The sequence below is a fragment of the Lactuca virosa genome, chromosome 5, assembly GCF_052849685.1.
Source record: "Lactuca virosa cultivar CGN04683 chromosome 5, Lactuca_virosa_CGN04683_v6, whole genome shotgun sequence".
NCBI classification, from domain to species: domain Eukaryota; kingdom Viridiplantae; phylum Streptophyta; class Magnoliopsida; order Asterales; family Asteraceae; genus Lactuca; species Lactuca virosa.
In genome coordinates, this window is record NC_136430.1 from 168,064,123 (window position 1) to 168,136,211 (window position 72,089).

The 72,089-nt window shown below is 37.1% G+C and overlaps 1 protein-coding gene across 1 annotated transcript; it reads left to right on the forward strand.

The window, feature by feature from the left end:
- The first annotated feature begins 31,344 nt into the window (after positions 1 to 31,344).
- Positions 31,345 to 32,906, forward strand: LOC145117693 (CASP-like protein 1). Its single transcript, XM_079054000.1, has 3 exons — positions 31,345 to 31,666; positions 31,783 to 31,912; positions 32,398 to 32,906. Exons 1-3 carry the CDS (start codon positions 31,416 to 31,418, stop codon positions 32,623 to 32,625), a joined length of 609 nt encoding a protein of 202 aa, XP_078910126.1. The 5' UTR covers positions 31,345 to 31,415; the 3' UTR covers positions 32,626 to 32,906.
- The last annotated feature ends 39,183 nt before the right edge of the window (positions 32,907 to 72,089 follow it).

Here is a 72,089-nt window from a genome sequence, read left to right on the forward strand (position 1 = left end):
TATAAGTATAAATAAAGGAAATAATAATAGATAAGGTAAGTAACCATACACGCAACCACATCAGGTGCTGCTCTCGCTTCCTCAGCCGTCAGGTGAAATTTCATGCTCTTCACTACATGTGTCTTCGCCTTGACCTGGAAATCATTAATGATCCTCATGGTGGTCGGTGTAGGCATCACTACTGCTCTTCCCTTCAGCCTCGGATAATCGTCCTTTTCTGGCTTGTCTGGTTGCAGTGAAAGCAAATCAGTGCATTGCAAGGGCAGTCACTACTCATATGCCCAATCTGACCACATCTGAAACAACCTGACCCTGTCGCTTTACATGCCCCACATTGTCGTTTGTTGCACTTTTCGTAATGGATGCGACCCTTCTAGCCTCTAGTGTGTGAATTAGAAGTCTTGGTCTTCTTTTCCTGGCCCACTATTGTCTGCACCTACTCTAACTTGTGCTTCGTCCAAAGCTCCAGCTCAATCTCCCATTCCTGGTCCCTCGCAATCATGGAATTCAGGTTCTTGCTTCCTGAAAATGTCACAAACTATCTGATACCGTCCCTCAACATATTATGGTATCTTGTCTTCTTTATCTCCTCATCCACAACATATTCCAGAACCAATAGGGCCCTCTCACAGAAATTAGCAGTGAACTCCGCCACAATCTCAGTAGTCTGGCAAACATACTGAAACTCCCTACTAGCTATTGCACCTCCCAAGTCATGGCCACCTCAGCCGCAAAGCCCAATTCACGACCGACCTCATCCCACCAATCACGGGCTCAGTCTCTCAGAAGGCAGGAGGCAAATTCCACCTTCGCCCCCTCAGGGTAGAAGCTCGTTCGTTGGGCATTCTCCATGTCAGCAATCCAGCGGCAGCTAGCAATGGGATCCTTATGATGTGATTTATGAACATTGGTTTGACATGCGGAATTAATGAACACACAATGAACATGGTGATTTCGGTGTTTAAGAGATGCATTCGATTATGTATGGTGTTACAAAAAGGGATCTAGATCTAGTTTACATAAATAACACACACTTACACACTCAAGTTTTACATCTCTCAAGCACACCTCCATAAGTGGTATGAACCCACCTTATATAGAGGTGTTTACATGTCTCTCTCTCACTCTCTATCTCTCATGTCACAAGGCTAAAGCACCACATGCAAGTGGGTCTACAAAAGTCAAACCATTTATAAATTCATACATGGATAACATTGTACCCCAACATTCTCCCCTCAAAGTTAGGAATGGATGACCCACTTTAAATCTTCCAAAATCGAGCAACAACGCGATCCGAGCCTCAAGCGTGACACATGCTGAGATGAACTTCAAATCTTCAATTCTTCCATGATTCTTCAATTTGGGTTCTATGATGTGAGACCATACGAACCGAGCATCAACGAATGATCAAGACCTACTCAAAAGTCAAAATAATCACCCTAAAGTTGAGCATAAAAACACACCCCAAAAATCTTCAATAATTCCAAACCCATCTCGAACCGAAATCACTTCCGAATCTCCGATCGCATCATCTCATAAACATCAAAAATTCAAGGTCACTTCGGTCTTCAAATTAGCGTAATATGAAAAATTCAACTTCGAATTTCCATATAAATTTCTCCCCATTTTTATAATTGAAATTTGATTATAAAACCAACAAGGAAAGAGAACGTGCTCTATTTAGAAATTTTCTTGTCAAAACTCCCCCTTAACATGTGGCATAAACTTTGTGCTTCAATCCAAAAAATCTTCAATTTTTAGCTTCGTTTACGGACTGCCTTTGACAAAATTTCTCAAAAATGGGTAGAAATTGTCAATTTCAAAATTCTACAGTGACCCGGTGCGCCTAAAACAACAAAAAATGCGAAACTCTCTCCTATTTGTGAAACTGGGTAGAAAGCGTCAATTCGCATAAAATACAGGGGCCTGAAATGCATATTCTTCAACTTCTCAGCAAAATCAGTCCAATTTCGAAATTGGGTATGAACAGCCAAATTTTCGAAACTTCAAGGACTGCTTTCGAAATTCTGCATTCTTCTTCAAAACTGTCGAAATTAGGTCCAAATTTAGAATGTGGACAAAAGATGTCAAACTTTCGAAACTTTAAGGTCCAATTTCGAAACTTTTCCATTATCTTCTCCATTCATTACTCAGTGAACTCAAAACTTCGTTAGTCAACATCGATGCTTAAATTTTCGACAGTAAGACAAAAATCTTCGCGATCAAAAATCTTCGTTAGGTCATATTCATTATCACAACCAAATTTTCGAGCATCACCAAAAAAAAGTTTCGTCACTCCAAAAAAATTTCATTAGTCCTGGAACACCAAAACCTTCGTTTCGCTATTTCAGTCGCAAAATCCCATCACCATTTTAACGAAACATTTACATCTTCTTCTATTCGTTACTTGCTCCAAAATCTTCGTTTCTCAACATCAAATTTTTGAAATCAAAAAGAATCTGACTCCGTATCTGTTCCTGTCGATCACGAACCAAAACCTTCCCATTTTAAATCACAATATCCAACCCAGTTTGTCCTTCCAACCAATCCATCGCTTTTCAGCCTAGTACGTTCGACATCGACCAAAATCGTGAATCATCGATCACCATACCCGATTTCCATTCGTTATCAGGTCACCGATATCAGTTTTGACCACCAAACAAAAAGACGACTATGACCCCAAATGCGAATTCACTTTTTCAACAATGAACTGGCCATGATTCGTTCAACATCAAGCTGAGCAATACAAATCAAAAACGATTTCGACATCAATTACTCAAAAATTTCCTGTTGACCACGAATTTCAGCCCATCGTTCTCAAGCCATGGATCGTTCGACATCAAAATTCAATTCCAAACACTTTTCAAAATTGAACCCCAAATCAATCATGATTTTGACATTCATATCCCATGTTCAACTTGTATCAAACAATTTCAACTTTCAATTCAACAAATCAAACCATAGAAATCGATTTTGACTTTTTCTGGGATTGACTTTTCGAAGTCAAACATCAATAAACACGAAATTGACGAATCTAATGTCCAATTTCAGATCAAAAAGTGTTCAAACAACAGTTCTTCATCTCCTTCAAGTGTTCTTGATCAACTTTATCAAAATCAAAGATACAATTTGACGTTTTTAAAATTTGACTTGATCATAATCGATTTGTAATGGAACAACTCAAATTCAGTCGATTCACAAGTCTAGATAACGAACAACTCTTAATCGGTTTACATAAACATGAAATCGAGAACAAAAATGTAAGAATATGTCAAACTAAACACGAGTCTAGATTTTCAGTAATGTACAACTCTTCTATGCATACGGAAAAGAACGAACACAGTTAATACTCTTCTCTCAGATTGAATGATTTGTTGGGCTCCTTGTGATAAAATATCGAATCATGGGCTTAGATATTGGACATAAACAGCAACTAACATGTAATTGGGCTCAAAACTGATTTGTGTGTAACAAAGAGCTCGAAAATGGATCAACAAATTATGAACAGTAACCAGAAAATTTGTTTAATTCATTTAGAATTAAATTCGGATTCCAATGACCAATTGCAAAAAAAATTTAAGAATCGAATCAAACAAAAATTAGGATTAGATCGGTCTTGATCAATGAAAAAATTATTGGATCAAAACAGATGGGTTTTTCAAGAAAAAATTGATCCAATGTGTCAAAATGATCAAAAATTCAAGAACGCAACGCACGAATCATCAAGATTAAGAGAGATCCTAGAGAGACTCACCATAAATGCTCCAATTGTGACGAATTTAGCCAAACCGAGAATCGTTTCTTCAAAAAATCATGTTGATCTTCGAAGACCCGCTCTGATACCAATTGATGTGAATTATGAACATTGGTTTCGCATGCGGAACTAATGAACACACAATGAACATGGTGATTTCGGTGTTTAAGAGATTCATTCGCTTATGTATGGTGTTACAAAAAGGGATCTAAATCTAGTCTACATAAATAACACACACTTACACACTCAATTTTTACATCTCTCAAGCACACCTCCATAAGTGGTATGAACCCACCTTATATAGAGGTGTTTACATGTCTCTCTCTCACTCTCTATCTCTCATGTCACAAGGCTAAAGCACCACATGCAAGTGGGTCTACAAAAGTCAAACCATTTACAAAGTCGTACATGGATAACTTTGTACCCCAACATCTTAGCCCCAATGAACTCTGGAGCTCCATAGGCCTTGAACTCCCGAAATTAGGGAGTCCGTGCTCTTAACTGTCTTGCGGCGATCTCTGCCTGAAAGGCCCCGAGTCACTCATCCAAGAGCTCCATAATCCCCTCTTTGATGGTACAGAAAATCACAGGGGTGGCATCCATGATGTTGGGTTTTGAGCACTATAACACTCCTATTGTGCACATGCAACCCTAAATGCTTTGGATCTATGTTTTCTCTAATTATACATGCATTTTCTTTTTCCAAAGCATTCTCCCTAGCTAGCATACAATTGAAGCTATATAATATGAAACTTAGTTTGGATGCTTACTTCTTGAGTAGGGTAGAATTCTTGACCTTTGAAAGCTTGAGCACCTCAAGTGTGATGCCTCTTTTGGTTCACAAACACCAAAATGCAAGAGGAGGTTTTAGGAAAATAAGATGCTTGACTCCAAAGAGTGTGTAGCCAATTTTGGCTTATGGGTGCACTATTTATAATGTGGCAAACACTAGGGTTACACTTTGTAAACCCTAATGATCCATGACTTTTCACATTCTTATGCTCCATGGGTTAACCTCCATGGACCATCTGTGCATTATCTTATTGGTTTAGCCCAACCATATACTCATGGATCATTAGTCCACATTACAAGAATGATTTATTTACATAATCAATCCCCATATATTTAATTAGTCTCTTTTGATCACAAAATTAATTCTTGATTAATACTAATTAAATAATATTAATATATTATACTAATAATATATTAATAAATCACAAATAACCTTATTCTAAAAAATCCTTCATATCAAATTGTACAGGTGAAGGCAACCCAAAAAGGGACCATGCTACAATCGGGTCAAATACATACCGGTTATTGTTATGGGCTTAGACACCAAATCCAACAGTCTCCCACTTGGATAAGTCTAATAACTATAACCGCTAATGGACTTCAGGATCCGACTTACCAATCGTAAGCTTTCAAAATCCATTGTCAACTCTGACCCAGTCAGTGACGTATCCTTTAGATAAGTGATCATATACTCCTCTGTTCTTAAGATATCAGCTAGACAAATACATGCAAGAATGTCATACTTATTGTCCAACATTTTGTTTCCCGATTTCCGATTCGTTTGACATAGAACATAACTGAACACATAAATTTAGTTCTCACCCGGCCCCGCACATAAGTCAAAACAGAATCATCGAGGGGCCCAAGATATCGCTTTTAATCCTCTTAGGATAAAAGGAAAAGATAAACTTCAAAATTATATGTTTGTACTAACTAGTTATTAAATAATGCAAAACGACACGTTTTATAACATCAAGTTACTGATGCGTTTTCGTGCCATCAATGCACAACCAACTCGTAGTCAACAACTCATATATCTTGATTTGAAGATTATATGATATTATCGTCTTACAATTACTCGTGATGAATTCCATGAAGTAATTCAGGTGAGCGTGGGTTGAATCCAATACTCAAATCTTATTTCAGAAGTACTCATGAATGGTGTAGCAAACTGTTGCTATGCCTAACTCCTTAGACAATCTACAAGCCAACTCATTACAGTCTTCTTTCATACTTACTTCCAAGGTATGATCGACTGTGGATAGTTTGAATAATAATAATAATCATAATTTTATTATTCTGGAAGTCAAAACATGCAAAGTGAAACAATAGTAAATAATTGGCACAAGACAGTAAATTTACTTATAAATAAAACTCCTTTTATTTAATCATCAAATGTAAATTAAAATTTAGCTATTACAAGTTTTTATTTATCTAACCACTAAAACTAATATCGTCCGGTAGCCCAATGCCCCTTGCATGCTGCAAGTGCTTAACCCAAGTCAGTCCCTTTGCAAGAGGATCTGTTGGGTTGTCCTCTGACGATATCCCCTTTACCACGAGGTGCCCTTCTTCTACTTGATGTCTTATGAAGTGGTACTTTCTGTCAATATGCATGGATCTACCACGATATCTCGGTTCCTTGGTTAAGGCAACCTCCCCTTCATTATCGCAGAAAATCTCCATAGGATCCTTTATGGATGGAATGACTCCAAGGTCTCCAATGAATTTTTTCAACCATATTACCTGGATCTACCACGAGGTGCCCTTCTGCTACTATGTAATCTGATTCACACGTTGAGTCAGCTACAGTCTCCTGCTTGGAACTTTTCCATGTCACTGCTCCTCCATTCAGGGTAAACACCCAGCCTGACTGAGAGCGGAAATTATCTCTGTCGGTTTGAAAGCAGGCGTCGCTATACCCTGTCACTCTCAAGTCATCACTCCCACCGAGGGTGAGGATCTAGTCCTTAGTCCTCCGTGGGTAATTAAGAGTGTTCCTAACTGCAGTCCAATGAGCTTTACCAGGATTCCCTTGATATCTGCTAACCATGCTCAAAGAAAAGTCCACATCACGGCTAGTACAAGTCATAGCATACATGATCGAGCCAACTGTAGAAGCATATGGTATTCGACTCATCTCTGCTATCTCAGCCTCTGTACTCAGACTCTAAGTCTTACTCAGTTTGGTATTGCTTAGGATAGGTAGATTACCTTTCTTAGAGTTCTCCATGCTGAAACGCTTCAACACCTTGTCCAAGTAGGTATTTTAAGTAAGTCATGTTAGCCTTTTACTCCTGTCTCTCAATATTCTTATCCCTAGGATATAGGCAGCTTCTTCGAGATCCTCATAGAGAAACACTTCCCAAGCCAGGTCTTGACCTCCTGCAAGGCTGGGATGTCGTTTCCTATGAGCAGTATGTCATCTACATACAATACGAGAATGCTCACTATACTCCCACTAGCTTTGACATATACACAAGACTTATCCTCGCTTCTCGAAAATCCAAACTCTTTGACTTTCTCATCAAAACAAAGATTCCATCTGCGAGATGCTTGTTTCAATCCATATATGGATTTCTCAAGCTTACACATTCTATTAGGGCACTTTGCATTAACAAAACCCTCTGGATGACTCATGTAAACATCTTCAGCCAATTTTCCATTAAGGAAAGCGGTTTTGACATCTATTTGCCATATTTCATAATCATGAAATGCAGCTATGGCTAACATAACCCTTATAGACTTAATTTTTGCTACTGTTGAGAAGGTCTCATCATAGTCAACTCCCGAAGTTTGGGTAAAGCCCTTCACAACCAGTCGTGCCTTATATGTGTGTACTTTCCCATCCATGTCGGTCTTCTTCTTGAAGATCCATTTGCACCTGACTGTCTTACGACTCTGTACATTGTCAACCAAGTTCCAAACTTGATTGTCATACATGGACTGGATCTCGCTGTCCATTGCCTCTTTCCATTTAGCAGACTCGGGGCCTACCACGGCTTCCTTGTAGTTGTTAGCTTCATCCAAATTTACCAGTGTGCTATCACTGATCATTGTATTACCTTCAGTAGTAATATGGAAACCATAAAACTCAGGTGTATTTCTAACTCTACTGGAACGCCTCAGAGGTAAGGACTCGTCAATTGGATCAACTGGAGTTTCCTCCTCAGGTTGATTGCTAGTGTTTGAGGTTCCTTCACCGCTTGACTCTTGAAGCTCTTCAAGGTCAATTTGCCTCCCACTGTTTCCTTGGCCTATGAGTTCTCTCTCACGAAAGACTCCTCTCCTCACAACGAATACAACATTGTCACTCGGTCTGTAGAAGAGATATCCAAAGGATTTTTGTGGGTAGCCGATGAAAATACATCGCTCACTCCGAGGTTCGAGCTTGTCGTGAGTTTCTTTTCTCACAAAAGCCTCGCAACCCCAAACTTTGATGTGGTTTAAAGTGGGAACTTTCCCTTTCCACATCTCATGAGGTGTTTTGGAAACCTTTTTGGTAGGGACTAGATTAATGATATGGGCGATAGTCTCTAAGGCATACCCACAGAATGAGATAGGTAATGAAGCTCGACTCATCATGGAACGAACCATGTCTAGCAAGGTTCTATTGCGCCTCTCAGCCACACCATTAAGCTGTGGTGTCCTAGGTGGCGTGAATTGTGAAATAATTCCACATTCCTTAAGATAGTCAAGGAACTCGATACTAAGATAATCTCCTCCTCGATCGGACCATAGCATCTTTATCTTCCTACCTAATTGATTCTCCACTTCTTTCTTAAACTCTTGAACTTTTCAAAAGTCTCCAACTTATGCTTGATTAAGTAAATATATCCATATCTACTATAATCATCAATAAAAGTCACATACAAGCGTTTTGCATCCCTTGTGGTGGTTCTGAATGGTCCACACACATCAGTGTGTATGAGATCCAACGGACCTTCCCAAGTACCAATGAAGGGTGACTTGGTCATCTTTACAAGTAAACAAGATTCACAAGTATCATCCGACTTTAAGTCGAATGATTCCAGAACTCCATCCTTTTAGAGTTGGGCTATGTGCTTCTTGTTGACATTCCAAGACGACAATGCCACAAGCATGCTTTATCCAAATCATTGGAGGAATCTGTATTCAACATATTATTTCCTAAGTTATCTACGACCATCACAGTTTCATATATACCATTTCAAGGTAATGCTTCAAAATAAAATACACCATTACAATAAGAATAAATACCACCATTTTCATTATTAAAAGAAAAGGTAAAACCTTGTTTATACAAACTGTGAAAGGAAATAACATTTCTCGCAATATCGGCTGAGTAACAACAATTATTCAAATCTAAATTAAAACCATTACAAATAAATAAAGAATAAACTCCAATCTTGGTCACAGGAGACACTTTCCTATTTCCCATGATTAAGTTTATCTTCCCGTGCTCCACATCCCTACTTCTTTTTAGTCCCTGCAAATAAGAACAAATGTGAATACCACAACCAGTATCAAGGACTCAAGAATTAGCATGTGATGAGTTATTAGATTGAATAGTGTAAATACCTGCAAAGGAGGGCTTGATCTTGCCATCTTTTATGTCCTGCAAGTACTTGGGGCAACTTCGTTTCTAGTACCCTTTATCATGACAATGGAAGCACTCTGCTTCCTTCAGATTGGAAGAGGGATTAACTGAACCAGCTTTGGTCCCACTATAAGAGGATCTATCAAGAGACTTTCCCTTGCGGATCTTGTAGGGAGCCTTCATCTTCTTTCCCTTCCCATGTCCCATTGCCAGAACAGGGGCAGAAGTAGTAGTAGGAGTACACACAACCGATTTGCCTTTCAGGTTGCTTTCTACAGTCCTAAGAAGGCCTTGAAGCTTACTAAGAGGGACCTCCTCCTTGTTCATATGATAACTCATACGAAACTGATCATAACAAGAAGGTAAAGAGTGTAGAATTATATCTATGGCTAACTCTTCATCAAAATTAACATTTAATTTAAGCAAGCGATCCACGGATCTCTGCATCTTCTGCAAGTGGGTCGTGATGGGTTCACCATCCTTCATTTTGGTTGTGATCATGGAGGCAATGATCTCATACCTCTCCTGCCGAGCACTTTTATGGTATCTTTCCATCAAATCATGATACATTTCATAAGGATAGTAGTCCTCATAGGACTTCTGCAGCTCAATAGTGATGGTTGCAATCATCAGACACGACACCTTTGTCGCATCCCTCTCATGAGTAGTGTGTTCAACGATTTGTTTAGGAGTAGCAGTGATGTCATCAATCTCTTTGAGTTCTCTATCTAGGACATATTCTTTGCCCTCATAACGAATAGCCATCTAGATGTTTTCAATCCAATCATTGAAATTCGATCCATGAAAATGACCCTCCCATATAGGTTCATGAGGGAGAAAGAGCCTAAAGGGATTGGGTTGGAAGCATTGTTTAGTATAGACATTTGTAAAAGAAGAAGAACAAAGTTTAGATTAGATGATAATCCTTAATATTACACCCACTATGAAATATTAAGGCTAGGATCCAACACAATATTCTACAATTGCGAAAAGGGATGCTGTAATCCAATTGTAAAATATTTAAAGGTAGGTAAATGAAAATTTACAAATTTCCACCATGAAAAACGAAATAAATTATTAAGTTTTAATTGGTTTGAAATTCCTAGATCTTTGAGATTCATTGAACTTTCCAATGGCATGTTTAAATCTCGATTGTGCCCTTCAAGTTTGTGACTGAGATGCCGAGGATCACAAACAAGGTGTGAATAACCATGCAAATTAACTTGGTACACCCAATGCTACAAATCACCTAATCAATGTGCCAGTAAACAACACGCGCTCCATTGATCTATGATTAACACCAAGTTACCATTTGCCACACATTGTCAGTCCTAGATTAGTGTGTCGGTTAACCACACACGCTCCACTAACAACTTAACAAGGTGCAAAGTGTAATTTTATGGATTAGCACCATTTCACATCTTTCCTAAAGTAAATAAGATTGGGAATTTAATAAAACTTTAGTTACTTTATATTTATCATTATACTTTTTAATAAAGGAGAATTAATGTCGTATCCTACCCGTTCGGCTAACGACCCTCCACCAGTCAAGGAAACAGTGGGTGAGAGTGAAAACCCATTAAACTACCATTTTATAGGTAGTAACCTTATACACCCCTTATAGACCGAATTCGTGAATGAGGCCTACTAACGGTAAGACCAACTTTATCTTACATATATATATATATATATATATATATATATATATATATATATATATATATATATATATATATATATATATATATATATATATATATATATATATATATATATATATATAATTAAACTTAAAATATTCTAAAGTATAAGGGTTGAATTTTTAACTTTTAAAACTCTAGGGTTTGGAATTAAAGTTTGATTAGGGAGCCTCTACAAATTCCAAAACTTGAGGGCAAGTTTTGAAACTTGTCAAAACTCTTCACATTCATAACTTATGAGTTTAATTGGATTTTAATGTATGAGGCCTTTCATTTTCCCTAACTTGAGGACAAGTCATGGAGGTCATTAAAATGCATTTAGATCATTTTTTCAAACAACAAAAATTATCACGTAATCTATGATCTAAGCAAACTCATAATCATGATAACTTCTAGTCAACAAGTTGAAAGAAATTTTGTTTATCATATAAAAACAACAATTATTTTAAAACTTTGACAATTATCTTGTGTTTGGATGAGTACAAGCATTACCATATCATAAAAAACATTTCCAATGATCCAAAACAGTTTGTGGTAGTGTTACAAATCCAAATCAGGCCAAGAAGCTCGAAATTCTGCACACAGAGCCTTCAACTCGTCGAGTACATGAACTGGACTCGGTGAGTTGCTCTGTTACTGAGTAGACTCGTCGAGTTTGTTCATGTACTCGGCGAGTTCACCAGTCAGAGGCAAAAATTTTGACTTTTTCAGCTTTGAAAAACTAGTAAGCATAAAATATAATAGAAAACAACCCTAGGCTCTGATACGACTGTTGGGTTTTGAGCACTATAACACTCATATGGTGCACATGCAACCCTAAATGCTTTGGATCTATGTTTTCTCTAGTTATCCATGCATTTTCTTTTTCCAAAGCATTCTCCCTAGCTAGCATACAATTGAAGCTATATAATATAAAACTTAGTTTGGATGCTTACCTCTTGAGTAGGGTAGAGTTCTTGACCTTTGAAAGCTTGAGGCCCTTAAGTGTGATGCATGTATTGGTTCACAAACACCAAAATGCAAGAGGAGGTTTTAGGAGAATAAGATGCTTGACTCCAAAGAGTGTGTAGCCGATTTTGGTTTATGAGTGCACTATTTATAATGTGGCAAACACTAGGGTTACACTTTGTAAACCCTAATGCTCCATGACATTTCACATGCTTATGCTCCATGGGTTAACCTCCATGGACCATCCATGGATTATCTTTTTGGTTTAGCCCAACCATATAGTCATGGTTCATTAGTCCACATTACAAGAATGATTGATTTACATAATCAATCCCCATATATTTATTTAGTCTCTTTTGATCACAAAAGTAATTCCAAATTAATTCTTGATTAATACTAATTAAATAATATTAATATATTACACTAATAATATATTAATAAATCACAAATAACCTTATTCTCAAAAATCCTTCCTATCAAATTGCACTGGTGAAGGCAACCCAAACAGGGACCATGCTACAATCGGGTCAAGTACATACCAGTTATAGTTATGGGCTTAGACACCAAATCTAACAAATGATACCGAGAGTAATCTATGATGTGATAAACTCGCATAGTCTCTCATCCATCGGTTCGGCACCGGAACCAAAACCAGATCTAAAAGCCCCTCATCAAGTGATCACCATACACAACTAAAATAGAAACATATAAACGATCAGTATAAAGTCGTGGGAACTTCCACTCTACACGAGGGGGATGTTATGTGATCATGTCGGGCCCTTACCTTCTGTACCAGAAATACCTGAAACCATAAATATAAAACTTTAAGAACAAAGCTTAGTGCGTTCCCCAAAACACCACATACCATACATAAAGTTGGGCCCCAGTCTTGGGGTATATTCCAACCCAACATACACTCAGGGACCAAAGCCCTAGGGAATGTTTCAACCCGAACATCCAATAATACGCCGAACCCTAGGGTTTCTTTCAACCCAAGAATACACTTATGGGCCCAACCCTAGGGTTTGTTTCAACCCAAACGTAAAAACATGAAAGAGTCACAAAGACAACAAGCATCCTACATAACATATTATAGTGGGTCGCCATTGGTGCCTTCTGATGGGTTTTGAGCATCTAACACTCCTAAGTGTACATGCAACCCTAGAAAACCTTGGATCTATGTTTGTCTAAAATAGATGCAAAATATGATTTCCAAGGTTCATAATCCTATCTAGCATACATGGGGAACTTTTAACATAAAAGATGGCTAGAATTACATACCTTGTAGTTGATTTGATTCCTTGAAAACCTTGAGAGCCTAGCACCCCAAGTGTGATGCCTCAAATTCTTCACACAACACCAAATGCTTTGGAATAACTTTAGAGAATGTATAACACTTGTAAAAATTGGCTTGCCCTCTCTTGTTCTTAGTCTAGCCGATTTTGGTGAGTATCATGTTCCTTATATAGTGTGTCACATTTAGGGTTACACCATGTAAACCCTAATGTGACATGACTCTTCAATTCCATGACCCATGGGTTTGTAACTCCCATGGAGCATCCTATGGGTTTAACCCAACTTGATAATCCAGGGAGCCTTTTAGCCCACTATACAAGTTATGGATGATTTACATAATCAACCCATATATTTAATCAGTCATCTTTTGATCACTTAATTAATTCCAAATTAATTCTTGATCAATACTAATTAAATAATACTATTAATATATTAGAACTTATAATATATTAATAAACCACAAGTGTTATTTCTCTCATTTAGTCTATCCAAATGCATGATGCCATGCAACCCAAATGGACCATGCCGGGTCGGGTCAAGTACATACCAGAAATAGTTATGGACTTAGACACCTTATCCAACAGTCTCCCACTTGGATAAGTCTAATAACTATAACTGCAAGTATGACTTCAGGAACCGATGAGTAATCGTAGCTCTTTTCAATGTCTCTCGGAACTGAGAAGATGATGATACGCCATTTAAGATAAATGATCATATATGCCTCTGTTCTAGATATCAGCCGGACAAATACATGGAACAATGTCTTACTTTTGTCCAGCAGTTTGTTTCCTGATTTCTGATTTGTTTGACATAGAACTTAATTGAACACATCAACTTAGTTCTGACCGGGCCCGGTACATAGGTCAAAACAAAATCATCGAGGGACCCAGATATCACTTCTAATCCAAAAAGGAACAGATAAACTTCGACTCATATGCTTGTTCTACTACTTGTTGAATTACAAACAACAATACGTTTTATAACATCGAGTTACCAATGTGTTTTCGTACGGTCAATGCATAACCAACTCATAGGCAACAAGACATATCTCTAGGTTTGAAGACTTATATGATATTACCGTCTCACGATCACTCGAGATAAATTCCATGAAGTGATACCAGCGAGCATGGGTTGAATCCAATACTCAGAACTTATTATCACTCATGAGTGTTGAGGCCATGTCCAACATCTTAGACCTCTACAACCAACTCATGACAGTCTTAATTCATATCTACCTCCAACATATGATCGACTGTGGATAATTTGAATAATATGTAAAACACAACATAAATATTCTGGAAGTCAAAACATGCAAAAGAAATAATAGTAAACGATTGACAAAAGATAGCAACACTTTACTCATAAATAAACACAACTTTTATTCATCATCAAATGTCAATTACACTTTACAAATTTCAAAGTTATCTAACTACTAAAACTAATATCATCCTTTAGCCCTATGCTCCTTGCGTGCTGGAGATACTTAACCCTACCCAGTCCCTTCGTGAGGGGATCTGTCGGGTTTTCATCCGATGATACCCTCTTTGCCACGAGGAGTCCTTCTTCTATACGATGTCTGATGAAATGATATTTTCTGTCAATGTGTCTGGATCTCCCATGATCCCTTGGTTCCTTTGCTAAGGCAACTGCGCTTTCACTATCACAGAAAATCTCTATAGGCTCCTTTATAGCTGGTACAACTCCAAGGTCTCCAATGAAGTTCTTTAGCCATATAGCCTCCTTTGCTGCCTCGCTTGCCGCTATATACTCTGATTCGCAAGTTGAATCAGCCACTGTCTCCTGCTTGGAACTTTTCCAAGTAATCGCTCCTCCGTTTAAGGTAAAGACCCAACCCGACTGAGAGCGGAAATTATCCATATCAGTCTGGAAGCTAGCATCACTATACCCTACAACTCTCAAGTCATCACTCCCACCAAGGGTAAGGACCCAGTCCTTAGTCCTCCACAAGTACTTGAGAATGTTCTTTACTGCCGTCCAGTGAGCCTTACCAGGATTCCCATGATACCTGCTAACCATGCTCAAAGCAAAGGCTACATCAGGACGAGTGCATGTCATAGCATACATGATCGAGCCTACTGCAGAAGCATAAGATACTCGACTCATTTCTGCTATCTCAACCTCGATACTCAGGCTCTGAGTCTTACTCAATCTAACATTACTCTGGATGGGTAACTCTCCTTTCTTAGAGTCTTGCATGCTGAACCTCTTCGGTACCTTATCCAAGTAGGTACTCTGACTAAGTCCAATTAGTCTTTTACTCTGGTCTCTCAGAATACTTATCCCTAGAATATAGGCAGCTTCTCCTAGGTCTTTCATAGCGAAACACTTCCCAAGCCAGGACTTCACTTCCTGCAGGGTTGGGATGTCATTTCCTATGAGTAGTATGTCATCCACATACAGTACCAAAAAGCTAACTATACTCCCACTAGCCTTGACATACACATAAGATTCATCTTCACTTCTCAAAAAGCCAAACTCTTTGACTTTCTCATCAAAGCAAAGATTCCATCTGCGAGGTGCTTGCTTTAATCCATAAATGGATTTCTCAAGCTTACACACTCTATTAGGGTACTCTGTACTGAAAAACCCTCTGGCTGACACATGTAAACATCCTCAGCCAACTTTCCATTAAGGAAAGCGGTTTTGACATCCATTTGCCATATTTCATAGTCATGAAATGCAGCAATGGCTAACAATACCCTAATAGACTTAATTTTGGCTATTGGTGAAAAGGTCTCATCATAATCAACTCCTGGAGTTTGAGAAAAGCCCTTTGCAACCAGTCGCGCCTTATAAGTGTGTACATTACCATCCATGTCGGTCTTGTTCTTGAAGATCCATTTGCACCCAACTGTCTTACGACCTGGTAGTTCCAAACTTGATTGTCATACATGGACTGTATCTCTCTCTTCATTGCCTCTTTCCATTTAGCAGACTCGGGGCCTGCCATGGCTTCCGCATAGCTGTTAGGTTCATCTAGACTTACCAGTGTCTTATCACTGATAAGTGTCTCACCTTCCGTAGTAATATGGAAACCATAGTAGTGCTCAGGTGCATTCCTAACCCTTGTGGAACGCCTCAGAGGTACAGACTTATCAATTGGATCAACAGGGGTTTCCTCCTCAAGTTCACTGCTAGGGTTTGAGGTTCCTTCACCACTTGACTCTTGAATTTCTTCAAGGTCAATTTCCCTCCCACTGTCTCCTTGGCTTATGAACTTTCTCTCTCGAAAGACACCCCTCCTTGTTACAATGACCACATTCTCACTAGGTCTGTAGAAGAGGTAACCAAAGGATTTCTGTGTGTAACCGATGAAAATACACCTCTCACTTCGAGGTTCGAGCTTATCGTGAGTCTCGCGCCTCACGAAAGCTTCGCAACCCCAAATCTTGATGTGGGCTAGACTAGGAACCTTTCCAGTCCACATCTCGTGAGGTGTTTTGGCAACCTTCTTTGTAGGGACCAGATTAAGGATATGGGCGGCAGTCTCTAAGGCATACCCCCAGAATGAGATTGGTAGCGAAGCTCGACTCGTCATGGAACGAACCATGTCCAACAAGGTTCGATTACGCCTCTCAGCTACACCATTCAACTGTGGTGTCCTGGGAGGTATCAATTGTAAGACAACCCCACATTCCCTAAGATAGTCGAGGAACTCTGCACTAAGATACTCACCACCACGATCGGATCGAAGCATCTTAATGTTCCTACCCAATTGATTCTCGACTTCCTGTTTAAACTCTTTAAACCTCTCGAAAGTCTCTAACTTGTGCTTAATTAAGTAGACATATCCATATCTACTATAATCATCTTTAAAGTCACATAATAACGATTAGCATCCCTTGTGGCAGTTTTGAAGTCTCCAAACACATCTGTGTGTACTAGATCCAATAAACCTGCACCCCTAGCACAAGAACCTGTGAAGGGTGACTTTGTCATTTTTCCAAGTAAGCATGATTCACAACTATCATCTGACTTTAGGTCAAATGACTCCAAGACTCCATCCTTTTGGAGTTGGCCTATGCGTTTCTTGCTTACATGTCCAAGACGACAATGCCATAATGATGCTTTATCCAAGTTATTATCATTAGTAGAATCAATACACAACACATTATTTCCTAAATTATCTACAACAGACACAGCTTCATACACACCATCACAAGGTAATGCTTTAAAATAAAACACATTATCAAAGAAAGAATTTATTCCACCAACTTCATTATCAAAAGAAAAGGTAAGCCCTTGTTTGTACAAAGCATGAAAGGAAATAACATTTCTTGCCATTTCAGGCGAATAACAACATTTATTGAAATCTAAAGTAAACCCACTACTTAGCAACAAAGTATAAACTCCAATCTTGGTGACAGGTGAAACTTTCCTATTCCCCATGATCAAGTTTATCTTTCCATGCTCCACATTCTCACTTCTTCTTAGTCCCTTCAAATCAGAACAAATATGAATACCACAGCCAGTATCAAGGACCCAAGAGTTAGAATAGAGTGAGGTATTAGATAATATAGTGTAAATACCTGCATGGTTGGGTTTTACTTTCCCATCCTTCAAATCTTGCTGGTACTCTAGGCAGTTCCGCTTCCAGTGCGCATTTTCATGGCAATAGAAGCATTCAACCTCTTTGGGATCAGAAGAAGGAGTGACGAAACCTTTCTTGGTTCCGCTTGAAGAGGAGCCATCAAGGGTCTTACCCTTGGTACCCTTCGAAGGGTTCTTCCTCTTCTTCCCTCTACCTTTCCCGATTGCTAGGACAGGTGCAGAATTTGGAGTAGGAGTAGGAGTGGTAACAACCGACTTACCTTTAAGACCTGATTCTGCGGTCTTTAGGACTCCTTGAAGTTTGCTGAGGGTGACTTCTTCCTTGTTCACGTGGTATGTCATGCGGAATTGATCATAACACGATGATAAGGAGTGCAAAATGATATCTATTGCTAACTCCTCGGGAAAGTTCACATTAAGTTTCAGCAAACGGTCCACATACCTTTGCATTTTTTGCATGTGGCCCGTGATGGGTTCACCATCCTTCATCCTGGTCGTTATCATGGAGGAGATGATTTCATATCGCTCTTGACGAGCACTCTGATGGTAGAGGTCCATCAAATCCTGGTGCATGTCAAAAGGATAGTAGTCCTCATAGGACTTTTGGAGCTCGGCTGTCATAGTGGCCATCATGATGCATGCCACTTTGGTAGCATCTCTTTCATGTGCCTCATATTCAGCATGCTCCTCAGGAGTATCAGTCGGCTCGGGTACCTTAAGCTCCTTGTCGAGAACATATTCTTTGTTCTCATACTGAGTGACCATCCTGATGTTCCTGGTCCAATCTGTAAAGTTGGATCCATCAAAGATGACTCTCCCACAAAGTTTCATGAGAGAGAATGAGCCGGTAGGGTTTGAGCCAGAAGCAGCATTGTTGGAAGACATCTGAAAAGAAGAAAAGACAAGTTTAGTTTAGATATAAAGATAGTCCTTAATAAAACACCCAAATGTAATATTAAGGCTAGGATCCAATCATAATATATTATAACTTAGAAGAGGGATGCCATAATCTAAGCTAAAACATATTTGAGAGGTAGGTGAATGACGATTCACCAATTTCCACCATGAAAACGAAATATAAATTATTAGGTTTTATTTGGTTTTTAGAAACTCCTAGATTCTTTTGAGATTCATAGAACTTTTTCAATGGCATGTTTCATTCTCGATTGTGCCCTTCATGTTTTGTGACTGGGATACCGAGGATCACAAAACAAGGTGTGAAGTAACCATGCAAATTCCTTTGTACCCTTAATGTTTTTCACTTAATTGATGTGCCGGTTAACCACACGCGCTCCACCGACCTATGGAAAACCTTAAGTCACCCTTTGCCTACCTTGTTAAGTCCAAGTTAGTTTGCCGGTTAACCACACACGCTCCACCAACGACTTGATCAAAGTGCAAAGTGTAATTTCATGGGTTAGCACCTTATTCACATTTTCCTAAAGTAACTAAGATTGGGAATTTATAAAAACATTTAGTTACTTTATAATAATCATTATACTTTTAATGAGGATTCTTAAGTCATTGTCCTACCCGTTCGGCTAACGACCCTCCACCAGTCAAGGAAGCAGCGGGTGAGAGTGGACACTCATTAAGCTGTCATTTTATAGGCAACAACCTTATACCCCCCTTATAGACCGGCTTCGTGAATGAGGCCTACTAACGGTAAAACGACTTGATCTTACACATATGTATATATTATTAAAATTATAATATTATAAAGTATAAGGGTTGAATTTTAACCTTTAAAATTCTAGGGGTTGGAACTAAAGTTTATTAAGATGGATTAACATGTTCCAAAACTTGAGTGCAAGTTTTGTAACTTTACAAAACCTTTCAATTCATAACTTATGAGTTATTAAAATGAAGATTCTTCATTTTTTGTAACTTGTGTGTTCTTTTAATGGAATTAATACAAAGAGACTTTTGGTTATCCATAACTTGAGGACAAGTTATGGACTCCATTAAAACACATAAAGATCATGAATTCAGCATTAACCAAGTAATCCCTATGATCTATCAAGAACTCATAAGAACATGAATAATCATATCAAAAGTTCAAGAACATATGAACACATATAATCATGTAATTTTGATATTATCCATTGTAAATCGATTAGAACAATCATTACACCATCTAAAACAAGTTTAATAACACCAAAACAGTTTAGGGTAATGTTTCTAGTCCATTTCCAGCAGCAAAAGTCGAAAATTTGCATTCTGAGGCTCCTACTCGTCGAGTGCACGAACCTACTCGACGAGTAGGATGAGTTTAGTCATGGACTTGGCGAGTCCCCCCATGGACTCGGCGAGTTCATCATGCAGACAGCAAGAAAATCGACTTTTTTCACTATTTTGCATCAAGTATCAAACAAGCAAGCCTACGCTCTGATACCACTGATGGGTTATGAGCATTCTAACACTCCTAAGTGTACATGCAACCCTAGAAAACCTTGGATCTATGTTTGTCTAAAATACATGCAAAATATGATTTCCAAGGTTCATAATCCTATCTAGCATACATGGGGAACTTTTAACATAAAAGATGGCTAGAATTACATACCTTGTAGTTGATTTGATTCCTTGAAAACCTTGAGAGCCTAGCACCCCAAGTGTGATGCCTCAAATTCTTCACACAACACCAAATGCTTTGGAATAACTTTAGAGAATATATAACACTTGTAAAAATCGCTTGCCCTCTCTTGTTCTTAGTGTAGCCGATTTTGGTGAGTATCATGTTCCTTATATAGTGTGTCACATCTAGGGTTACACCATGTAAACCCTAATGTGACATGACTCTTTAATTCCATGACCCATGGGTTTGTAACTCCCATGGAGCCTCTATGGAGCATCCTATGGGTTTAACCCAACTTGATAATCCATGGAGCCTTTTAGCCACCAATAAAAGTTATGGATGACTTACAAAATCAACCCATATATTTAATTAGTCATCTTTTGATCACTTAATTAATTCCAAATTAATTCTTGATCAATACTAATTAAATAATACTATTAATATATTAGTACTTATAATATATTAATAAACCACAAGTGTTATTTCTCTCATTTAGTCTATCCAAATGCATGATGCCATGCAACCCAAATGGACCATGCCGGGTCAAGTACATACCAGAATTAGTTATGGACTTAGACACCTTATCCAACACCTTCGACTCATAAGCATAGTGAGAAGAGTCACCTCTCAGTCGAAACCCAACTGTTACTGCTATCACTGCCAGACATACCAATACTACGCACCACCTATATAGTTATACCAGATAAGCCCTTAGCTCTTCTTCTAAAAGTAGGCGCATGACCAAAATTCAACTCAAGTCAAAAGTCAATGGAAAAGTTAATGGTCAACCTTTACTTTAGTCAACCACCAAGCCGTGGCCATGCATGGCCACGCCGTGACCCTCATACATCGAGATAGTTGGATTTTCCCATTTTCCACGTCGTGGCAACGTAAGGCCACCTTGTGGGTGCTCGGTTTCCAATAGCTTAATGGGTTAAGCTGTTTTCTTCGACCCCAAGTGCTCCAAAGCTCATATCTAATCTAAAACATGGTCTAGAAGGATAAAGTTTCCAACTTTATCCATTAATACCACCCAAAAGCTCAAAATCTCAAACCCTAGGTTCCAAAAAGGCTAAACCAGACATCGATTCATCCATTAAGCACTTATTCCAAAAAGTCCTTAGCCGACTAACCCCGAAAGGGTTTCAAACACTAATACTAACATAAAAGTTGGTGCTTTATAAACATTCATGTACAGTGTATGTATTGAAGCCATAATGAGTCAAAATAAGGGTTTTGATAAAAATCTCATACATGGCTCCAAAACTCAACTATATTTCATATCCGAACCAACAGTCATACCAAATGTTCCAGGGATTCATAAAGTTGCAAATCTTATGAGATCTCACCACTCCAACTAACAAGAACATGAAGACTAATGGACAAAACCAGAGATCTAGCAACCTAAGATGATAAAAATCGAGTCTTGGACATTTAAAAAGGTCCAGAAGAGTGCTAGGATGAAGAATGGAGACTTTCTTGCTGAATCTTAGCTCACTTCTTCTTCCTTCTTCCTTCAAGAACTTCTAAGAACACTAAAAAGTCTTTAACAATGAAGGAAATAGATTAGGGTTTCTTCAGATCTTTAAGAGGCTGATAGAGGCTGAGGGTGAGAAAACCCTAGTCTCCCATTCCTCTAAATAGGAGCAAACCGGAAAAATAGGGTTTTCCATCAACTAGGTGCTATGTTGTGGCCATATACTTCCACGTTGTGGCTGCTTAAATGAAACAAGCGTTCGAACTTGTCTCACCACGTCGTGGTGGTGCCTCCACCACACTGTGGCTACCCTGAAATGCCTAAAGTGTAAAAATATAGAGTACCTAAAGATTCGGCGTTACAGCACATTACTCACATTGAATTTTCTTATGATCATTAGCACTTTTCTCGGGTCTCATAATAAATCAACATTACTTTGTGAGAAATTTGTAATGCAGAAGATCATACACAACTAGGATAGAAACACATATATTATGCTTAAATATCTACATTTGGTCGTGACTGGTCTATCATTTTCATTCTCTTTACAACAGGTAGTACTCACTTACTATTTATTTAAAAAATGGATATTTCTAGTCATAAGTATATCACAACTATCAAATAAATAGACTTATTTATTTACCACCAAATATCTTCTCGTTGTACACAACATTTCCACATCTCGACACATTCATCAACTCAAACACCATAAATTCCACATTTCATCAATTATACAATGCTTCTTAACACCAAAAATATGAGCTAAACACTCAACAAACTAGGGATGAAAGTGGGTCCACACCCAAAACGGATGGAATTGGAACCGGTTAACGGGATTTTGTAGAACTGGAAACCGGACCATTATATAGGAACCGGTTCCGGTTCGGTTCCGTGTACGGTACCGGGTAAAGTGGGTCTAGAACCAAAAAACCCGGAAAACATCAAAGTGGATATGAAGTGGATATGTTAGAACCGAATAAAGTGGGTTTAGAACCGGAAACCCAGAAAAACCGGAAAAAACCGCATGTCAATCCGCCTTTAAATGAATGAGATGTGCACGTGTTAACATTTTCACAGAATACAAAGTACAAAAACAAATAGTTGAAAAGTTGAAAATTTTCAGTTTTGATATCCCAGCTTCGAAAGACTGTAAATCATTGAATATTAAACCAAAAATGACAAAATTATAGTCTAAACTCATGTACAAACTATAAACTACAATTTGGAAAAAACCACATGTCAATCCGACTTCAAACGAATTAGATATGCATGTTTTAAAACTGAAAAACTAAAAACTTTCAGCTTTGATATCTCGACTTTGGGGGACTGTAAGTCAATGAATATAAAACTAAAAATGACAAAATTATAGTCTAAAATAATGTACAAACTCTAAACTACACTTTGGAAAAAATCGCATGTCAATCGGAGTTGAAACGAATGAGATATGCGTCTTTTAACTGTTTCACAAAAACCGGTTCCGACCCTAAAAGTGGTTCCGGTTCCTAACACCGGTTCCGGTTTTTAGACCCGGTTTACCCGGACCCGATGGACCCAAACCCGGATTACCCGGAACCCGGATAAAGATAATTTTTAAACCCGGAACCGGAACCAGTTCTATATATTCCGGTTCCGGTCCGATTCCAGATCCGGTCCGGTTTTCCGGCTCTAAATCTCATCCCTACAACAAACCCGTCCTACTGGTTATCAACTAAACGCTCAATAGATCGAACCATTGTAAATCACTTCCCAACACAACATCAGCTTTTCAATAGCTACACATCAAGGAATATCGTGTATGTGAATACTCTCATATCACTTCAACTTTACACCTTAGTATAATAAATATTCATACTCTGGTCAAATACAAACTTTGAGTCACTACTTAATAATCACTAGAACAATATCATCTTGTTCTCACTTCAACGATTTTGTTATTATACTGCCAAACTCTGATGTCAACTAATCATTATGCCAACATGTAACGTATCATGCCAACCTGTGACAACTCATTACGCCAACCTGTGACATCGCAACAAATATTTTATTAACGTGTGATACCATCAACGACATCGTGTAACCTGTGACACCACAACAAGGATAATATCAGTCTGCCACATTTCAAAGAGTATTCACTACTCTCCACTGACCATATTATTCACATTCCATTACCTCTACCAGAATTATCATTTACATTCACAATCGACATCTAGTATACCAATTTCTCATATAAGGGATCACACCTTCCCACAAACTTCTCAATTCATATATTGACTTACATACAAGCCATCTTGTGACTTAATAACTTCTCGTCTAGGAGTAATAACTTTACTCCTATTCACAACCTTTCACTCTATATGCTATTGGTATTTCTCATCTCGAATATTATAACATTCCAAACTGATTTTTCCAAGCACCATACCATGGTAAACATCTCATCATGCCACGGTCTAGCATCATAATTAAGCATATAACAATCTAGTTCCACTCTGCATCGTAGAAGACTCCTTCGTGTCGTGGTAACTTTAAGTGCTTTACACTATTTACTCATTTTCCATAACCTCATCGTGGTATCATGTGCACCACATCGTGGTCCAGTCACGTCATGGCCTCAATCTTACCATGTCATGTCCTCTACAACTCAACTATAACATTCTACTTTCAGACCACATCATGATTAACAAAGTACATTGCTTTTTATTTACACTGTCACGTCATGTATTTGAAATGGCCACATTGTGGTTATGCTAAAATTTCTAACACTCGTTTACGTTCGAATTATACTCGAACTCCTCCACATCATATGGGTCTCGCAACGTACACCATTACACCACTATATCATGTACTGCAACAATGTTTACCACCACATACAACATCACGTTCATTACGATAATGCTCACTATTGATGTTATGTGTTGATATTTACTTTGTCACGTCATTTATTTAAATATTAATTATTATTATTAGTTAATTTAGTTATCTACATATGTGTGAAATAAAATTATGTGTTGGTAATATCAAATAAATCACCTACACATCGATTTAATATATATATATATATATATATATATATATATATATATATATATATGTGTGTGTGTGTGTGTGTGTATGTAGGCATATTACCTACACATAAGGAAAATTTTTAATATGTGTGGGTAATTTCACATTCTATAAATCACAAATTTTGGAGGGAAACTTTTCCCACCAATTTAAATGTTAATATTGGTGATGCTCTACACATATTAAGTGTCATCCGATATGAAAAATTATATGTTTAATTACCCACACATATGCAAAATATGTGTAGATATTTACTTACACATAACATATGTAGGTAATTTATGTGTATGTAAAGACCCTAATTTCTTGTAGTGTTAAACAACAAATATCAGTTATGTGTAGGTTATTGTGTATTGTTTGACGATTTACTTAATAGAAAATTAGCTTTATTATACATATGAACTTGCTTTAAATGAATTACAAAATGGTCACTAAACTGTTTTATATCTTGATGTAGATAGTCTTTGTAAACAGTTTTATTTAAAAAAGAGAGTACATTATTAATAATTTTAAATTACTTAGCTTATTTGTGAAAGTAAGATGCTAAAAAAGCGCAACATATAATTGACACAATCATATAAATAACAATTGAATTTGTTTTTTGCAGTAGTAACATAATTTTATAAAGGAAAGTTAAATATTGTATAAAATCATGATTTACACTGATTTTATAGCATCCTGTTTTCATCCATTACTTTTTAGCAATGTACTTCTCAGTTTTTTATTTCTTTTTGTCATAGCAGCATACTTTCATAAAGGAATGCTAAATATTTTATACAATCAAGAAAACCATATAATCGACTCTTACTTGTGAAAGTAGTACACAACTTAATATATGTAATGGTTATTGACACATATACTGGAAGTGATATAGAACAACATATAAAAGGATTACAAATATGATATTCGATTGTAATGAAAGGTAATGAGAAAATGAGTTGTTTGCAGTCTATATTTTTGAATGCGTGATGGTACTCTTTTGTGCTGAATCCTCTCTAATAAATGAAAGTTTTTTTGCCATTTGTCATACTCTCATTCAATTTGTCAAATGTCATTTTGTAGTTATTTTGAATTAATTCTTTTTTACATGTCATTTTATGAGTTTTCTATTTTATTAAATTCCACATAATATTTTAATGTAATAATTGCAATAAATGTAATAATAAATGGATATCAATTTCATTAATTAAATTACCTTTTAATTTCAAAATTTTCAAAATTAAAGGTTATTAATTTCTTTAATTTATTTAAATTTCAAAGATAAAAAATATTTTCCATTATAAATAATTCATTATTTTTCTTAGAAATTCAAAGTTCTCAAATATTTTAACCTTTATATTTAACCTTTTTTTTTAAATTAACCCATATAATAAATGAAAAGTAGGATATAATTGTTGATCAAAGTCGATGGACTAATTATACAAAAGAAAGTTTGCTGCTGTATGATTTATTTACATTGTCATGCTTTTGTTGTGTTGTACAACAAGTTCTTCAAGATATTTTCTACGCCTTTTACCAACAGAGGAATGAAGGGTGCTATTAATTGCTTTTGCAAAATCAGATAAAGGAGAATGGAGACGACTCACTGAAAGTTTAGAGGTGCTACTAATTACTTTTGCAATATGAGTGAGAAATGAAGGGTTGTTTGTGTTATATTTATGTTAAAGTTCAAATCCTGAAGCTACGAAACTGATATATATATATATATATACATATATATATATATATATATATATGTATATATATATATATATCAGTTTCGTAGCTTCAGGATTTGAACTTTAACATAAATATAACACAAACAACCCTTCATTTCTCACTCATATTGCAAATATAATTTAAATTAATTCTCTCTAATAAATAAATGTTTTTTTGTTGTCATTTATTACATTCTAATTCAATTTGTCAAATGTCATTTTCTAGTTATTTTGAATTTAATTTTTTTTTTCAGATGTCATTTTATGAGTTTTTTCTATGTTATTAAATTTTGCATAATATTATAATGTAATAATTGCAATAAATATAGTGGTAAATATATACAGGGGCGGAACACGACCCCTAAAACTAGGGGGGGCCGTTTTCTTTTATTATCGAGACAACTTTATAAATTTAACATTGTATATTATCAATTCGTAAAACAATGTCTAATTTAATTAAAAATGTTATAAAATCGATAAAAATGTCATATTATTAAGATGAGAAAATAAAATAATACTTTACTTAATTAATAATGTTCTAATGTTTTACTTAGTATTCATCATTTAAAAACAATTCATCACATCATCAATTTATAGAAGACGCATTGATTCATAAATCATAAAAATCAGAAATAAAGTTAATCGTTGGATTTGTTCCCACCGTAAGAGTCTAAAAACTAACAAAATTAACATTATAAATAATTACTATGAATATTATTGTAAATAACAAAGACAAATTATTGCATTTTAATTTCAAATCTATATATATCTTAAAAACAGTAAAATACAAAACAATATCTACATTCTAGAAACACATCGTAAATGCATAAAAACTAAACAAAATAAACAACTACAATAAATAATCGTAGTGAGTTAATTAATTTGGTTAAGTTTATGAAATAATAAGTTAGAACTAACTAATATTAGTAAAAGATATAAATAAAAATAAAACAAAGATAATATTTTTATAGAGCAAAGAGCTCTGAGCATTTTAGCATTGAAAAGAGGCAAAGAAAAATCAACAGTAAATACTATTACACATTAACCTAGATATAGATGAAAAAGCAACGTCTTTAACATCACAGTTTCAGATTACCACTTCACCATATCACCATAGGCAAGAAAAACAAGAACCAGATAATAAGATGCACCTTTGAGATAGCAAAGCTCAGGAACTCGGGAAGGCGACCAATTAGACCAGGAGAGACAGACTCGGTCAGACGATCAAAGAGGCGACATGGAACCAGGTTTTTCCGACGGACCAGTGGAGTTAGTAGTTACAGACGCGATGGCATGGATTGAGAGATAATGACCAGTGATAATGAAGAATAATTATGTTTTCTAGTTTCTGATTCTTTGATGTGTAGACATGTCTTCTTAACTTTTTATGAGTTTTATAGAAATGATCTAAGGGTATTTTTGGATCTATAAACTTTTAAATTTTGATATATATGGAGATAGAGTCCAAATTAATTGGGATTTTGTTAGTTTGTTTCGTTTAGATTTTCATGGATTTGGTCTATTAGTTTTGCGGGTTGATTAGATTCAAATATTTTAATTTCTTTTTTTCAATTGTTAGTTCCTTATTGTTTGAAAGTTGTCATCTTATTTCTTCAAAAAAATTAACTTTCTTGATTTATGAAAGAGATTTTGAACTTCTTTGACTGAAATTCCGCTAACCTTTTTTTGTTTTATATATACTGATATAAATTCCGGTAAAAAGCTGGGGGGCCATGGCCACCCCTAGCACCTACAGTGTTCCGCCACTATATATATATATATATATATATATATATATATATATATATATATATATATATATATAAAATTTAAAGTAATACTCTCTAATAAATGAATGCTTTTTTGTTGTCGTTTGTTACATTCTCATTCAATTTGTCAAATGTTATTTTATAGTTATTTTGAATTGAACTTTTTTTTTCACATATCATTTTATGAGTTTTTCTATGTTATTAAATTTTACATAATATTTTAATGTAATAATTGCAATAAATGTAGTGATAAATGTATATCAATTTCATTAATGAACTTACCTTTTAATTTTCAAAATTTCTAAAATTAAAGCTCATTAATTTATTTTCTTTATTTAAAAATTTTTTTTTAATTCAAAAGATAAAAAACATTTCCACTATAATAATTCATTATTTTCTTATTTTCTTATAAATTCAAAGTTTTCAAATATTTTGACTTTTATATTTAATTTTATTTTTAAATTAACTCATGTAATACATAGATGTCTCAACTAGTAACTAATACTAAAGGGGTTGAAGTTATCTTTGGATTTTATATAATTTATCTATTGAAAATATAATACTTATCGTTTAATGATTTGATTTATTCTTAAAATGTAATTTGTGTAGATTTTAAGGATGAAGGGTAAAAAAGGATTTTATGTTAATGGAATTAATAGAAAAACCGGAGAACATAAAGATTTAGAGTAATAACCTAATTTAAGTTTCTTATGGACAGATATGTTTTTTTAATTGAATTGTTAAAAATTGTGCTTTATTATTAGCATAAAGATTGAATTTTCACGTGACTTTGTGCATTTCCATGAATTAATATGTTTTCATAAAATATAATCCTTTCTAATAAATAATTTTCTTTTTGCTACTTGTCAAATTCTTAAGATTTTTGCCACATGTAATTTTGTGGGATTTTTAGAATTATTATTTTCCACTTGTCATTTTTTTGGAAATTTCCATTTTTTTAAAATAAAATTCCATAAATTTCTAACGAGTTTTATAAAGAAAGATAATCATTCTATTAATTTGATAATAAAGTCTCATAAATGTTCTAAAGAATATTTTATTTTTTTATAAATATTTCAAAAGATTACATTATGTTATGTAAATGTGTTATTTTATAAAATATTAAATATTTAAATATTGATATTAAAATTTTATTTTTAATAAACATGTGTAGTACACGAGTTTCATACCTAATATGTTTTTAAAACTAAACTGCCTATAAAGAAGTGTCTAGTAGGGTTATGCATTTTTAATAAACCCAACTAGACACTACACGAGTTTATTAAAAATAAAAATTTATTATCAATATTTAAATATTAAATATTTTATAAAATAACACTTTTACATAACATAATGTAATCTTTTGAAATATTTATAAAAAAATAAAATATTATTTAGAACATTTATGAGACTTTATTATCAAATTAATAGAATGATGTTTTTTCCTTATAAACTTGTAAGAAATTTATGGAATTTTATTTTAAAAAAATAGAAATTCCCAAAAAATGACAAGTGGAAAATAATAAGTTTAAAAATCTCATAAAATTACATGTGACAAAACTCTTGAGAATTTAACAAATGACAAAAGAATCTTTATTTATTAGAAAGGATGAGGATGAAGACGAAGATGAAGATAAAGATGAAGTTTTATTCATGTGATCACATAATTGTATTTTAGGAAACGTATAGACATTCGTTTGGTTCAAAATAAGTGGTGATCTGATGGATTGGAAATTGTTAAGATGTATCAGGTTTCTCTTAATCTTAATTATTTAAATGGATCTAGTCTAAAAAAAATCTTCCCTAATAAATAAAGATCTTTTTGCCACATGTCACATTCTCATTTATTTTGACACATGTAATTTTGTGGTTATTTCAAATTAATTTTTATCTAAATGTCATTTTATGGTTTTTTCATTTTATTAAATTGTAGATAGTATTTATATTCAATAATAAATGCATATCAATTTCATTAATGAACTTTTCTTCTAATTTCAAAATTACCAAATTAAAGATTCATTAATTTTCTTTATTTATTTATCTAAATCTAAATTATTTGTTTAAATTTAAAAGAGAAAAAAAACACTTATAATTCAATATTTTTCTTATTTTTCTTATAAATTCATACTTTTCAAATGTTTAGAATTTTATATTTAGTTTTTTTTTAAATAAACTCATGTAATATATGAGTCTCACACCTAATTTAATAATAATATCATGTTTCATTTTTGCTTATCATCAATTTATTTTTCTTGCATACCTTCATATTTTCTCAAATACTGAAAAATTGATCTTTTGCGTAGTGGAAGTATAAAAATTAGCATTAAAACAACGATTGTTTTCTAGATTGTTGACACGTAAATTTCCTTTCAAATTTAATATTATAAAAGAAATAGAAGACTATCAATACAAGATACCGTTCAAGCAACTCTTTCATTATATAATTAAATGATAATCTATCAATCATCTCCATAACTTAGATAACGTTGAATACGACATCCGCGGATCAATGATTATTATTTATTAGAAGAGTGTGGTTTGGATCATTTATAAGGTTTAAGTTTTACCTTTATATATCAATTAAGTGGGAGATATAATAATGTTAAAAAATGAAGATAGTTTAAATATTTAAAGTTATAAATAATGTTTAATTAATGCATTCAATTTTTTTAGAGGGCAAACACAAGTCCATTAAACTCGCTCTAATTTTATATTTTTTTCCCACCACGAGACTTGAACCTCGACCGCTTAGGAAAGAACACTTTTCCAATACATCTAATACAGCTGCGCTACAAGCCGTTTATTAATCAATTTAATCACTTTTTAATGAAAGCCAAATTGTTTTTATAAAGGAATATTTTTTTAATCCTAAATTATTAAATGTGTATAAAACCTTATAGTGCACCTGATATAACTCATATTAGAAACTGCATTTTGTCATAATTTTTCATCATTTCAAAACTTATATGACTACTTATCGGTTACTATCAGTATTATGGTTTTTACTTTTTAGACCTAATTTATAATATATAATGTAATTATGTAAATATCCCATAAACGTGAATGTGCATGAAAGTAATATTGAGCCAAATCAGTTGACCAAATTTTTCTATAAATCTGCATTCTGTAGCTAACACCCAACCACACCTCCACAAAATCACAAGCTTCAATTTGGTGATTCCATTTTCCGGTGGCCATGGCATCCTATGACACCACGTTTTCTCCAGCTGCAGCCGCCGAGGAACCATTAAAGAGGTCCGCACCACCACCAGAATACAAGGGTGATTGCAGTCCGGTGGTTGATGTTGCCTTAAGGGTTTTGCTTTTCTTAACAGCCTTGGTTTCAATCATTGTCATGGTAACTTCAAACCAAACCAAACTGATTCCACTTGCACCAGGCTTGGCAATACGATTGCCTGCAAAGTTCGAGCATTCCCCAGCTTTCATGTAAGTAACTTCACCTCAATAAACAAGATTCAAGAGCACTTTTTGAACCATTAATGGTTATATATGATCAGTTATAGAGTTGCTTCTTAACAGATCCATGTGTTTTTATGGTGCAGATACTTTGTAGTTGCACTCTCGGTGGCTTGCTTGTATAGCATAATCACAGCTGTGCTATCGCTTTTGTCAGCGATGAAGCCCAGTGGATGCTCCGCAAAAATGCAGTTTCATTTTGTGATGTTCGATGCTGTAAGCTCTTGAACCATACTCATTAATTCATTAACCCTCCAAGAAAATTTGAGAAAATCAAATTTGTATGAAGATAATTATGAGTTTCTTATGTATCCTAATTGTCCAAAAAAATGCAATTATAAGGTGCACAATCTACCTATTTGCATGTTAGCAAAACTACAACGAAACTTATCCTTAGAAAATTAATTAAGGTAGTTCATACCAAGGTTAAGGACCCAATTCTACGACAAAACTTGAAGGTCAGCTCATCATAATCACTAAGCAATCTTTTGCTTCGTGATCAATGTTTTAAGTGTGATTCTGCTGTTACTAGCTGCCACTACATGTTATAAGTGTTATGTATCAATTTTTCATAAGAAAGATCTTTTCCTGATTTAGGTGTAAGATTGTTAATTGAGGTCAGGTAAGCCTAGTTGGCCGAAGATATGTATTTATAATTTTGCAAAGAGAGAACTAACTTGAAATCAATGGATTTGGTGCAGCTGCTGTTGGGGATTGTGGCTGCAGCAACAGGAGCAGCAGGAGGAGTGGCATATATTGGATTCAAAGGGAACTCTCATACCGGATGGAGCAAGATCTGCAACACGTACGATTCCTTCTGCTTCCACGTTGCAGCCTCCATTCTTCTGTCCCTCATATCCTCCATAACTCTTCTACTGCTCGTTTGGCTCTCCATATATGTGCTTTACAAGAAGACCACAAGGCGATAGTAGATCAACACCAAATGGATTCTTTACCCATGTATGAGTTTCATGTTATTAGCCTTTAGTCATTCAAATTCTATCTATTTTTTTTTTCTTTGTGCAAATTTATGTTTGGAAGATAAAACGGGATTGTTGTTGATTACTTTGTGATACAAGAGTGTGAAAGGATGTGACTTGTGAGTACATCTGTAGAGAGTCAACCTCTTTTACTAGTTGTATTTACGTTCTATTTACTAGTTGTATTTACATTCTATTTACAATATAGTTGCATTTACCTTCTATTCAAATAGATATTATTGAAAACTTGCACCTAATACAAAGAAATTCCAAAGGAATGTAATAATCCGTCGGTCTAAGTTAAGAACTTGTTTGGTCCAAACATAAGATTTAGTGATTTACATAGGTAGTGTATACAGCTAATGTTACATGTAGTAAGTGATTATGGTAGTAGTAAATAATGTTGTGCCAATTCAATCTAGAGTATACCTGTTTTTGTGAAAGAATAAAATAGAAACAAGAAGAAATTAATGAACAATGATGTCTTTGGCTTCTTATTAATTACTTTGATAGAACGTGTATATGTTTTTTTTTTTTTTTTTTTTTTTTTTTTTTTTTTAACCAGCAAATACAAATATTATATTCTACTCCTAAACTAATACCTAATTCCACCTATGTCCACCACGGGACTTGAACCATCAACCTCAAGGAGGGATGACACCACCTGATACCGCTGTGATTTATTATTCATTTGAGTGGTTATCACACAATACAAGATTTATAACGAGCCTTTATTTGGAAATAAAAATTTTGTTTCCGATATTAGCAGATTGCCATATTTTCAATTTTCTCCTCAAATAATTTTTATCTAACATTTTCATCATTTATAATTTTAAAATTAAAGTATTGGTATTATATAATTTACAATTTAGGTCCTTTACTATATTTTAAAGTTACATTTTTTGATTTCTAATTAAATAATTTCTTTTTACATTATTCTTTTTTATTAATTTTTCTTAAGTTATAATGTCAAGTCTTATATCATCCGATTCTTCCATACATAATTTTTTAGATTAAAAGTTTATTTTGATACCTTTGTAGTTGTGACATCCCCATTTTCACGGCCAGAAAAGACCGATTTTGTTTATGCTTTATAAAAAGCAGAGTACTTCTTTTAATAAAAGTCTTGCGGAATTTTCTTCCCAGAAAAACATGATAACTACGTTATCAAAGCATTTCCGAATAAATATATTTTTATTCATTTTAAAACATTTGGGATGTCATCGTTAATACAGAAACATAAGCATAAACAGAACTTACATTCATTTACACTAGTGATCTACATCTCTTTTAAATCTGTCAGTGTAAAGTAACTTCATATCGACACCTGTGATACAAATAAACTGAGTGGGTCAGGTTGGGAAAAACCTGGTGAGTACATAGGGTTTTCAACCCACAATAATATAATTATTATGTTTAAATATCAAACAATCAACCCAATTACCCATCCCCATTATATTCTTTACTCTTAAGGATCTACCCTAAGAATCAGCTATTCCTCGTTCATTCATTCCTAAGGATTATCCTAAGGAATAGGCACGAAATCGATCGTTGCTAATGACACATCTGTCAAACACAACTGCTAATATTATCACTTAGGCGCATCTGCCAGAATTGTGACATTCTTTATGGGGCACATCTGTCGGTATACTCCTTTAGGCGTATATGTCGGGGTTATGAGGTTCTCTATTAGGCGCTTCTGCCGCTAGAGTCCTTTAGGCGCATCTGCCAGGGTTATCTCGTTTATTGACAGTATCATTTTCGAGAATCCACTCGCTATATATGTCAATGAGTTTTTAGAGTACACCGGTGAACACATCGTTCACAACACCTACAGGTTGCGAGCCTGCTAGTGTTCCACTGGACTGTCTAGAATAGTCTGTGGTTGTCATCCATACTCTGCTAGATGACGGGGCCAGCATTTGGAAAAAGGCTTCTCACTTTGTCCACCTCTCACCCTTACCTCATGGTCTATATTACCTCTCAACTTATCGTCCAACTCATATTTCATCTACCCATGTTTTACCCAACATATTATGTAGATATAAATACATATACAGTTTAAATCATATAAAACTTGTATAAAATCGTTCATCCAGCATAGATAGCAAGTATACAGATAATATGCACACACAGCACGTAGTTTATATAAAATACTTCATATCTATGTGTAAGATGAAAGTAACTATGCACTCACCGCACATAATTGATATTAAATACTTCATATCTATGTGTAAGATGAAAGGGACTATGCACTCACAGCACGTAATTTATATTAAATACTTCATATCTATGTGTAAGATGAAAGGGACTATGCACTCACCTGGTAAGGTGGTGACTCGGCACTCGGACAACACTTCGTTTACTTAAAACAGCTTCTTTCGACAAAACCTAGTATCATTACCACTAGAGTTTAGTCTAAGGTTCAACGAGACTAATTAATAGTCTAGCTATTATTACTATTATATAAGCGTTAAACAATACTCTTCACCTACTATGTACAGACAGGGGCCAGACATAAAACACCGGAGGGCAGGACCATTTTGGCACATAGCACTTCTGAAATCCAACAACCCTATGCAACCCTTTAAACCAGATTCCCCGTACCGCGAGTAGTTAAAAAGATATTATAACGACACTTATATAACCCATAATAATAGCTCAAATAATTATTATAAGGTCATAATAACATTACTATATTGAAACATAAGTTATACTAAAGATAGGGTAGGCATAGCTCACTTACAGCGGGTTTTCCCGAAAACCGGGCTTCGCTAGAGCAGCGTTCCCGAGCCGAAAGGCTCTTCTTCTCGGAGCCGTCGGGCACTCCGGGGCTTCCGCCTCGTGCTAGGGAGGTTCCCTAGCCTTTTCGGGGGGTTTCGGGTCTAGAGAGAGGTTCTAGAGAGAGAGGGAAGTGATGGGAGGTGTGAGGAAGAATGGAGGCTTCACCTCTTATTTATAGGGGGCTAGAGGGTCACTCACGTCGTGAGTTTCTTGATGCTCACGTCGTGAGCCAGCTGGAGACAACCAGGCACAGCCTGGTGCTGACACTTGGCATCGCACACAGGGTGGAAATCAATCGATTTTAAAAAATTCATAACTTTCGCATACAAGCTCCATTTTTCGACGTTTTTTATATCCACGCGTAGGTAAAAATAAGATCTACAACTTTCATTTTGACTCCTTCAGCTAATTCTCGACCGATCTTAAATTTAACAGTACGAGGAGATTATACTGTTAAATGTCCGCGTAAAATTCATAACGTCTACATACAGACTCTGTTTTCGTCTGCCTTTTTACCGTTGAGTTCCAATTAATGAGATATTCAACTCTCATTTAGGTCGCGTAGGCTAAAAATCGCTCGATCTAAAATTCGAGTTTCGGGCCGTGCACTGCTATGCCAAATCTTAGAAAATTCATAACTTCCTCATACGAAGTCAGATTTGGGCGTTCTTTTTTTGTATGTTCTCGGTTTAACGTATACTACAACTTTTGTTTAGATTTCTAATGCTAAAAATTTATCCATTGTAAATTCACTATTTATGTCTCCCGGTGTCGTGCCGGTTTTGCCGAAAAACTTCGACAGGTCATAATTTTTTCGTTATAACTCGGATTCCGGCGTTCTTTATATGCACGGAACCCTTGCAGCATATAATACCACTTGGAAAAGATTAATCCTTCTAACTAATCTTCCATAAAAAACTCATTTTTGATGCTTATTGTCTCTAAATTGACTAGCCCGGATCTGCAGGCGTTACAATTATCTCCCCCTTAGGATGATTACGTCCCGGAATCATCAAAGAAACAAGGTTGTATAATGACTCCGTACGTTATCTCTTTATCCAAGGTAATAATCGTAACTTCTATGTTCATTCGAATGAGTATCTAATTATTGGACTTCTCGACTGCAGGCGGTGCTCGATCTTGCACTTGCTCCCTATCTCATGTTAGACTCCAAATTATGACCTTCAAGTCACAATCTCGATCCTCACTGGATACGAACTTAAGATAAGTTTTTTTATTACTACAATGGAACGATGTGGCATATTCTAATGACCTATCATCGTATGTTGCAACGCTTAGACTCAGGTCTCTTAGATTCTTCCAAAACAGACTATACTTTCGTTCATGTTCTAATCTCATCTTAAAAGGTAGCATTTCTAGCTACAAGCAACTTTTCGCGATACCTCTACTGATCGCTTTTTATTTCAATCTTCTATCTTAAGTCAGATGCTACATCGAACTTGATTCTCTGAACCACATAACATACTCAGCATAGTCGGACTCAATTTGATATGACCACTAGGGTCGGAATAACAATCATCTTCTTAGTCATTACCGAAACGATGGTAACGACATACTTGAATAAAATGAAATCAATTACTAGCTCCTTGGTAACCTTGTGACTTTCCCTGATCCAAGTGTGAGTCCTGTGCTTCCGGTAGTATAGGCGACTACCTTTCACACCTACTCATACTCGTCCCAAGTATTGTCTCGCAGTTCTCCAAGTCAATATCACAAAAACAATTTTAACACATATAAATGTGTCCAAAAAATCATAAAATTTTCCCTAGACTCTACTAGGACTTCTTCCATGCGTATCTTCAATAATCAATTCTGCTTCAACTCGGTTGGTGATGGAAATGTCAGACGATGGGATAACTTCATGGATTATACAAAAAAAATCTTTCTTTCTGCTAATCGAAAGTGTACTTCTCCCGTACTAGACGTATTATTTTTTAGACGCGTTCTAAAGGCAAGATATCACTCTTAAAATATCTTCCGATAGGTATCATTCAATATCGTAACCCTTTTCATTTCCTCTATTTACTCAATTCTCTATGAGTCTTCACCATGACGTTATTTTCACGGAAGCATGCATCAATTGCATCGAGACGAGAATATGGATAAAGAAGATTTAGACGTGTAATCCTCCTTATTACTTCAAAAAGTTACATGCCAGTTCTAATATCGTAATTAAACGTTTAGAAATCTGAACACATAAAATTTCCAGATCCGGTCGGGAACAGACAATATATCCGATCAAACGACAACATCGTAAAACATCACAATTCATTAACACATAAAAGCATGTTAGTCATTTTCCCTAAATTTGCTAGTGCTTGTGTATCTATTCAGGTGTATTAACTAAAATTTATTAGACACACTCCTCACCATCATTTCTTAGCATTCTAAGTTTAAGTCTAGAAATAAATTCTTATTCCTAGTTCGCTTAAACTAATGCTCTGATACCAACTGTCACATCCCCATTTTCACGGCCAGAAAAGACCGATTTTGTTTATGCTTTATAAAAAGCAGAGTACTTCTTTTAATAAAAGCCTTGCGAAATTTGTTCCCAGAAATACATGATAACTACGTTATCAAAGCATTTCCGAAGAAATGTTTTTTTTATTCATTTTAAAACATTTGGGATGTCATCGTTAATATAGAAACATAAGCATAAACAGAACTGACATTCATTTACACTAGTGATCTACATCTCTTTTAAATCTGTCAGTGTAAAGTAACTTCATATCGACACCTGTGATACAAATAAACTGAGTGGGTCAGGTTGGGAAACCTGGTGAGTACATAGGGTTTTCAACCCACAATAATATAATTATTATGTTTAAACATCAAATAATCAACCCAATTACCCATCCCCATTATCTTCTTCACTCTTAAGGATCTACCTTAAGAATCAACTATTCCTCGTTCATTCATTCCTAAGGATTATCCTAAGGAATAGGCACGAAATCGATCGTTGCTAATGACACATCTGTCAAGCACAACTGCTAATATTATCACTTAGGCGCATCTGCAAGAATTGTGACATTCTTTATGGGGTGCATCTGCCGGTATAATCCTTTAGGCGTATCTGTCGGGGTTATGAGGTTCTCTATTACGCGCTTCTGCTGGTAGAGTCGTTTAGGCGCATCTGCCAGGGTTATCTCGTTTATTGACAGTACCATTTTCGAGAGTCCACTCGCTATACATGTCAATGGGTTTTTATAGTACACCGGTGAACACATCGTTCATAACACCTACAGGTTGCGACCCTGCTAGTGTTCCACTGGACTGTCTAGAATAGTCTGTGGTTGTCATCCATACTCTGCTAGATGACGGGGCTAGCATTTGGAAAAAGGCTTCTCACATCGTCCACCTCTCACCCTTACCTCATGGTCTATATTACCTCTCAACTTATCGTCCAACTCATATTTCATCTACCCATGTTTTACCCAACATATTATATAGATATAAATACATATACAGTTTAAATCATATAAAACTTGTATAAAATCGTTCATCCAGCATAGATAGCAAGTATACAGATAATATGCACACATAGCACGTAGTTTATATAAAATACTCCATATCTATGTGTAAGATGAAAGTAACTATGCACTCACCGCACGTAATTTATATTAAATACTTCATATCTATGTGTAAGATGAAAGGGACTATGCACTCACAGCACATAATTTATATTAAATACTTCATATCTATGTGTAAGATGAAAGGGACTATGCACTCACCTGGTAAGGTGGTGACTCGGCACTCGGACAGCACTTCGTTTACTTAAAACAACTTCTTTCGACAAAACCTAGTATCAATACCACTAGAGTTTAGTCTAAGGTTCAACGAGACTAATTAATAGTCTAGCTATTATTACTATTATATAAGCGTTAAACAATACTATTCACCTACTATGTACAGACAGGGGCCAGACATAAAACACCGGAGGGCAGGACCATTTTGGCACATAGCACTTCTGAAATCCAACAACCCTATGCGACCCTTTAAACCAGATTCCCCGTACCGCGAGTAGTTAAAAAGATATTAAAACGACACTTATATAAGCCATAATAATAGCTCAAATAATTATTATAAGGTCCTAATAACATTACTATATTGAAACATAAGTTATACTAAAGATAGGGTAGGCATAGCTCACTTACAGCGGGTTTTCCCGAAAACCGGGCTTCGCTAGAGCAGCGTTCCCGAGCCGAAAGGCTCTTCTTCTCGGAGCCGTCGGGCACTCCGGGGCTTCCGCCTCGTGCTAGGGAGGTTCCCTAGCCTTTTCGTGGGGTTTCGGGTCTAGAGAGAGGTTCTAGAGAGAGAGGGAAGTGATGGGAGGTGTGAGGAAGAATGATGCTCACGTCGTGAGCCAGCTGGAGACAACCAGGCACAGCCTGGTGCTGACACGTGGCATCGCATACAGGGTGGAAATCAACCGATTTTAAAAAATTCATAACATTCTCATACAAGCTCCATTTTCAATGTTTTTTATATCCACGCGTAGGTAAAAATAAGATCTACAACTTTCATTTTGACTTCGTCGGCTAATTCTCGACCGATCTTATATTTAACAGTACGAGGAGATTATATTGTTAAATGTCCGCGTAAAATTCATAACGTCTGCATACGAACTCCATTTTCGTCTGCCTTTTTACCGTTGAGTTCCTATTAATGAGATCTTCAACTCTCATTTAGGTTGCGTAGGCTAAAAACCGCTTGATCTAAAATTCGAGTTTCGGGTCATGCACTGCTATGTCAAATCTTAGAAAATTCATAACTTCCTCATACGAAGTCAGATTTGGGCGTTCTTTTTTTGTATGTTCTCGGTTTAACGTATACTACAACTTTTGTTTAGATTTCTAAGGCTAAAAAGTCCTCCATTGTAAATTCACTATTTACATCTCCAGGTGCCGTGCCGGTTTTGCCGAAAAACTTCAACAAGTCATAACTTCTTCGTTATAACTCGGATTTCGACGTTCTTTATATGTACGGAACCCTTGTAACATATACTACCACTTGGAAAAGATTAATCCTTCTAAATAATCTTCCATAAAAAACTCACTTTTGATGCTTATTGTCTCTAAATTGACTAGCCCGGATCTGTGGGCGTTACAGTAGTCCACTTGATTAGGGGTGTTCAAAAGTATTTGTATCCGAAATTCCGGAATTCCGAATGTGAATTATCCGAAAAATCGGATATCCGAATTTTCGGATATCCGATTTTTCGGAATCGGAATTGGATATTGTTTTTCAGATTTTTCGGATAATTCGGATATCCGATATCCGAAAATTTTGATTTTAGTTTATACATTATAGTTTATTTTAATCACATATGTCTTAAATATGAATGTTAGTAACTAAAACATATTCATAATACCCTTAATTAAATACATATATTACTTTATATGCGTTTCTAATTTAAAAATATGTTTTTCTAATATAAAAACTTTCAAATTTGAACAAAATTACAAATTTTCGGATATCCGTTTTGGTATCCAAATCCGTATCCGAAATTTCGGATATCCGAAATTTCGGATACGGAATCGGATACCAAAAATCAACTATCCGAAATTTCGGATATCCGAAATTCGGATATTCGAATTTTCGGATATCCGGTTATGAACACCCCTACACTTGATAGAGTATAACTGTCTTTGCGATATATGTTGACTATTAATATTGTAAATTACATTTTATATACGAATTGTAAAAGAGTTACCCCTGCTCATTAATGTTACATTTTCCACCATTTTTTAATTTCATTTTCTAGTTTTCGTTTTTATTATTTTTTCTTAAAATATATATTAAAGTTTAATATCGCCAACATCTTCTATATATAATTATTGTTGGGTTAAGATGTCTAAACCAGTAACTAAATTTATATATTCTTGTAATTAGAAGCAAAGTCTTTTTTGGATTGCTCTCACAACTAGAAGTTGTTTAGAATGACATTTATAGAGAGTGAATGGTTTATTATATTATTATATGATTAATAAACTAATTGGAAATTATGAGAAAATAATTTGATAATATATTATATGATTAATATATTAATTGGAAAAGATAGTCGATTTGTTAATTTTTTATGTGATTAATAAATGAATATGAGATCAATTGTTAAATGATTGTATAACACTTGAATCTTGGTATGTTTTATTATTTCCCGTTGTTATTTTAAGAGTTTCATTTTGGCTCTTTGTATAGTACACGGGGCGTACCGCATGGTACGCTTAACATACAAGCTGTGAAGCGAGTACGTGGGGCGTACCACATGGTACGCTTAGCGCACTGATGCGAGGTGGGATCGGGAACATGTAACACCCATAAAATCATGCCAAATTAGAACTTTTAAAAACATTTCAAAACCATTCAATCATTAAAAAAAATATTCAAAATGTATAATATCAGAGTTTTTCCCAGAAACATAAACAAAACATGAGGAGCTGTACGATTACGCCTTTGCCTTGCCGCGATCCCCTGATGTACCTGAAACAATAAACTGAAACTGTAAGCTCGAAAGCTTAGTGAGTTTCCAGCAAAATACTGATACACTACACATAACACATACACAAATAACATCATATATTGGGTCCACGACTTTACAGACTAGATTACCTCCTGGGCCCACAGTGTGAGTCTGGATTGCCTTCCGGGCCCACAACTCACATCTGGATTGGCACCGAGCCCACAGTACGAGTCTCCCTCAGCTCGTATCTGGAATGCTCCCGGGTTTGTTTGTTACCGCACGGAGCAGTATCACCCCAACCAATCTCGCATAATATGTCGACATATAACACAACTAATGCACATACAGATAATCATATGATACTACAGGTAGTCCTACAGATCTACCTAACTGTCATAGAAACTATCATGCAACACTAACTCATACTCAACATACTACCAACTGCTAGGAAATCATATCCAATGGGCCGGCCTTGGTGCCTTAGACCCCTTAGTATAGTCAGGATAACTCACCTCGCAACTGTTGACTCAAAGGATAAGCTCAACTCTCGGATCACCGCCTCAAACTCCACCACCTATATTCGCCACACAACCATGTTCATAAATTCCCAAAATGCCCCAGAAGTCCAATAGTCAACCTTTGGTCAAAGTCAAAGTCAACTGTCAAAGTCAACAGTCCATGTTGACCTGAACTCGTCGTGTACGACCAGCCACTCGCCGAGTTCCTTGCATAACTCGTCAACTCACCGAGTCACTTGAGTGCTCGTCGAGTTCCTAATGTTGGTGGCCGTGAACTCCTTGGCCAACTCGTCGAGTTACCCTTGCAACTCGCCAAGTTCACGCGTGTCTAAAGGTTGGGAAAACCCAAGCTGACTCGCCGAGTCACTCTACCGACTCGCCGAGTCTACGACAATCTTTATCGGACTCGCTGAGTGGACCATGCAACTCGTTGAGTCCCTTCAGTCCTTCCTCCAAACTGATGCTTTTTAAGCCATGCAAAGGTTCCATATTGCAGATCCAAATCCCCAAGGCATGTTCATCATGTAAAGTTGCAAACTTTACGTGCATGCAAGGCTCTAGAGACTCTAAATGACGAATCCAATCTTGCAATGGAGTTTTACACCTTAGGAGAGTCTCATTCTTGCAAAAGTTGGAAGCTTTATGGACTTAGAGACCCATGGGTTTGTAACTCCCATAGACTATCCATGGAGCTCCATATGGTTATAACCAAACCCATAAACCATGGATCATTAATCCACCATAAAAAAATTGATGATTGTCATAATCAACCCTATATATTTAATTAGTCTCACTTTGATCACCAAATTAATACTAGATTAATACTTGACCAATACTAATTAAATAATACTATTATTAATATATTAGAACTTATAATATATTAATAATCATAAGTGCCTTATTCTCTCATTTAGTCTATCCAAGTATTGCAATGCCATGCAACCCAAATGGACCATGCCGGGTCGGGTCAAGTACATACCAAATAAAGTTATGGACTTAGACACTATATCCAACAGTCTCCCACTTGGATAAGTCTAATAACTATATTTGCAAATATGACTTCAAAATCCGACTAGCAATCGCAGCTCTTTCAAAGTCTCTCGGAACTGAGATCATGATGATACGCCATTTAAGATAAGTGATCATATAATCCTCTGTTCTCATGATATCAACCGGACAAACACATGGAACATGGTCTTACTTATTGTCCAGCATTTGTTTCTCGATCTCTGATTTGTTTCGACATAGAACTAAATTGAACACATCAATTAGGTTCTGACCGGGCCCGATACATAGGTCAAAACCAAATCATCGAGGGGCCCAGATATCGCTTCTATTTCTAGAAGGAACAGATAAACTTCGACTGATATGCTTGTACTAACTACTTGTTGAATTATTCACAAAGGCACGTTTTATAACATCGAGTTACCAATGCGTTTTCGTACAATCAATGAATAACCAACTCATAGTCAACAACTCATATCTCTAGGTTTGAAGATTTATATGATATTACCGTCTCACGATCACTCGAGATAAATTCCATGAAGTGATGCAAGTGAGCGTGGGTTGTATCCAATACTCAGCCCTTTTGAGTACTCATGAATGTTGTAGCAACCATTGCATTGTCCAAAGCACTTTTAGACAAATCATACAAGCCAAATTCATGACAGTCTTAAATCAATACTTACTTCCAAAGTTTGACTGACTGTGGATGGTTTGAATAATAACATAATTATTCTGGAAGTAAAAACATGCAAAATTGAAACATAGTAAACAATCAACACAAGATAGTAACACCTTACTCATAAATAAATAACAACTTTTATTTATCATCAAATGTCAATTACATTTTACAAGTTTCAAGAATCTAATTATTGAAACTAATATCATCCTTCAGCCCAATGCGCCTTGCATGCTGTAAATGCTTAACCCTGCTCAGTCCCTTCGTGAGGGGATCTGTCGGGTTCTCATCTGATGATACCCTCTTAGCCACGAGGAGTCCTTCTTCTATTCGATGTCTAATGAAATGGTATTTTCTGTCAATGTGCCTAGATCTCCCGTGATCTCTTAGTTCCTTAGCCAAAGCAACCGCACTTTCGCTGTCACAGAAAATTTCCATTGGCTCCTTTATAGCTGGTACAACTCCAAGGTCTCCGATGAAGTTATTTAGCCATATCGCCTCCTTAGCTGCTTCACTTGCTGCTATGTACTCTGATTCACAAGTAGAATCAGCTACTGTCTCCTGCTTGGAACTTTTCCAAGTAATTGCCCCTCCATTTAGGATAAAGACCCAGCCTGACTGAGAGCGGAAATTATCCCTATCAGTCTGGAAGCTAGCATCGCTATATCCTTCCACTCTCAAGTCATCACTGCCTCCGAGGGTAAGGACCCAATCCTTAGTCCTCCGCAGATACTTGAGAATGTTCTTTACCGCTGTCCAGTGTGCTTTGCCAGGGTTCCCTTGATATCTACTGACCATGCTCAAAGCAAAGGCCACATCAGGGCGAGTACAAGTCATAGCATACATGATCGATCCCACAGCGGAAGCATATGGTATATGACTCATCTCAGCTATCTCAGCCTCTGTACTCGGACTCTGAGTCTTACTCAACTTGGCATTACTCTGGATTGGTAATTCTCCTTTCTTGGAATCTTGCATACTGAACCTCTTCAGTACCTTATCCACATAAGTACTTTGACTAAGTCCAATTATTCTCTTACTCCTATCTCTTAATATCCTTATCCCTAGGATATAGGCAGCTTCCCCAAGGTCCTTCATAGCGAAACACTTCCCAAGCCAGGACTTAACCTCCTGCAAGGTTGGGATGTCGTTTCCTATGAGAAGTATGTCATCCACATACAACACCAAGAAGCTAACTATGCTCCCATTAGCCCTGACATACACACAAGACTCATCCTCACTCCTAGAAAAGCCAAACTCTTTGACTTTCTCATCAAAGCAAAGATTCCATCTGCGAGATGCTTGTTTCAATCCATAAATGGATTTATCAAGCTTACACACTCTATTAGGGTATCTTGTATCGACAAAACCCTCTGGTTGAGCCATGTAAACATCCTCAGCCAACTTTCCATTAAGGAAAGCGGTTTTGACATCCATTTGCCATATTTAATAATCATGAAATGCAGCTATGGCTAACAATGCTCTAATAGACTTAATCTTAGCTAGTGGTGAGAAGGTCTCATCATAGTCAACTCCCGGAGTTTGAGTAAAGCCCTTCGCAACCAGTCGCGCTTTATAAGTGTGTACCTTCCCATCCATGTCGGTCTTCTTCTTGAAGATCCATTTGCACCCAACTGTCTTACGACCTGGTACATTGTCAACCAAGTTCCAAACTTGATTGTCATACATGGACTGAATCTCGCTGTCCATAGCCTCCTTCCATTTAGCAGACTCAGGGCCTGCCATGGCTTCCCTATAATTATTAGGTTCATCCAAATCTATTAGTGTACTATCACTAATAAATGTATCACCTTCAGTGGTGATGTGATAACCATAATAAAAATCAGGTGTGTTCCTCACCCTAGTGGAACGTCTTGGAGGTACAGACTCATCTATCGGATCAACAGGAGTTTCCTCCTTAGGTTGGTCGATAGCATTTGAGGTTCCTTCACCACTTGACTCTTGAAGCTCTTCAAGGTCAATTTGCCTCCCACTGTCCCCTTGGCTTATGAATTCTCTCTCACGAAAGACTCCTCTTCTTGCTACAAAGACCACATTATCACTGGGTCTGTAGAAGAGGTAACCAAAGGATCTCTGTGGGTAGCCGATGAAAATACACCTCTCACTTCGAGGTTCAAGCTTATCATGAGTCTCACGCCTCACGAAAGCTTCACAACCCCAAATCTTGATGTGGTCCAAATTGGGAACTTTCCCAGTCCACATCTCGTGAGGTGTTTTGGCAACCTTTTTAGTAGGGACTAGATTAAGGATATGGGCGGTAGTCTCTAAGGCATACCCCCAGAAAGAGATTGGTAACGAAGCTCGACTCATCATGGAACGAACCATATCCAGCAAGGCTCGATTGCGCCTCTCAGCTACACCATTCAGCTATGGTGTTCTGGGAGGTGTCAATTGTGAGACAATCCCACATTCCTTAAGATAGTCAAGGAACTCAATGCTAAGATACTCTCCTCCCCGATCGGATCGGAGCATCTTGATGTTCCTGCCCAATTGATTCTCCACTTCCTGCTTAAACTCTTTGAACTTTTCAAAGGTTTCTGACTTATGCTTGATTAAGTAAATATATCCATATCTACTGTAATCATCAGTAAAAGTCACATAATAGCGATTAGCATCCCTTGTAGCAACTCTGAAGGGCCCACACACATCCGTGTGTACAAGGTCCAACAAACCTTCACCCCTATCACAAGTACCTGTGAAGGGTGACTTTGTCATTTTTCCAAGTAAACAAGACTCGCAACTATCATCTGACTTGAGGTCAAATGATTCCAAGACTCCAGCCTTTTGGAGTTGGCCTATGCGCTTCTTGTTAACATGTCTAAGACGACAATGCCACAAGGATGCTTTATCCAAGCTATCTGAAGAATCAATAACAACACATTATTTCCTAGATTGTCTACAACATTCACAGCTTCATATACACCATCACAAGGTAATGCTTTAAAGTAAAGTATATCATTGTAATAAACATTAATAGCACCCTTTTTATTATCAAATGAAAATGAAAAACCTTGTTTGTACAAGCCATGAAAAGAAATAATATTTCTCGCCATTTCGGGCGAGTAACAACACTTATTAAAATCTAACATTAACCCATTATTAAGCAATAAAGAATAAACTCCTATCTTGGTAACAGGTGATGCTTTCCTGTTACCCATGACTAAGTTTATCTTCCCGTGCTCCACTTGCTCACTTCTTCTTAGTGCCTGCAAATCAGTACAAATGTGAATACCACACCCTGTATCAAGCACCCAAGAATTAGCATTAGATGAAGGAGTAGAAGTAGCAACCACTTTACCCTTAAGGCCATTTTCAGCTGTCCTTAAGAGTCCTTGAAGTTTGCTAAGTGTGACTTCCTCCTTGTTAATATGATAAGTCATACGAAACTGATCATAACTTGGAGGTAAGGAATGGAGAATGATGTCAATCGCCATTTCCTCAGGAAAGTCAACATTTAGCTTCAGCAACCGGTCAACGAACCTTTGCATCTTCTGCAAGTGACCGGTGATGGGTTCACCATCCTTCATCCTTGCGGTTATCATGGAGGAGATGATTTCATACCTCTCCTGACGCGCGCTCTGATGGTACCTTTCCATCAGATCCAGGTGCATCTCATAGGGGTAGAAATCTTCATAGGATTTTTGAAGTTCAGGAGTCATGGTGGCCATCATGATGCATGCTACTTTAGTAGCATCCTTTTCATGTGCAACAAACTCCGTAAACTCTTCAGGAGTAGCAGTGGCTTCATTCACAACCTTAAGCTCCCTATCGAGGACATATTCTTTGTCCTCATAGCGGGTAATCATTCTGATGTTTCTGATCCACTCATTGAAATTGGATCCATCAAAGATGACCTTACCACACAAGTTCATAAGGGAAAAGGAGCCTGTTGGGTTTGAGCCAGAAGCATTGTTGGAAGACATCTGAAAGGAAAGAAAGACAAGTTTCATTAGATTAGGAATTCTTAATAATTCACCCAAATGAAATATTAAGGCTAGGATCCAACAAACTATTTATAGTTGGAAGAGGGATGCCGTAATCCATACTATAAAATATTTGAAGGTAGGTAAATGACGATTTACCAATTTCCACCATAAGAACGAAATATTTTATTATTAGGTTTTATTGGTTTTGAAACTCCTAGATCTTTTCAGATACATTGAACTTTTCAATGGCATGTTTGAATCTCGATTGTGCCCTCTCAAGTTTGTGACTGGGATGCCGAGGATCACAAACAAGGTGTGAATAACCATACAAATTGACTTGGTATCCTCAACAATATTACCTAATCGATGTGCCGGTTAACCACACACGCTCCACCGATCTATAATAAGGTCAAGTTACCCTTTGCCACTCTTACTAGTCCATGTTAGTGTGCCGGTTAACCACACACGCTCCACTAACGACTTGGTAAGGTACAAAGTGTAATTTTATGGGCTAGCACCAATTTCACATTTTCCTAAAGTAACTAAGATTGGGAATTTATAATGCATAGTTACTTTATAATTCATTATACTTTTAACGAGTATTTAAAGTCGTATCCTACCTGTTCGGCTAACGACCCTCCACCGATCAAGGAAGCGGTGGGTGAGAGTGGACACCTATTAAGTCACCATTTTATAGGCAACAACCTTATACCCCCCTTATAGACCGGCTTCGTGAATGAGGCCTACTAACGGTAAGAATGACATATTCTTATACATATCTATATAATAAAATTATAATAATAGTATAAGTGTTGATTTTTAAACTTTTTAAAAATCTAAGGTTTAATTTGGAATTAAAGTATTAAAGTGTAAGACTTTTCAAATTCCAAAACTTGAGGGCAAGATTTGAAACTATTCCAAGTCTCTTCAATTTGTAACTTATGAGTTTTAATGGTTCATAAAAATGAAGACTCTTCATTTTATGAAACCTCTTTAGTTCTTTAATCACAATTTAAAGAAGTGACTTTTGGTTATCCATAACTTGAGGACAAGTTATGGACACCATCATTGCCATTAAGATCATGAATTAAACATACATGGAGGTTACATATAATTCCTATGATCTTCTAAAAACTCATAAGAACACAAATTCATGTCAAGCAATTTCAAGAAATCATATAACTATATACAATACTTGAAAATTGATAAAAGCCATGTAAAATGGGTTAACATAATCATTATCATTTTGAAAAACAGATTTTACAAGTCCAAAACAGATTGGGATAATGATCTTAATCCATTTCCAGCAACAAAACTCGAAAAAACTGCCCAGCACGCTCCTACTCGCCGAGTGCATTATTCTACTCGGCGAGTAGAATGAATTTGTTCATGGACTCGGCGAGTCCTCCCCATGGACTCGGCGAGTCCAGTCGTCAGAATGCAGAATTTTCGATTTTTAAGCAGTTTTGCATCAAGTATACAGAAAACAATCCTAGGCTCTGATACCACTGATGGGTTTTGAGCATTCTAACACTTCCTAAGTGTACATGCAACCCTAATAACCTTGAATCTATGTTTTCTCTATATACATGCAAATTTCTTTTTCAAGGTTATTTCCTAACTAGCATGGCATGGGGATTACATAAAACATAAAAACTAGTAGAAATACATACCTTGTTGTTGCTTGGATTCCTTCAAGACTTTGTGAGCCTAGCACCCCAAATGTTGTGCCTCAAATGCTTCACACAACACCACAAGACTTGGAATAACTTGAGAGAATACTTCTAGCACTCAAAATCGGTTATGCCCTCTCTAGTAACACTAGGTCCACTAGGTCATCATTTTGCTAGCCATAGGGTTCCTTTTATAGTGTTGTCACAATTAGGGTTTACACATGAATGCCCTTAATTGTCATGACTCTTGATTTCTCATGACCCATGGGTTTGTAACTCCCATAGACTATCCATGGAGCTCCATATGGTTATAACCAAACCCATAAACCATGGATCATTAATCCACCATAAAAGAATTGATGATTGTCATAATCAACCCTATATATTTAATTAGTCTCACTTTGATCACCAAATTAATACTAGATTAATACTTGACCAATACTAATTAAATAATACTATTATTAATATATTAGAACTTATAATATATTAATAATCATAAGTGCCTTATTCTCTCATTTAGTTTATCCAAGTATTGCAATGCCATGCAACCCAAATGGACCATGCCGGGTCGGGTCAAGTACATACCAAATAAAGTTATGGACTTAGACACTATATCCAACAGAAAGGTGTTGTGGATCCGACTGAGCTGATCCGGAAGGTCTAACCTGTATGCCACTTTGCCAACCCTGGCAATGATCCTGAACGGCCCAATGTATCGGGGACCCAGTTTCCCCCTCTTCCTGAAGCGGATCACTCCCTTCCAGGGCGAGACCTTCAGGAGTACCATGTCCCCAACCTGGAACTGTAACTCAGATCGGCGCCTGTCGGCATAGCTCTTCTGCCAACTATGATCGGTTTGCAGACGGTGCCTAACCTGCTGGATCTTCTCGGTAGTCTGCAAGACTACCTCCACCTTCCCATCACCCTATGTCCGACTTCACCCCAACAAACCGGGGTGCGACATCTCCTCCCATACAACAACTCGAAAGACGGGGCGCCAATGCTGGAATTATAGCTGTTGTTGTAGGCGAACTCCACAAGGGGTAGGTAGGAATCCCAGCTCCCACCGAAGTGAATAACACATGCCCTCAACATGTCCTCAAGAGTTTGTATCGTCCACTTGCTCTGACCATCGGTCTGTAGATGAAATGTCGTGCTAAAGTGCAACCGCGTGCCCAGTTCCTCGTGGAACTTCTGCCAGAAACGGGAGGTATGTCTAACATCCCGGTCGGAGACAATGGAGACCGGAACCCTGACGAGCGGTCGTTGTCGCGTCAAAAATAAACCTTATTTCCACTAATCTAGCGAGTGGTAAGTAAGGGTCGGATCCAGAGGAGCTTATGGTTAATAGTTTAGTTACTATTTTGATTTAACGATAAAGAAATAATGATTAATTTGAGATTTATAAATATGATGACAAACAAAAAATATATGATTTTAATTCAATTAAAAAAAATGATCGCTTCCGGTTTCAGAATTAATAATTATATGAATTAGAAATGAGTGTTATTAATTTTTCATAGTCGATTCAATTAAAGTCTAAGTCCAAAATAGAAAATAAGTGTAACCGCACCCTCCGTCCTACACACCGCTATTGGATGATTTGGCACGGTGGGGAGATCACTTAAAATTATTTTAAACTTGGAATAATTAATTGATAAATGAATAAAATAAGTGTAACGATTTTATAATGTTAAAAACATAAACAAAATCCACAAATAATATTCAACAAATTCAAATGTTCACACCCAAAAATAATACAATAAGTAAGAATTAAAACCTACTCCTGGTTGCGATCACGAGAGGATTTAGCCGTGCATTGTAGACTTATACAAACTCATATTTGTATTCTTGAATTCTTGATGTCTTGATCTTGAATCTTGAAAAGTCTTGAATCTTTGATGGCTTGAATTCTTGGAAAAAGAAAAGAATTTGGAAGACTAAAATGCTTCCAAAAAAATATAGAAATTTCCTAAAGAAGGTGGTGGTATAAAAGTAGGTTGGTATAAGAGGTATAAGAGGGTGTGTAAGAATGTAAGAGGTGTCTTAGAGGTAAGAGGTGTCTTAGAGGTAAGAGGTGTCTTTGAAATGGTGATTTTGAGGTGGTATTTATAGTGAATTTTTGGAAAATTAAATATCAAAAAGAATGAAATAAAGCTAGGAATATTAAGCTTTTAGATTGGACCTAAGATCCAATCTAAATCTTATGAAAAAGAATTCAAAAGAATTAAAAAGATGGAATTATTTGGTTTTTGTTGGAAAGAATTTGAGTTTAAAATAGGAAAAGTGGTGAAAAAGTGGTTAAAATTGGTTGGAAAGTGTTTAAAAGATAGGAAAACCCATAGGTTCAGCACATGCCACAAGCACTTGGAGCTGGCATCAAAACGGCGTCGTTTAGGGCCATTTTTCGCGGGTCCATATCGGGTCCGAGTTGGGTCGAGATGCGGATCTTCTGTGAGTAGAAACGGGGCGGCAACGGGGCGGGTCGGAGCCGGATCAAAGCGGATATGGATCGGACGACGTCATCGATGACGTTACGTGCGGATAAAAGCGCGGATCCAACCCGGGTCGGAGCCGGGTTTCACTGTGAGAGCATCTGGATTGCGGGGCGGTCTCCGGATCGGGCTCGGATCTTCGGATCTGGGTCGCGAGCTTTTGGGCTTCTAGGTTTGGGCTCCGGGTTTGGGCTCATTCCGAAATTTTTCCTTTTATATTTTTTTTTTCTTTTTGTGAATTAAATTAAATTAAATTAATTTAATTAATATAAATTTTTTAGAAATTAAATAATTAATTCCCAATAATCTATTTTAATTAAACCTCATTAATTAATTTAAATTCTTTTTATTTTTATTTTAAAAAACATGATTTTTATATATTATTTTTATTTTGATTTTATTAAAAATACATTTAATTAAATTAAATTATTTAGAAAATAATAAAATTATTATTTCCTAAATAAATCATTTTAATTAAATTATAATTATTTTTAAAAATACAATTTTTCATTTTTTTATTTTGTTTTCTCGTCTTTCCAAACCCGAACATCTTCAATTCTTTTGTTTTCAATCTTGATTTCTCTTCGTGTAATTCCTTGAACTTCTTTTTGCATCTTTTTGTACCATTTTCATCATATTTACCACCTACAAACATAATTCAAATACATGTCAAAGTAGCACCATTCTTAGATAAAATCGGTTATTTTACATAAATTATAGTATATTAAGCGTGATGTAAAATATATCGATCAGACCCCATGGAGAGCAACGATCTCGCGGACGTACATGTCGGCCAACTTCTCGGCCGAAGAACTCTCCCGTATCGCCAAGAAATGGGAACTCTTGTTCAATCGATCTACGATGACCCATATAGCATCAAATCCCTTCGCCGTCCTTGGCAACTTAGTAATGAACTCCATCGTGATCTATTCCCACTTCTACATGGGAATCTCTAGGGGCTGAAGCTTACCATGCGGCCTCTGATGCTAGGCCTTGACCATCCTACAGGTCAAACACCTCTTCACATACCAAGCGATTTCTCACTTCATGCATGGCCACCAGTAACTCAAACTCAGGTCTCGGTATATCTTGGTGGCCCCTGGGTGAATAGAGAAGTGAGACTTATGAGCCTCCTACATGACTGTCTGTATGACCCCACCAGTCATCAGAACCGATACCCGACCGTATCGGGTTAATAATCCCCGGCTATCCTGCACAAACCGGGTGTTCTCACCCTTGATCCTCTCTAATTTCCAGTTCTCTGGTCGCATGCCCTCGACCTGAGCTTCTCTGATTAAACTCACAAGCGGAGAACCCACCGCTATCCTCATACATATCGTTGGGGTGGAAGACCCAGCGGACTTGCGGCTCAACGCGTCCGCCACCACATTCGCTTTACCGGGGTGGTAAAGGATCTCACAATCATAATCCTTGACTACATCCAGCCACCTGCGCTGCCTCATGTTCAGGTTCGGCTGATCCATGATGTGTCTCAGGCTCTTGTGATCCATGTATACGGTACAACGAACCCCATATATGTAATGTCTCCATATCTTGAGAGCAAACACCACCGCTCCCAGCTCTAAATCATGAGTAGGATATCTCGTCTCATGCGGCTTCAGCTGCCGCGATGCATAGGCTATCACTCACCCTCTCAGCATGAGGACCGCCCCTAAACCTGTCATGGATGCATCACAGAACACCACAAAATCCTGAACTCCCTCCGGGAGTGTCAAGACTGGAGCCTCGCATAACCGCCGACGGAGGGTCTCAAACGCCCTCTGCTGCTTAGGCCCCACCAGAAATCCACGCCCTTCCTCGTCAGACGAGTGAGGGGTACTGAAATCTTAGAGAAATCCCGAATAAATCTCCGGTAGTAGCCTGCTAATCCAAGAAAACTTCTGATGTCTGAAGGAGATCTTGGCACCTCCGACTACATGACTGCCTCGATTTTGGCCGGTTCGACCAAAATCATGTCCTGGTTAACGATATGTCCACGGAACTGAACCTATCATAACCAAAACTCACACTTCGAGAACTTGGCATACAACCGTTCTCGTCTCAGAACCCCCAACAACTCCCTGAGGTGCTCCTCGTGCTGCTCTCAGGTCTTGGAATACACCAAGATACCATCTATGAACACAATGACCGAGCGATCAAGCATCGGTCTGTAGACTCGATTCATCAGGTCCATGAATACTGCTGGCACGTTGGTGAGCCCAAACGACATCACCACGAACTCGTAATGAACATAACGAGTCCGAAACGCGGTCTTCTCCACGTCCACCTCTCTGACCCGGAGTTGATGATATCCCGACCTCAAATCACTCTTGGAGAACAAGGATGCACCCTGTAACTGATCAAAGAGATCATTTATCCTCGGGAGTGGATTGCCCTCCGGGCCCACAACTCACATTCGGATTGCCACCGAGTCCATATTACGAGTCTCCTTCATCTCGTATCTGCAATGCTCCCGGGTTTGTTGGTTACCGCACGGAGCAGTATCACCCCAACCCATCTCGCATAATATGTTGACATATAACACAACTAATGCACATACAGATAATCACATGATACTACAGGTAGTCCTACAGATCTACCTAACTGGCATAGCAACTATCATGCAACACTAACTCATACTCAACATACTACCAACTGCTAGGAAATCATATCCAATGGGACGGCCATGGTGCCTTAGACCCCTTAGTATAGTGAGGATAACTCACCTCACAACTGTCAACACAAAGGATAAGCTCAACTCTCGGATCACTGCCTCAAACTCCACCACATATATTCGCCACACAACCATGTTCATAAATTCCCAAAATGCCCCAGAAGTCTAATAGTCAACCCTAGGTTAAAGTCAAAGTCAACTGTCAAAGTCAACAGTCCATGTTGACCTGAACTCGTCGAGTACAACCAGCCACTCGCCGAGTTCCTTGCATAACTCGTCAACTTGCCGAGTCACTTTAATGACTCGTTGAGTTCCTAATGTTGGTGGCCGTGAACTCCTTGGCCAACTCATCGAGTTACCCTTGCAACTCGCCAAGTTCACGCGTGTCCAAAGGTTGGGAAGACCCTAGCTGACTCGCCGAGTCTACGACAATCTTCATCGGACTCACCGAGTGGACCATGCAACTCGCCAAGTCCCTTCAGTCCTTCCTCCAAACATATGGTTTTTAAGCCATGCAAAGGTTCCATATTGCAGATCCAAATTCCCAAGTCATGTTTATCACGTAAAGTTGCAAACTTTACGTGCATGCAAGGCTCTAGAGACTCTAAATGACAAATCCAAGCTTGCAATGGAGTTTTACACCTTAGGAGAGTCTCATTCTTGCAAAAGCTGGAAGCTTTATACACTTGGAGACCCAAGAGAGTTCAGATCTGAAGTTCCAAATTCAGATCTTTGCTCAAACACAATAAAGGCTTCCTAATAAGCTAGAAAATCCCTAAAATCCACCCAAAAGAGATCTAGAATGAAATAAGGTTAAGATAACGACTTAATACCTTCCAAAGGATGCCAACTGAGGTAGATCTCTGATTCCCACACGTTCCTTGCTTCTATTCACTTGTTCTCCAAGCTTTTCTCACCAAAATCCTCTTCCAAAGCTTAAAAAACACAAATGGAGCACACTCACACGAATTAGGGTTTATGGAATATCAAGAGGCTGTAAGGGGAGACTGAGGAGGCCAATGATCCTTTAAATAGGGTGCAAAACCCCGGAAATTAGGGTTTCATCCTCCAGCTCCTACTCGTTGAGTCCCTTCTTGGACTCGCCGAGTAGGTCACTTATACACGTGGACCAACCCGCTGCTACTCGATGAGTCAGGGCAACCTACTCGTCGAGTAGACCTTGAAATGAAGAAAATATTATAACAAAAATCAATACTTGAGAATCAGGGCGTTACAGAACATGTACGCAGGGCGTACGTGAGGCTTAATGAAACCCTAATTTAGGGTGTTGCACCCTATATAAACACCTTAAGTCATTAGGGTTGGACTCTTTACCAGCCTCTAAGCCTCTAAAACCCTAGAAATCGTCCCTTAGCCTCCATTGTTGTGCATTTGAGTTCTTAAGAAGATTTTGGTGGTTGTTTTGCTCATTGTGAAGGAAGTATAGAAGTTGGAAGGTGCTTCGCTTAGTGAGAAGGTTATAGATCCAGAATCATCACCCTTGTTACAAGCTTATTGAGGTATCAACTTCAAACCTTGTCTTCTCCATGATTAGATCTCGTCATTTCTTTGTTTTTATGCTTTTGGTCCCTTTTTGGGTTGGTTTGAGGAGTTGGGTCGTTTTAAGGACTTATTCTTTTAGATCTGAACTTGTTATGAACTCCTATGGCACAAAGGTGCAAACTTTATGGGATTTTTGGTCACATGCATGATTTAAGTCACTTATTAAGTCCTCTTGAGCTTTAAGAGCTTCATTTAGCCATGCATAAACGAAAAGTTAGCAACTTTATGTGATAATTCAGCTCAATGAAGTCAGATCTACGTTTTGGAGTAATATCTTAAGGTACTAAAGTTTGAATGCGAAAGGTGGTTGAACCGGAGGAGTACACTGGGCGTACAAGCCAGTACGCGCAAAGTACAAGCCCTAAAGCATGTACGCTTAGCGTACAACTGAGTATGCCCCGCGTACTTAGTCTGTTTGGGTTTTGCATTTTGGGATTTGAGTTTGGGCCACTCTTTTGGGATTGGATGAATGGGGTCTTGTTGGGCCATCTGAATGCAGGTGTTTGGGCTAGGAAAATTGGTGGGCCTTAGGGTAAGGCCCATGTAAGCGTTTAGGCCGAATTTAGAAAATTGGGCCATGTTTGGGCCTTGGTTGGTTAGTTGATTTTTAGGCCTTTTGATTGTGAGTTTGGGCCTTAGTCTTGGACCAAACTAGGTAAGGGGTTAAATGGTCTTTTTACCCTAAGTATGGATTGATGGTTATATATTGGAATCCAATTGTTAATTGGATGATATTTGGTATTGATAGCTCGGGGATTCGTCGGACAACAGCCAGAGATTTAGTTGTGTGATTCAGCAGTCGAGGTGAGTTTCGTCACTGGATTTAGCAGGTCTATGGCACTAATGTCGGCCCTTATTGTTTATGTTTGGATGCTATGAGTCTGTGTGACTCTTGCATGTGTTATGTGTTGCTATGTATACCGGGCGGGGCTCGATGTCGGGCGAGGGCCGATGACTGAATCGTATGCTATTGTTTTATGATGATTGTATGCGTAGCATGATTATGTGATATATATATATATATATATATATATATATATATATATATATATATATATATATTATATGTGTATAGTGGGCAGGGCCTGATGTCAGGCGGGGCCTAAGAATAACAGATTTGTATACTGAGCGGGACCCGAAAGAGGGCAGGGCCCAGTATATGATTTATTATGTATGGTATGTGGTGGTTTGGGGAACTCACTAGGCTTTGTGCTTAAGGTTTTCAGTTTCTGTTTCACTTACTTCCAAATCTAAAGGGAAGGGCTCGGGAAGATTGCAGCGCACGCACTACCTAGTTCCGCTTTATGTGTTTTACTCTGATTTGAGATGATGTTTGATTCTATTATTTTGTTTGGATTGTATTGATGATGTTTTTGGAATACTATTTTTACTAAATTAAAAATGAACTTTTTGGGTCGTATTTTTGGGATGTTTCAAGTTGGTATCAGAGCATTGGTTTGAGGGATTCAGACATTCTCTTGTGTTTGTCTGAACTCCAACTGAGGATTTGGTAAAGTTTTTTTTTCAAAAAGAAATATTTTCTTAGAAAGAGTTTACTAAGACAAGAAAGGGTGTGTTGCATGCAATCAATCTAGCTCAAGTATACATGTAATCTGATATGATTTGATCTGTGAATCACATGCTAGTTAGGGCTAAGGATCTACTAAGTCTTGCATGATAGAATGTTAGGAGAGATGCCTTTGTATGCATGTTGTATGAGCATGTAGACCTGTGTGCTAGTACTGATTAGTCAGTGATAGGGTGGCCTGATTAGGTGATGCTTGATTCTGGTTACTTGATGCTTGAATGTTGCTTGCTTTGTGCTTTTAGGAGTTCTTAATAACTTCAGCTAACTAGTAAGAGAATGTGCTAAGTTACATATGTTGGGTTATGAGCATTCTAACACTCCTAAGTGTACATGCAACCCTAAATACCTTGGATCTATGTTTTCTCTATTATACATACAATTATGAACATCCAAGGTATTATCCTAATCTAGCATACAAAATAATAAATATAACAAGATAGAATACATACCTCTTTGATGTAGAATGTCTTCATGAAGCTTGAGTGCCTAGTGCCCCAAGTGTGACACCTCAAATGGTTCACACAACACCAAATACACTTGGAATAACTTGAGAGAAACTTGAACACTCCTTGAAATCGTCTAGCCCTCACACTCACACATTAGTGCACGATTTCTTGAGCCATGGGATTCTTTTATATGGTGGCTATTAGGGTTACACCATGTAACTCATAACTTTACACATTCATTATGCTCCATGGATTTTAACCTCCATAGAGTATCCATGGGTCACCCCATGGACTTAGTCCAACATAAGGAATCTTGGATCACAAGCCCACATATATAAGAATGAATGATTTACACAATTAACCCATATATTTAATTAGTCTCCTTTTGATCACTTAATTAATTCCAAATTAATTCTTGATCAATACTAATTAAATAACCTTATTAATATATTAGAACTTATAATATATTAACCAACCTTAAGTGTTATTTCTCTCATTATAGTCTATCCAAATGCATGATGCCATGCAACCCAAATGGACCATGTCGGGTCGGATCAAGTCTTACCAATTATAGTTATGGACTTAGACATTAATCCAACAGTCTCCCACTTGGATAAGTCTAAAACTATTATTGCGTATGACTTCAGGAACCGATCAGCAATCGTAGCTCTCAAAAGCTTCTGTCGAACTCTGACCTTGTCGATGAACTCTGACCTTTGTCAATGACTTGTCCATTAGATAAGGGATCATATATTCCTCCATTCTAGATATCATATGGACTGAGACATGGATTATCAATCATTCTCTCTGTCCATTTGTTGTTTCCCGATTTCCGATTCATGATGACTGACTGATTGAACAAATCAAATCAGTCCTGGCTTGGCCAAGCACTCACATGTATCATCTTTAAATCATCGAGGGGCCCACATATATCTCTTTTATCCCGAAGGTAAAAGGAATGGATAAACTTCGACTCATATGGCTTGTTCTACTACTTGTTGAATCATACACAAAGGCACGTTTTATAACATCGAGTTACCAATGCGTTTTCATGCAATCAATGTATAACCAACTCATAGTAACAACTCATATCTCTAGGTTTGAAGAATATAAGATATTATCGTCTCATGATCACTCGTGATAAAATCCATGAAGTGATTCAAATGAGCGCGGGTTGAATCCAATACTCAGAACTTATGAGCACTCATGAGTGTTGTAGCACCACTTTTGTCCACCAACTTGGACCTCTACAAACCAACCCATGACAGTCTTGATTCATATCTACTTCCAACATATGACCGACTGTGGATGGTTTGAATAATTTAATCATTCAGGAAGAGCGACTTAGTTATTCTGGAAGTCAAAACATGCAAAGTGAAACATAAGAATAAATGAATCAAATATGGTATCAAACCCTATGAATATAAATAAACACTTTTATTTATCACCATACTGATTACTAATTATTCATTGTTTCGGTTTTATCAACTTTATACTTGAATTTAAAACAATAGTTGTCCCATGCTCCAAGCATGTACACTATGTTTTCTAAACACTAGTCATGCCATACACCAAGTATGCATACTATGTTTGTCTATGATCTTTACTTTGTAAAATAGATCAATTGAACATCACTCCAATGATCCTCTTTTCATAGTCCCAAATCCTTACTGCAAATGCAAGAATTCCAAATTCATGCCATTTACTGAAATCTGTTAGATTCTAAACTTATATGCATTGATCCTCTTAATGATTATGCACGAAGTCAGAAAGACTTGACAACAATCATTAGAGAGCATTCCAAAGGAGAGCAGCTCCTTGGAAACATCCTTCTTTCATTAAGTTTCCTAATCTTACACAGATTGAATAATTTCTAACTTTGAAACATTTCCATATTCCATTTTGACTATCACTTCTGAACAAGAGTTGCCTCCTTACAGATTATGTCAATATGGTTCTTCCAGAATTAACATTATACTTCCAACTGTCCTTGAGCAACCAATCTTTGGTAAACCTTAGATTGTCCTCGACAATTGCTTAATCATTTTAGTCATATCCAATTCTAGACCTTTTCCCTTCATAATGCCCCAGGCATTTGGAAAATTTTAGAAAGGATGAATATAGCACATGTAATCGATCCTATATCCGAAGCATATGGGACACGATTCATGATGTCTCACATAAAGACTAAACCAGTCTTTTTCTATAATATTTCCATTTCAATTTGCCAAGTTCTCAAAATTCAGATTATGAAAAGGGATGCCGTAATCATAATCGAATTTTAGAACGCAAATAATGGACCCATATATAGAATTTCCTTATGTTGAGCCATTCCAACGTGAAATTCATATATATATCCTTGATTAAATACGATTAAAATCTCAATCTAAGCTTTTAGAATTGAAATGAAGTATAATTTCCTCTCCCTTAATTATAGCAAAACAACTTTTTCAACCCCTGCAACCTCACGAATTGAAACTTTTGTTTTCTATAATTAACATTGCTAACTTGCAACCTTTGTCATAATTATCATGCTCCCACTAACATGATGATTATTAGCATAACACTTATGCTCCCACTAGCTTTGACATTTACTCAGAAATCAGCTGACTTTCTTACCAAAGTTCAGATTTCTGATACTAGATTGTTTTGATAAAACTTTATCAAAATCATACACCTCTCTTAGATAGCTCACATGTGTGTCTAAACAATTTTAGAACTATGAAAAGGGATGCCGTAATCATAGTCTTAATTGTTTAGACCTTTGCCACTTCTCACAAGTCCATGTTAGTGTGCCGGTAAACCACACACGCTCCACTAACGACTTTGAGAATGCAAATATCACAATTGCTATCTAGCTAAAATCTACTTAGTGAAAGTGTTTCCTCACCATCATTTTCATGAATCGGAGAGAAACCTTATGACACTTAGATTTAATAGTGTATGTGTTCTTATCCATGTGGATTTGTCAAAACCATAATAACAAGACAAGGTTAGTGACAAATCCAAACTCATATTGATTAAACTTGTGCAATCTTAAATTCTTGCCATTTGGTAGCTCAGGTGCCTGCCATTGCTTCCAAGTAGTTGTGCAACCAATTGAGAACTCTCAGAACTCCTATGCAAAGCCAACTTGAATAGGCACAAAAATTTCAACACGATAGGTTATAAACCTCAAGTCGTGTGCTAGTGAAGGACTTTAGGTTTTATTCTTGATTAAGTCTTGAAACTTTCAAGAGCTTTAAGACTAACACTGTCCTCTTGACATATAAGACCCCCTTGTCAAATATTCAAGAGATAGTGCGGATTCTTTATCAAGACTAACACTTTACACAATTGGCCTAAGTTGGTCTCTGTTTTATCCAAAACATCACAACTTACCAATTTCAAATGTACAAGAGTAGATAACCTTTTACTCTTACATTTGACTAGTGTTAAAAAACCCTCTTTAAGATATGTCACTCAAGTTACAATCTTGGAGTATGACTCTAAGAATTGTTTTGGAACGAAGTATGACTCATCTTTTTGATTTAACCATTTCAACAATTCATGATTCCTCTTCATAGTCATAAGAATGCACTAAGATGACTTTAGAGGACCAATTGTGATATGGTATCTTAATCATTAAGATGATCGTAAACATGATACTAAAGTACTCTCCCATCTTTTCAGATTTGAGAAACTTTATCTTTCTGCCATTCTTTGATTCTTTTTATCCGTTCTGTCTCACATTGAAACTTCTCCAATGCTACAGACTTATACTTAAACTTATAAGTATAACCATATTTAATGAACTTAAGTAAATCATGACGAATAGTCTTCTTGATCTTTTGTGGTGGACTTGACCAGTGCACAAGAATGTGTACTCGATCCCTTAGTCCTTTCCTTATTCACATAAGGAATTAGTCTTAATTTTCCAAGCTGAAAGTTCTCATTCATCATACTATACAACTTGCATGATTCCAAGTTTCGGTCCAATTGAACCTTGGGTGACGAGAATCTTTCCTTATTTGGTAATATTAGACACTACCACAACCGAAAGAGTCAAATCCATTTTTCCAATATTGCTATCAATGGAATCTTATAAGCAACAACTTTTCACAAATGCCATTGTAAGGATACTTAAAATAAATAAAATCAAAACCTTTTTCTTTTATTTTAAAACTTTGCGGAAAAACTTATCCTTACAATCCATATGAAAACCTTGTTGTTATCTATTCCTAAGCAATATAAATATCATAACTCTTAAGTAATAGCCCAAAATTCTGATCACCGAACCATGCGATTGAAATCCATCTTCGCGATCAGAATCAGCATGTACTTAATAGAGTTAGACAATGGACTTTACCTGAAGTAGAGCCAAACTTATTGACTTTAACATCCTTAGGTAAATTTGGCAGCTTCATAACCAATGCCCCTTCCTTTGGCAATAGTTACCTATGGACCCTTGATAATGGGACTATCTCAGACTTCGCCTCTCTCTTTACCATTGGGTCAACCGAGTTGACTATGGCCAATCCCTTTCCATTGGGAAGAGAGAGCTTTACTGGATATCCAGTGTCATCATTGTCAATATCCATAGCGTTTTAGGAAGTTGATCTTAGCAAATAGATAAGATCATTAAGGGTCTTGTCTTAGTCTGTTTCATAGGATTCCCAAAAGAACTCACTATGTGAATTAGAAAGTAGTTGAGCCACCAACTTTCTCAAGACTTTGACACCCAACTCTCCCGACTTGTCAATATGTGACTACATCTCCAAGATGTGATCACACCTAGACCTTGCCTTGCCAATAGGGCTTGATTGACCTTAAACTTTTTAGGAACTTGTGGGTTAGGGAGAATAATTGGAGGAGGTGAAAGAAGTATGATATCCATGGGACATCATCTTCATTTAGGAAAGCTTGTTTCAAGAGATTTGGGAAGATCATAAATGTCTAGACCAGACATCTTTTTGGGAGATATTCAAGATAGTTGATTTAAAGTCCTTAATATGACACCCAATATGAAATATTAAGGCTAGGACCCAACAAACTATTTTATAACTTAGAAGAGGGATGCCGTAATCCAAGCTATAAAATATTTGAAGGTAGGTGAATAACGATTCACCAATTTCCACCATGAAAAACGAAATAATTTATTAGGTTTTAATTGGATTTGAAAGTCCTAGATCTTTGAGATTCATTGAACTGTTTAAAGGCATGTTTCAATCTCGAGTGTGCCCTTCAGGTTTTGTGACTGCGATGCCGAGGATCACAAAACAAGGTGTGAATAACCATGCAAATATACTTGGTACCCTTAATATTTACCCCTTAATCAGTGTGCCGGTTAACCACACACGCTCCACCGATACTATGATAAATATTAAGTTACCCTTTGCCTACCTTGTTAAGTCCAGGTTAGTGTGCCGGTTAACCACACACGCTCCACTAACGACTTAAGCAAAGTGCAAAGTGTAATTTCATGGGTTAGCACCAAATTCACATTTTCCTAAGTAACTAAGATTGGGTATTAATAAGAGTTTAGTTACTTAGTATTTATCATTAATACTTTTAATGAAAGGAGAATTATAGTCCTTGTCCTACCCGTTCGGCTAACGACCCTCCACCAGTCAAGGAAGCAGTGGGTGAGAGTGGACACCCATTAAACTGCCATTTTATAGGCAGTAACCTTATACCCCGCTTATAGACCGGCTTCGTGAATGAGGCCTACTAACGGTAAGACTGACTTTACTCTTATACATATATATATATATATATATATATATATATATATATATATATATATATATATATATATATTATTAACTTATAATATTATAAAGTATAAGGGTTGAATTTTAACTTTTAAAATTCTAAGGGCTAACTTGGAATTAAAGTATTCATAAGTGAAAACTTTTCAAATTCCAAAACTTGAGAGCAAGTTTTGAAACTATTCAAAATTAATTAATTCCATAACTTATGAGTTTAAAGTAGTTTTAATTAAAAAAAAAAAAACTCTTCAAGTTCCATAACTTGAGGACAAGTTATGGAAGACTTTAAACTAATTAATAAAAAAAATAACTTTTTTTTTTATTGTAACTTATGAAACTAATGGTTACACCTTTTTTTTTTAAATTTAATGAAAAGACTCTTGAACCTCCATAACTTGAGGACAAGTTATGGAGTCATAAAACCATTTAATTAGAACTAGACTCTTCATTTTGTAACCTTTGCCAACTTTTATGAGTTTTATGATTCTTAAATGTGACTTTTCATATAACTTGAGGACAAGTTACAAAACACACTTTGGAATCAACTCTTAGATTAAAATGGATTGAAAACAACTATTTCACACAACTTTTCTATTAATCTAAGAACCTCATAAGAACAAGATAATTCAAATCATCAATCTTCAAGAAATTAGCATGAACATACAAACTAATACAAATCTTGAAATTATGACAATTATCTTAGAAATTGGATTAGCATGAACATTACCACATCAAAAACAAGTTTATAAGTCCAAAAACATCTTAGGGTAATGTTCCTAGTCCAATTCCAGCCAAAACAATCGAATATATGCATCCAACTCGATTTTTCAGCTACTTTTGCAAGTATAACAAGAAAACAAGCCTAGGCTCTGACACCACTGTTGGGTTATGAGCATTCTAACACTCCTAAGTGTACATGCAACCCTAAATACCTTGGATCTATGTTTTCTCTATTATACATACAATTATGAACATCCAAGGTATTATCCTAATCTAGCATACAAAATAATAAATATAACAAGATAGAATACATACCTCTTTGATGTAGAATGTCTTCATGAAGCTTGAGTGCCTAGTGCCCCAAGTGTGACACCTCAAATGGTTCACACAACACCAAATACACTTGGAATAACTTGAGAGAAACTTGAACACTCCTTGAAATCGTCTAGCCCTCACACTCACACATTAGTGCATGATTTCTTGAGCCATGGGATTCTTTTATATGGTGGCTATTAGGGTTACACCATGTAACTCATAACTTTACCCATTCCTTATGCTCCATGGATTTTAACCTCCATGGAGTATCCATGGGTCACCCCATGGACTTAGTCCAACATAAGGAATCTTGGATCACAAGCCCACATATATAAGAATGAATGATTTACACAATCAACCCATATATTTAATTAGTCTCCTTTTGATCACTTAATTAATTCCAAATTAATTCTTGATCAATACTAATTAAATAACCTTATTAATATATTAGAACTTATAATATATTAACCAACCTTAAGTGTTATTTCTCTCATTATAGTCTATCCAAATGCATGATGCCATGCAACCCAAATGGACCATGCCGGGTCGGGTCAAGTCTTACCAATTATAGTTATGGACTTAGACATTAATCCAACAACATATTATGGAAACAAAATAATTTTAGAATGTTAGGTTTTAACTCTATCGCACAACTCTTGTTTGAGTCCAGCCGTTGTAGTGTGAGACCTTTCATTCGAAGAATTATCTGGTTTTAGTGGTATATAATTGTATTCGTGAGCTAGTTAGAGTGAGTTAGTGGGAGTTCTTTCTGCAGCTGATGGAAGAGAGTGGTATGGAGTTGCCCTAGCAAAACCTAGGATGAGATCTAGCGTTGGGAGCCGTATATATGAGGGAAAATTGTATAGATATAAAGTGACTTGGTTGAGTCAAGGCAATTGTTGAGGAAAGTATGGATAGATGTGGAAGGTAATATGGGCCCATACTACTAGAAGGAGAGGATCCGTACTCGATTTAAGGAGAGCTGCGATGAAACCAGGGAGATTGTGGACTTTGTGATTCCCCGATATATATTTTGATGCATATTCTGATGGTTTGTCTAGTCAATTTTCAGTATGGTGACATTGCGAGGCAGACATGTTGGCAGTTCTGGTGTCAGAGAGGGCTCGGGTTCAGAATTTGGAGCCGGGCAGCTAGATGATTAGACTAGGGAGTTTATCTCGTCTGAGATTACTCGTTGCATTCTTGAGTAGACTCCTGTGATCTTTGGCACGGTCAAGGAGGGAATTCTAGAGATTTTGGATGAGCGGTTGAGCTCGTTTCGTTCTAAGATGGTGGCACTAGTGGGAGCATGTTCTTTGACGTTCCTTGGAGTTCCGGGTATGTGGAGCTCTAGACTAACACGGGGAGAAGGACCCCATAACGAGCAGACGGTGGTTAGCAGATGTTGCTAACGCCTTCTGCACCAGCTGGTGCCCCGAGGATGCAAAGGTCCGACTAACTTCATTCCTTTTGAAAGACAGGTAACAGGACTAGTGGGAGGAGGTAGGACGTACAGTGGGTGATGATGTTGAGATCATTGCGATGTTTAGGGAGAGGGTGATTCTGGTTCCGCAGTATGTAAGGGATGAGGAGATAAAGAAGTCCCGACATCATGAGATGTTGAGGAGTGACATTCGGCAGTTTGTGAGCCGATCCAGCTGTAATACGCTTGAGGATAATATATCGCTAACTAGGGAGAGGGAGATTGATCTGGACATGGAGAAGAAGAGGAAGCCAACATCTGTGTCGAGTGTTAAGGGTTCAGGCAAGAGTACCAAGGTATCTGAGTCTAGATCGAGAGGCCATCAGGGCCAGAGCCGTTGTGGCAAGTGTGGCAAGGCGCACGAGGGGCCGTGAAGGGTTGGTGGTTATGGCTGCCTGAAGTGCGGTCAGACGAGTCATTACAGAAGGGATTGTACTGCTACTACCACCCATGGATCTGATCTGATTTGCTTTCATTGCAATCAGAGAGGCCAAAAGAAGACCCATTGTTCGAGTTTGGCTGCAGCAGGACCAGTGTCGACACCTGCTCCTGTAACTCTTCGGATTACTGACGGCTTCCAGGTCCGGACAGACGCGCCTGTGGTGAAGAGCAGGGCTTTCTAGTTGATGGAAGAGGAGGTGCATGAAGCACCCAACGTGGTGACATGTATGTATCTTCTCTTTATTTCTTTATGTATATTAAATTGGTTGCTTATGTTTATGTGTTTTATTTTAGGATTGTTCCTTGTGAACGGTATTTCTGCATTTGTATTGCTTGATTCTGGAGCTACCCGATCTTTTGTATCGCTTGCGCTTAGCAAGAGATTTGCTAGAGCTCTGGGGGAGCTGGATTGTCCTCTTGATGTTGAGATTGCTGATGATAGGTCTGTACGGGTCACGAGAGTTCATTAGGGTTGTAATCTTCAGTTGTTCAGTGGGCAGTATTTGGTGGATTTGGTTCCCATTCCGTTGCGTTGGAACAAAGTTATCGTGAGCATGGATTGGTTGAGCCCTAATGAGGCAATGATCATTTGTGAGCAGCAGTTGGTTCGGGTTCGGACCCTGAGTGTAAGAGAGTTAGTGGTTCATGGGGGTAGATCTCAGCACAAGCTGATTTTGTGTTCAACGCTGAGGGCCAGACGCTATTTTCACCAGGGTTGTTCTGGTTATATCGCCTATTTCATGGATACATTGGATAAGGGTAAGGCGACCGAGGGAGATGTGTCGATTGCGAGGGAATACCGGGATGTGTTTCCGGAGGATTTGATTGGGGTGCCTCCGGAGAGGCAGGTTGAGTTCAGGATTGATTTGGTTCCTGGTACGGCTCCGATAGCTAAAGCACCATATCGGTTGGCTCCTCCCGAGATGCAGTAGTTGTCTACAGAGCTGCAGGAGTTGTTAGGCAAGGGATTTATTCGATCGAGCAGTTCACTTTAGGGAGAACCGATCTTGTTCGTGAAGAATAAGGATGGGTATCACCGTATGCGCATCGTCTACCAGGAGCTAATTAAGGTAACAGTGAAGAACCTTTATCCACTTTTGAGGATTGATGATCTTTTTGACCAGCTTTAGGGTGCATCTTGGTTTTCCAAGAATGATTTGTGATTAAGTTATCATCGGATGTGGGTTAGGGAGGAGGATGTGCAGAAGACATATTTCCGAACTGGTTATGGTCATTACGAGTTCGTGGTGATGTCTTTTGGTCTCACCAATGCTCTAGTAGCGTTTATGGATCTCATGAACCGCATTTGAAAACCAATGTTGGATCGGTGTGTGATTGTATTCATCGATGATATCTTGGTTTATTCCAAGACTCAGAAGCAGAACGAGGAGCACTTGAGGGATGTGCTGGAGACATTGAGGAGGGAGAGACGTTTTGCAAAGTTCTCCAAGTGTGAGTTCTGGTTGCGTGAGGTACAGTTTCTGGGGTACCTTGTCAACCAGAAGGGTATTCTGGTCGATCCGACCAAGGTCGAGGCCGTGATGCAGTGGGAGATTCTGAGATCTCCATCTGACATTCGGAGTTTCCTTAGTTTGGCTGGTTATTATCGGAGATTCATCCACGATTTCTCCAAGATAGTTGTTCCTTTGACTCGAATGACCAAAAAGACAGTTACTTTCCGCTAGGGGCCTCAGCAGTAGGCAACTTTCGATACTTTGAGAGAATGGTTCTGTGAGGCGCTGATTCTAACTGTGACGGAGAGTGTTGATGATTTCGTGGGTTATTGTGATGCTTCGATCTCAAGGTTGGGGCAGTTTTGATGCAGAGGGGTCGCTTGATCGCTTACGCTTCGAGGCAGCTGAAGCCTCATGAGGCGAATTATTCGACACATGATTTGGAGTTGGGGGACGTTCTTTTCGCACTCAAGGTTTGGCGGAATTACCTCTATGGGGTCTGTTGTACTATTTACACAGATCAGAAGAGCCTGAGGTACATGATAGATCAGCCGAATCTAAATGTGAAACAGCGTCGATGGTTGGATGTGGTGAAGGATTATAATTGCGACATCCATTACCACCGAGGGAAGGCCAATGTGATGGCCGATTCTCTCAGCTGCAAGCCGGTCACGACGCCAATCAGAGACATATATTTGAGGATATCCGTGATTACTCCATTGTTGGAGCGGATTCATGAGGCACATGCCGAGGCTATGAAGGAAGAGCACCGAAAGAGCGAACGCATTGTGGGTCAGGTGGCTTCCTTCGATTATGATAGTCGTGGATTGTTGACTCTGCATCGGTGAGTTTGTTGGATATAGTGTCTAAGTCCATAACTTTATTTTGTATGTACTTGTCCCGACCCGGCATGGTCCATTTGGGTTGCATGGCATTGCAATACTTGGATAGACTAGATGAGAGAATAAGGCACTTATGATTGTTAATATATTATAAGTTCTAATATATTAATAATAGTATTATTTAATTAGTATTGATCAAGTATTAATTTGGTGATCAAAGTGAGACTAATTAAATATATAGGGTTGATTATGACAATCATCAATTCTTTTATGGTGGATTAATGATCCATGGTTTATGGGTTTGGTTATAACCATATGGAGCTCCATGGATAGTCTATGGGAGTTACAAACCCATGGGTCATGAGAAATCAAGAGTCATGACAATTAAGGGCATTCATGTGTAAACCCTAATTGTGATAACACTATAAAAGGAACCCTATGGCTAGCAAAATCGTGACCTAGTGTTACTAGAGAGGGCATAACCGATTTTGAGTGCTAGAAGTGTTCTCTCAAGTTATTCCAAGTCTTGTGGTGTTGTGTGAAGCATTTGAGGCACAACATTTGGGGTGCTAGGCTCACAAAGTCTTGAAGGAATCCAAGCAACAACAAGGTATGTATTTCTACTAGTTTTATGTTCTATGTAATCCCCATGCCATGCTTGTTAGGAAATAACCTTGAAAAAGAAATTTGCATGTATATAGAGAAAACATAGATTCAAGGTTATTAGGGTTGCATGTACACTTAGGAAGTGTTAGAATGCTCAAAACCCATCAGTGGTATCAGAGCCTAGGATTGTTTTCTGTATACTTGATGCAAAACTGCTTAAAAATCGAAAATTCTGCACTCTGACGACTGGACTCGCCGAGTCCATGGGGAGGACTCGCCGAGTCCATGAACAAATTCATCCTACTCGGCGAGTAGAATAATGCACTCGGCGAGTAGGAGCGTGCTGGGCAGTTTTTTTCGAGTTTTGTTGCTGAAAATGGATTAAGATCATTATCCCAATCTGTTTTGGACTTGTAAAATCTGTTTTTCAAAATGATAATGATTATGTTAACCCATTTTACATGACTTTTATCAATTTTCAAGTATTGTATATGTTTATATGATTTTCTTGAAATTGCTTGACATGAATTTGTGTTCTTATGAGTTTTTAGAAGATCATAGGAATTATATGTAACCTCCATGTATGTTTAATTCATGATCTTAATGGCTATGATGGTGTCCATAACTTGTCCTCAAGTTATGGATAACCAAAAGTCACTTCTTTTAATTATGATTAAAGAACTAAAGAGGTTTCATAAAATGAAGAGTCTTCATTTTTATGAACCATTAAAACTCATAAGTTACAAATTGAAGAGATTGAAGAGACTTGGAATAGTTTCAAATCTTGCCCTCAAGTTTTGGAATTTGAAAAGTCTTACACTTTAATACTTTAATTCCAAATTAAACCTTAGATTTTTAAAAAGTTTAAAAATCAACACTTATACTATTATTATAATTTTATTATATAGATATGTATAAGAATATGTCATTCTTACCGTTAGTAGGCCTCATTCACGAAGCCGGTCTATAAGGGGGGTATAAGGTTGTTGCCTATAAAATGGTGACTTAATAGGTGTCCACTCTCACCCACCGCTTCCTTGATCGGTGGAGGGTCGTTAGCCGAACAGGTAGGATACGACTTTAAATACTCGTTAAAAGTATAATGAATTATAAAGTAACTATACATTATAAATTCCCAATCTTAGTTACTTTAGGAAAATGTGAAATTGGTGCTAGCCCATAAAATTACACTTTGTACCTTACCAAGTCGTTAGTGGAGCGTGTGTGGTTAACCGGCACACTAACATGGACTAGTAAGAGTGGCAAAGGGTAACTTGACCTTATTATAGATCGGTGGAGCGTGTGTGGTTAACCGGCACATCGATTAGGTAATATTGTTGAGGATACCAAGTCAATTTGTATGGTTATTCACACCTTGTTTGTGATCCTCGGCATCCCAGTCACAAACTTGAGAGGGCACAATCGAGATTCAAACATGCCATTGAAAAGTTCAATGTATCTGAAAAGATCTAGGAGTTTCAAAACCAATAAAACCTAATAATAAAATATTTCGTTCTTATGGTGGAAATTGGTAAATCGTCATTTACCTACCTTCAAATATTTTATAGTATGGATTACGGCATCCCTCTTCCAACTATAAATAGTTTGTTGGATCCTAGCCTTAATATTTCATTTGGGTGAATTATTAAGAATTCCTAATCTAATGAAACTTGTCTTTCTTTCCTTTCAGATGTCTTCCAACAATGCTTCTGGCTCAAACCCAACAGGCTCCTTTTCCCTTATGAACTTGTGTGGTAAGGTCATCTTTGATGGATCCAATTTCAATGAGTGGATCAGAAACATCAGAATGATTACCCGCTATGAGGACAAAGAATATGTCCTCGATAGGGAGCTTAAGGTTGTGAATGAAGCCACTGCTACTCCTGAAGAGTTTGCGGAGTGTGTTGCACATGAAAAGGATGCTACTAAAGTAGCATGCATCATGATGGCCA

Bases quoted from the DNA above. Each gene is read 5' to 3' on its own strand.
- LOC145117693 (XM_079054000.1), top strand. From the start codon at position 31,416: ATGGCATCCTATGACACCACGTTTTCTCCAGCTGCAGCCGCCGAGGAA. The intron at 31,667-31,782 runs GTAAGTAACTTC...TTTATGGTGCAG, and splicing joins GAGCATTCCCCAGCTTTCAT to ATACTTTGTAGTTGCACTCT. The intron at 31,913-32,397 runs GTAAGCTCTTGA...GATTTGGTGCAG, and splicing joins ATTTTGTGATGTTCGATGCT to CTGCTGTTGGGGATTGTGGC.